This window comes from Dama dama, chromosome 18, assembly GCF_033118175.1.
Source record: "Dama dama isolate Ldn47 chromosome 18, ASM3311817v1, whole genome shotgun sequence".
Taxonomy (NCBI): domain Eukaryota; kingdom Metazoa; phylum Chordata; class Mammalia; order Artiodactyla; family Cervidae; genus Dama; species Dama dama.
The window spans coordinates 114,130,366-114,199,673 of NC_083698.1; the positions used below are offsets into that span (position 1 = coordinate 114,130,366).

The 69,308-nt window shown below is 58.2% G+C and overlaps 7 pseudogenes; all 7 read left to right on the forward strand.

Annotated features, from left to right (window-relative positions):
• The first annotated feature begins 253 nt into the window (after positions 1–253).
• LOC133072983 (ubiquitin carboxyl-terminal hydrolase 17-like protein 6) lies at positions 254–1,113 on the forward strand (annotated as a pseudogene).
• Positions 1,114–4,863: 3,750 nt separating this feature from the next.
• Positions 4,864–5,723, forward strand: LOC133072984 (ubiquitin carboxyl-terminal hydrolase 17-like protein 6; annotated as a pseudogene).
• A 3,767-nt stretch (positions 5,724–9,490) lies between these two features.
• Positions 9,491–10,350, forward strand: LOC133072985 (ubiquitin carboxyl-terminal hydrolase 17-like protein 6; annotated as a pseudogene).
• Positions 10,351–14,100: 3,750 nt separating this feature from the next.
• LOC133072986 (ubiquitin carboxyl-terminal hydrolase 17-like protein 6) lies at positions 14,101–14,960 on the forward strand (annotated as a pseudogene).
• Positions 14,961–18,728: 3,768 nt separating this feature from the next.
• Positions 18,729–19,588, forward strand: LOC133072987 (ubiquitin carboxyl-terminal hydrolase 17-like protein 6; annotated as a pseudogene).
• A 13,005-nt stretch (positions 19,589–32,593) lies between these two features.
• On the forward strand, positions 32,594–33,453 carry LOC133072988 (ubiquitin carboxyl-terminal hydrolase 17-like protein 6; annotated as a pseudogene).
• Positions 33,454–55,726: 22,273 nt separating this feature from the next.
• LOC133072989 (ubiquitin carboxyl-terminal hydrolase 17-like protein 6) lies at positions 55,727–56,586 on the forward strand (annotated as a pseudogene).
• The last annotated feature ends 12,722 nt before the right edge of the window (positions 56,587–69,308 follow it).

Genomic DNA, 69,308 nt, shown 5'->3' on the forward strand with positions numbered 1-69,308 from the left:
TGCTTCTGCGCACGGGGGAGGTGAATGTCCTTCTCCCTTCAACGTCTTCCCCGGAGGGCAAGGTTGTCGGCCCAATGCCGCGGGTGTGGAAACCCTTTGGGAACCCTGTGTCCGTGAGGGGCCGTGGCCGGCGGTCGGGCGGCCCCAGAGGTGTGACTTCGCTCATGGGTCAGCAGGGCTGGTGCCTGGCCACCAAGTCGCCCTGAATTGGAGGGGGCCGTGGGGGGTCTGGGCTGGGCTTCATATTCTGGGGAATACCTGCTACGTGAATGCAGCGCTGCAGTGTCTGAGCCACACGCCGCCCCTGGCCAGCTGGATGGTGTCCCAGCAGCACGCCACCCCCTGTCCGGCCAGCACCTCCTGCACGCTCTGTGCCGTGCGAGCTCACGTGACCCGAGCCCTCCTTCAGCCGGGAGAGGTGATCCGGCCCCGCAAGGACCTGCTGGCGGGCTTCGAAAGACACCAGCAGGAAGATGCCCACGAGTTTCTGATATTCACTCTGAATACCATGCAGCAAGGGTGCTTGAGTGCATCTCAGCTGTCGGGCCATCCCTCCGAGGACACCACCCTCATCCGTCAGATCTTTGGCGGGACTTGGAGGACTCAGATCCAGTGTGTCCACAGCCTCGGAGTCTCGGACACGTTCGATCCTTACCTGGACATCAGTCTGGATATCACGGCGGCTCAGAGTGTGGAGCAAGCTCTGAGAGAGCTGCTGAAGCCCGAGAAGCTGGACGCTGAAAACGCCTATGACAGTGGCGTTTGTCCCCGGAAGGTGCCTGCCACCAAGAGGTTGACTTTGCACAGCACGTCCCAGGTCCTGGTGCTGGTGCTGAAGCGGTTCACACAGGTGAGCGGGGCCAAAAGGGCTCAGGAAGTGCGCTCTCCCCAGTGCCTCGACCTGCAGCCCTACACGTCTGAGCGGAAGGCAGGCCACTGGGCTACGTGCTCTATGCCGTGCTGGTGCACTCCGGCTGGAGCTGTGAGCGAGGACACTACTTTTCTTACGTGCGAGCGGGCAACGGCCAGTGGTATAAGATGGATGATGCCAAGGTGAGCGCCTGTGACGAGAGTGCTGCCCTGAGCCAGAGCGCCTACGTGCTCTTCTACTCCCGGGAGGGTGCGTGGCAAGGGGGAGCTGGGGGAGGGGCAGCGGCCCCCCTCACGGCTGACCCCACTCACCCCGGGGAGCCTGACCCCTCCGGCCCCGGGGAGCCTGCGGGAGCCGCCAGCGGCAGAGCTCCTGAGTCGCACGTGTCCCCGGGGGACACAGAGGTCGAAGGAATCAGCTTAGAGCAGTGGAGACGCCTCCAAGAGCACAAGCGGCCGAAGCCGGCCTTCGACCTCCGGAAGATCCAGTCAGCTCTGCCTGCCGGAGCAGTCGTGATTCACCAGTCCAACCACGGAGAAGGGAGAAACGGCAAGCTGCCAGAACAGGAGCACGACCGGCTCGGCCGTCCCAGAACGGACAGCCCGCCTCCGGGCCTCACGAGCGTTGGCAATGGCCCTTGTGCCAGCGGGAGGGCCTGAGCGACCAAGAGGAAGAACAAGAAGCCGCAGCCATCTCTGGGGCTGTGGCGGTAGGTAGGCTCTGAGGCACATGCATGCAGACGCACAGGCACACTCTGCGTGCGGCACGCCCTGTGTGACCCACCAAGTGTTCCGGCGACGAGCGAGTTCCTCTCGGCGGTGTGGCTGGTGCAGCCTCCTGGAAAAAGGCGGGGCCTGCAGTGTGCCCGGGGCCACGGTGTTCACCTGGATCACGCTGAGCAGCCGAGCTCTCGAGGGCTGTCTCTGCTGGGAAGTTCCTGGGGAGGATGGGGTGCGTGACCGCGTTTGAGCACGATCCGAGGGCCTCGCACTTCTGCGGGGGTGGGAGAGTCCTCTCTGGACGGGACTTTGGATGTTGGTTTGCCTTTCTTTCCCGGTCTGCATTCTCTGGCCTTACTGCTGGCCTCTGGTGAGTGATGCGGCAGGGTGACGCCTCGCAGTATGCCCACAGCCAACGGAGCAAGTAGACCATCTCCTGAGCCCTCCGGGGGGCAGGGAGGAGCGGGTGCAGGTCCGTGAATCATCTCCTTCTGGCTGGCCAGGCTCTCAAAAACGCCCCACACGACGAGCAGGGTCCGGGGAGAAGATGGGCGAACAGGCTCTATATGTGGAATGTCCTTGGGAGGTGTAGTGCTACTTGGGAAAGGGACCTTGGGCAGGAATGACGCAGGGATGTGTTCGTCACCGGCGGGCCACTCGTGCACAGAGTTGCCTGGGCTCCATTTCCGGTGCAAGGAGACTGCTGCAGAACCTCCAAGTGCCAAACGGGACAAGTGATTCACCGTGCCACGAGCATCACCAGCAGCACCACAGGCACCAACACGAAGGCCAAGGGGAGAAAGGCGACCCATGGAGTCCCAAAGAAACTTCTCCACCAGCATGGCACAGAGGCTAAGTGGAGACGGGTGATGCAACCATTGCTTTCTGAAAGCAAAGGTCCTCCCCACACTGAGGAAAGACCCAAGCCCGCCCTAGATTGGGAGAGCAAGACAACTGGACATCCGAGTCTGCCCATCCTACCTGTCAGTCAGTTGTCTCGTCCAGCTTGGCCCCGGACAAAAGCGGGTGGACGCCATGAGACGCGGCCGGCCTCTGAAGTGTCTGGGCCGGTGGGGAAACTGTCCTCTCCTAGCTGCTTTCCCGCCTGGCTCGTGATCCCGTGACCTGGTGGAGGGGCGCCCGAGGATAATTAACAATCCCCTCTTGCGGTTTCTTTCTTTCTCTTGGTTGCCGTCTTCAAACCCAAAACCCTCCATTAAACGGTGTTTCTGGAATTAGCGATTTAGCATCTTGGACCTAGAGGGACAACTGTGGCTCCTGACTGCACTAGTCGGCTTGGCAAGGAACAGAGAACGTTCCGCTGGCTCCTTCCCCCTGCACGGTTACCTACAAAGCACCGTGCCCACCACACGCAGAGAGGAAAAAGAATGATGAGCAGTACCTTTGCCCAAGAACACGAACAAGCGTGCCCTGGACGAGGAAGTCGAGCCACCCACAGGCCGCCCTCAGTATCCCCACCAGTCTTCCTCTGCCCCATCGCCTCAAATGAACTTACTGCTTGACCCATCTACACGCTCTGAAGAAGAGGAAGAAGAAGAAGGAGACAGAAAAGGAGAAGGAGGTGAAGAAGTTGAAGAAGGAGAAGAAGGAGAAAACAGTGATTGGAATGGCGTGGCAGAGGGAAGGGGATTGTCGCCTGATGCTGGGGGAAATCTGTGCAAAAGAGAAACAAATACTGGCTGATCTGGCTTCTCTGTGCCATAGGAAGGAGGCAAAAGGACAGCAAGTGTGTGAGCACGTGCGTCATAAAGCACAAAGCAGTAGGGTCCTGGGATGGGATGGGGCAGCGGGAGGTGGGAGGGGTGCAATAGGCTAAGGAAGAAAATGGGGTCACGACCGTCTTTTCCTAGTAAGGATCAAAGGAATCACCACATCAGCTATGGGAAACCCATGGACTGTGGAACGCCCGTAGTGTTGGAAGGCAAGCACAATATCCAGGTCGGCAGAGCAAACAAACATACATGTCACACGCCAAGAAGGAAACCAACAGTCATCCTCTTCCAGGAGGGAAATCTCTTTATACCTTAAGTTATAGTGCGTTTTGAGCCCCTACATTGGAAAGATGACTCTAAAAGTCAACTAGTGTAATTAAGGTAGAAACAGAGAATAATATCAAGCAAAAATAAATAAATAAATAAATAAATAAAATGAACAGACAATACAAAAAAAATAACCAATAATAAATGAGCGAATACCCCCCCCCCCAAAAAAAAAGAAGCAAATAATAAAGAAGACAACTAAGGTTGGAAAGGAGCTGAAGAAATGAATCCAAAGTTTCAGCGAGCCTGTGGCTTTCTGAAGGAGCTCGCTTTGGACCATAACCAACGGCCCTGAAGGGAGAGAAGCATATGTGCCACAGTCGCGGCATGTTTTGGTGCCAGGACCCTGAACGCTAGAAGAGTGGCTCGTGAGAAACCATAGAAATTGGAGTGGACCTCAGTCGAGAGCAAAGTTGAGGCAAGGGTTTCTTGTTGTCCGGGGAGGGGTTGTCCTCAGGCAGGGGACTGGGGTGGGGAGAGCCCTCAAGGAGAGAGGGTAGGTGGGCAGACATGTCTTTCCACAAGTGTGTTAGGACCTGAAGGGCGAGCCCACGGAATTCCTCCCCAGCCCACATGTGTGTGCTGAACTTGGAAGCCCTGCAGTGACTGTCTAGCAGGCAAGTCTGGAAGGCCAAAGGCCCCGGGATTCATTTGCATCCTGAGCCCTTTGGTCCAGGGCCAGATCGGAAGTACGTGCGGGGGTTCGTCATGGGGAATTCCCGGAGAAAAGTGTCGGTGGTGGAATGTCGGGAGTGGGAGTGAGCACGCCCTGGGACGCCTCAGCCAATGAGGATGTTGCGCGTGCGGGGGTGGGGCCGTGGGAAAGCCATGAAAAGCCCGAGGGGGCGGGGCCCAGGCCCTTTCTCAGAGAAGCACCCTCTGAGGGAAGGAGGCTTCATTGTGCAGAGGCAGGTAGGAGACGGAAAGACTCGTGGGCCTTGTTTGCAGAGACCCGGGGGCTGCTTCTGCGCACGGGGGAGGTGAATGTCCTTCTCCCTTCAACGTCTTCCCCGGAGGGCAAGGTTGTCGGCCCAATGCCGCGGGTGTGGAAACCCTTTGGGAACCCTGTGTCCGTGAGGGGCCGTGGCCGGCGGTCGGGCGGCCCCAGAGGTGTGACTTCGCTCATGGGTCAGCAGGGCTGGTGCCTGGCCACCAAGTCGCCCTGAATTGGAGGGGGCCGTGGGGGGTCTGGGCTGGGCTTCATATTCTGGGGAATACCTGCTACGTGAATGCAGCGCTGCAGTGTCTGAGCCACACGCCGCCCCTGGCCAGCTGGATGGTGTCCCAGCAGCACGCCACCCCCTGTCCGGCCAGCACCTCCTGCACGCTCTGTGCCGTGCGAGCTCACGTGACCCGAGCCCTCCTTCAGCCGGGAGAGGTGATCCGGCCCCGCAAGGACCTGCTGGCGGGCTTCGAAAGACACCAGCAGGAAGATGCCCACGAGTTTCTGATATTCACTCTGAATACCATGCAGCAAGGGTGCTTGAGTGCATCTCAGCTGTCGGGCCATCCCTCCGAGGACACCACCCTCATCCGTCAGATCTTTGGCGGGACTTGGAGGACTCAGATCCAGTGTGTCCACAGCCTCGGAGTCTCGGACACGTTCGATCCTTACCTGGACATCAGTCTGGATATCACGGCGGCTCAGAGTGTGGAGCAAGCTCTGAGAGAGCTGCTGAAGCCCGAGAAGCTGGACGCTGAAAACGCCTATGACAATGGCGTTTGTCCCCGGAAGGTGCCTGCCACCAAGAGGTTGACTTTGCACAGCACGTCCCAGGTCCTGGTGCTGGTGCTGAAGCGGTTCACACAGGTGAGCGGGGCCAAAAGGGCTCAGGAAGTGCGCTCTCCCCAGTGCCTCGACCTGCAGCCCTACACGTCTGAGCGGAAGGCAGGCCACTGGGCTACGTGCTCTATGCCGTGCTGGTGCACTCCGGCTGGAGCTGTGAGCGAGGACACTACTTTTCTTACGTGCGAGCGGGCAACGGCCAGTGGTATAAGATGGATGATGCCAAGGTGAGCGCCTGTGACGAGAGTGCTGCCCTGAGCCAGAGCGCCTACGTGCTCTTCTACTCCCGGGAGGGTGCGTGGCAAGGGGGAGCTGGGGGAGGGGCAGCGGCCCCCCTCACGGCTGACCCCACTCACCCCGGGGAGCCTGACCCCTCCGGCCCCGGGGAGCCTGCGGGAGCCGCCAGCGGCAGAGCTCCTGAGTCGCACGTGTCCCCGGGGGACACAGAGGTCGAAGGAATCAGCTTAGAGCAGTGGAGACGCCTCCAAGAGCACAAGCGGCCGAAGCCGGCCTTCGACCTCCGGAAGATCCAGTCAGCTCTGCCTGCCGGAGCAGTCGTGATTCACCAGTCCAACCACGGAGAAGGGAGAAACGGCAAGCTGCCAGAACAGGAGCACGACCGGCTCGGCCGTCCCAGAACGGACAGCCCGCCTCCGGGCCTCACGAGCGTTGGCAATGGCCCTTGTGCCAGCGGGAGGGCCTGAGCGACCAAGAGGAAGAACAAGAAGCCGCAGCCATCTCTGGGGCTGTGGCGGTAGGTAGGCTCTGAGGCACATGCATGCAGACGCACAGGCACACTCTGCGTGCGGCACGCCCTGTGTGACCCACCAAGTGTTCCGGCGACGAGCGAGTTCCTCTCGGCGGTGTGGCTGGTGCAGCCTCCTGGAAAAAGGCGGGGCCTGCAGTGTGCCCGGGGCCACGGTGTTCACCTGGATCACGCTGAGCAGCCGAGCTCTCGAGGGCTGTCTCTGCTGGGAAGTTCCTGGGGAGGATGGGGTGCGTGACCGCGTTTGAGCACGATCCGAGGGCCTCGCACTTCTGCGGGGGTGGGAGAGTCCTCTCTGGACGGGACTTTGGATGTTGGTTTGCCTTTCTTTCCCGGTCTGCATTCTCTGGCCTTACTGCTGGCCTCTGGTGAGTGATGCGGCAGGGTGACGCCTCTCAGTATGCCCACAGCCAACGGAGCAAGTAGACCATCTCCTGAGCCCTCCGGGGGGCAGGGAGGAGCGGGTGCAGGTCCGTGAATCATCTCCTTCTGGCTGGCCAGGCTCTCAAAAACGCCACACACGTCGAGCAGGGTCCGGGGAGAAGATGGGTGAACAGGCTCTATATGTGGAATGTCCTTGGGAGGTGTAGTGCTACTTGGGAAAGGGACCTTCGGCAGGAATGACGCAGGGATGTGTTCGTCACCGGTGGGACACTCGTGCACAGAGTTGCCTGGGCTCCATTTCCGGTGCAAGGAGACTGCTGCAGAACCTCCAAGTGTAAAACGGGACAAGTGATTCACCGTGCCACGAGCATCACCAGCAGCACCACAGGCACCAACACGAAGGCCAAGGGGAGAAAGGCGACCCATGGAGTCCCAAAGAAACTTCTCCACCAGCATGGCACAGAGGCCTAAGTGGAGACGGGTCATGCAACCATTGCTTTCTGAAAGCAAAGGTCCTCCCCACACTGAGGAAAGACCCAAGCCCGCCCTAGATTGGGAGAGCAAGACAACTGGACACCCGAGTCTGCCCATCCTACCTGTCAGTCAGTTGTCTCGTCCAGCTTGGCCCCGGACAAAAGCGGGTGGACGCCATGAGACGCGGCCGGCCTCTGAAGTGTCTGGGCCGGTGGGGAAACTGTCCTCTCCTAGCTGCTTTCCCGCCTGGCTCGTGATCCCGTGACCTGGTGGAGGGGCGCCCGAGGATAATTAACAATCCCCTCTTGCGGTTTCTTTCTTTCTCTTGGTTGCCGTCTTCAAACCCAAAACCCTCCATTAAACGGTGGATCTGGAATTAGCGATTTAGCATCTTGGACCTAGAGGGACAACTGTGGCTCCTGACTGCGCTAGTCGGCTTGGCAAGGAACAGAGAACGTTCCGCTGGCTCCTTCCCCCCGCACGGTTACCTACAAAGCACCGTGCCCACCACACGCAGAGAGGAAAAAGAATGATGAGCAGTACCTTTGCCCAAGAACACGAACAAGCGTGCCCTGGACGAGGAAGTCGAGCCACCCACAGGCCGCCCTCAGTATCCCCACCAGTCTTCCTCTGCCCCATCGCCTCAAATGAACTTACTGCTTGCCCCATCTACACCCTCTGAAGAAGAGGAAGAAGAAGAAGACGACGAAGAAGAAGAAGGAGACAGAAAAGGAGAAGGAGGTGAAGAAGTTGAAGAAGGAGAAGAAGGAGAAAACAGTGATTGGAATGGCGTGGCAGAGGGAAGGGGATTGTCGCCTGATGCTGGGGGAAATCTGTGCAAAAGAGAGACAAATACTGGCTGATCTGGCTTCTCTGTGCCATAGGAAGGAGGCAAAAGGACAGCAAGTGTGTGAGCACGTGCGTCATAAAGCACAAAGCAGTAGGGTCCTGGGATGGGATGGGGCAGCGGGAGGTGGGAGGGGTGCAATAGGCTAAGGAAGAAAATGGGGTCACGACCGTCTTTTCCTAGTAAGGATCAAAGGAATCACCACATCAGCTATGGGAAACCCATGGACTGTGGAACGCCCGTAGTGTTGGAAGGCAAGCACAATATCCAGATCGGCAGAGCAAACAAACATACATGTCACACGCCAAGAAGGAAACCAACAGTCATCCTCTTCCAGGAGGGAAATCTCTTTATACCTTAAGTTATAGTGCGTTTTGAGCCCCTACATTGGAAAGATGACTCTAAAAGTCAACTAGTGTAATTAAGGTAGAAACAGAGAATAATATCAAGCAAAAATAAATAAATAAATAAATAAATAAAATGAACAGACAATACAAAAAAAATAACCAATAATAAATGAGCGAATACCCCCCCCCCAAAAAAAAGAAGCAAATAATAAAGAAGACAACTAAGGTTGGAAAGGAGCTGAAGAAATGAATCCAAAGTTTCAGCGAGCCTGTGGCTTTCTGAAGGAGCTCGCTTTGGACCATAACCAACGGCCCTGAAGGGAGAGAAGCATATGTGCCACAGTCGCGGCATGTTTTGGTGCCAGGACCCTGAACGCTAGAAGAGTGGCTCGTGAGAAACCATAGAAATTGGAGTGGACCTCAGTCGAGAGCAAAGTTGAGGCAAGGGTTTCTTGTTGTCCGGGGAGGGGTTGTCCTCAGGCAGGGGACTGGGGTGGGGAGAGCCCTCAAGGAGAGAGGGTAGGTGGGCAGACATGTCTTTCCACAAGTGTGTTAGGACCTGAAGGGCGAGCCCACGGAATTCCTCCCCAGCCCACATGTGTGTGCTGAACTTGGAAGCCCTGCAGTGACTGTCTAGCAGGCAAGTCTGGAAGGCCAAAGGCCCCGGGATTCATTTGCATCCTGAGCCCTTTGGTCCAGGGCCAGATCGGAAGTACGTGCGGGGGTTCGTCATGGGGAATTCCCGGAGAAAAGTGTCGGTGGTGGAATGTCGGGAGTGGGAGTGAGCACGCCCTGGGACGCCTCAGCCAATGAGGATGTTGCGCGTGCGGGGGTGGGGCCGTGGGAAAGCCATGAAAGGCCCGAGGGGGCGGGGCCCAGGCCCTTTCTCAGAGAAGCACCCTCTGAGGGAAGGAGGCTTCATTGTGCAGAGGCAGGTAGGAGACGGAAAGACTCGTGGGCCTTGTTTGCAGAGACCCGGGGGCTGCTTCTGCGCACGGGGGAGGTGAATGTCCTTCTCCCTTCAACGTCTTCCCCGGAGGGCAAGGTTGTCGGCCCAGTGCCGCGGGTGTGGAAACCCTTTGGGAACCCTGTGTCCGTGAGGGGCCGTGGCCGGCGGTCGGGCGGCCCCAGAGGTGTGACTTCGCTCATGGGTCAGCAGGGCTGGTGCCTGGCCACCAAGTCGCCCTGAATTGGAGGGGGCCGTGGGGGGTCTGGGCTGGGCTTCATATTCTGGGGAATACCTGCTACGTGAATGCAGCGCTGCAGTGTCTGAGCCACACGCCGCCCCTGGCCAGCTGGATGGTGTCCCAGCAGCACGCCACCCTCTGTCCGGCCAGCACCTCCTGCACGCTCTGTGCCGTGCGAGCTCACGTGACCCGAGCCCTCCTTCAGCCGGGAGAGGTGATCCGGCCCCGCAAGGACCTGCTGGCGGGCTTCGAAAGACACCAGCAGGAAGATGCCCACGAGTTTCTGATATTCACTCTGAATACCATGCAGCAAGGGTGCTTGAGTGCATCTCAGCTGTCGGGCCATCCCTCCGAGGACACCACCCTCATCCGTCAGATCTTTGGCGGGACTTGGAGGACTCAGATCCAGTGTGTCCACAGCCTCGGAGTCTCGGACACGTTCGATCCTTACCTGGACATCAGTCTGGATATCACGGCGGCTCAGAGTGTGGAGCAAGCTCTGAGAGAGCTGCTGAAGCCCGAGAAGCTGGACGCTGAAAATGCCTATGACAGTGGCGTTTGTCCCCGGAAGGTGCCTGCCACCAAGAGGTTGACTTTGCACAGCACGTCCCAGGTCCTGGTGCTGGTGCTGAAGCGGTTCACACAGGTGAGCGGGGCCAAAAGGGCTCAGGAAGTGCGCTCTCCCCAGTGCCTCGACCTGCAGCCCTACACGTCTGAGCGGAAGGCAGGCCACTGGGCTACGTGCTCTATGCCGTGCTGGTGCACTCCGGCTGGAGCTGTGAGCGAGGACACTACTTTTCTTACGTGCGAGCGGGCAACGGCCAGTGGTATAAGATGGATGATGCCAAGGTGAGCGCCTGTGACGAGAGTGCTGCCCTGAGCCAGAGCGCCTACGTGCTCTTCTACTCCCGGGAGGGTGCGTGGCAAGGGGGAGCTGGGGGAGGGGCAGCGGCCCCCCTCACGGCTGACCCCACTCACCCCGGGGAGCCTGACCCCTCCGGCCCCGGGGAGCCTGCGGGAGCCGCCAGCGGCAGAGCTCCTGAGTCGCACGTGTCCCCGGGGGACACAGAGGTCGAAGGAATCAGCTTAGAGCAGTGGAGACGCCTCCAAGAGCACAAGCGGCCGAAGCCGGCCTTCGACCTCCGGAAGATCCAGTCAGCTCTGCCTGCCGGAGCAGTCGTGATTCACCAGTCCAACCACGGAGAAGGGAGAAACGGCAAGCTGCCAGAACAGGAGCACGACCGGCTCGGCCGTCCCAGAACGGACAGCCCGCCTCCGGGCCTCACGAGCGTTGGCAATGGCCCTTGTGCCAGCGGGAGGGCCTGAGCGACCAAGAGGAAGAACAAGAAGCCGCAGCCATCTCTGGGGCTGTGGCGGTAGGTAGGCTCTGAGGCACATGCATGCAGACGCACAGGCACACTCTGCGTGCGGCACGCCCTGTGTGACCCACCAAGTGTTCCGGCGACGAGCGAGTTCCTCTCGGCGGTGTGGCTGGTGCAGCCTCCTGGAAAAAGGCGGGGCCTGCAGTGTGCCCGGGGCCACGGTGTTCACCTGGATCACGCTGAGCAGCCGAGCTCTCGAGGGCTGTCTCTGCTGGGAAGTTCCTGGGGAGGATGGGGTGCGTGACCGCGTTTGAGCACGATCCGAGGGCCTCGCACTTCTGCGGGGGTGGGAGAGTCCTCTCTGGACGGGACTTTGGATGTTGGTTTGCCTTTCTTTCCCGGTCTGCATTCTCTGGCCTTACTGCTGGCCTCTGGTGAGTGATGCGGCAGGGTGACGCCTCGCAGTATGCCCACAGCCAACGGAGCAAGTAGACCATCTCCTGAGCCCTCCGGGGGGCAGGGAGGAGCGGGTGCAGGTCCGTGAATCATCTCCTTCTGGCTGGCCAGGCTCTCAAAAACGCCCCACACGACCAGCAGGGTCCGGGGAGAAGATGGGCGAACAGGCTCTATATGTGGAATGTCCTTGGGAGGTGTAGTGCTACTTGGGAAAGGGACCTTGGGCAGGAATGACGCAGGGATGTGTTCGTCACCGGCGGGCCACTCGTGCACAGAGTTGCCTGGGCTCCATTTCCGGTGCAAGGAGACTGCTGCAGAACCTCCAAGTGCCAAACGGGACAAGTGATTCACCGTGCCACGAGCATCACCAGCAGCACCACAGGCACCAACACGAAGGCCAAGGGGAGAAAGGCGACCCATGGAGTCCCAAAGAAACTTCTCCACCAGCATGGCACAGAGGCTAAGTGGAGACGGGTGATGCAACCATTGCTTTCTGAAAGCAAAGGTCCTCCCCACACTGAGGAAAGACCCAAGCCCGCCCTAGATTGGGAGAGCAAGACAACTGGACACCCGAGTCTGCCCATCCTACCTGTCAGTCAGTTGTCTCGTCCAGCTTGGCCCCGGACAAAAGCGGGTGGACGCCATGAGACGCGGCCGGCCTCTGAAGTGTCTGGGCCGGTGGGGAAACTGTCCTCTCCTAGCTGCTTTCCCGCCTGGCTCGTGATCCCGTGACCTGGTGGAGGGGCGCCCGAGGATAATTAACAATCCCCTCTTGCGGTTTCTTTCTTTCTCTTGGTTGCCGTCTTCAAACCCAAAACCCTCCATTAAACGGTGTTTCTGGAATTAGCGATTTAGCATCTTGGACCTAGAGGGACAACTGTGGCTCCTGACTGCACTAGTCGGCTTGGCAAGGAACAGAGAACGTTCCGCTGGCTCCTTCCCCCTGCACGGTTACCTACAAAGCACCGTGCCCACCACACGCAGAGAGGAAAAAGAATGATGAGCAGTACCTTTGCCCAAGAACACGAACAAGCGTGCCCTGGACGAGGAAGTCGAGCCACCCACAGGCCGCCCTCAGTATCCCCACCAGTCTTCCTCTGCCCCATCGCCTCAAATGAACTTACTGCTTGCCCCATCTACACGCTCTGAAGAAGAGGAAGAAGAAGAAGGAGACAGAAAAGGAGAAGGAGGTGAAGAAGTTGAAGAAGGAGAAGAAGGAGAAAACAGTGATTGGAATGGCGTGGCAGAGGGAAGGGGATTGTCGCCTGATGCTGGGGGAAATCTGTGCAAAAGAGAAACAAATACTGGCTGATCTGGCTTCTCTGTGCCATAGGAAGGAGGCAAAAGGACAGCAAGTGTGTGAGCACGTGCGTCATAAAGCACAAAGCAGTAGGGTCCTGGGATGGGATGGGGCAGCGGGAGGTGGGAGGGGTGCAATAGGCTAAGGAAGAAAATGGGGTCACGACCGTCTTTTCCTAGTAAGGATCAAAGGAATCACCACATCAGCTATGGGAAGCCCATGGACTGTGGAACGCCCGTAGTGTTGGAAGGCAAGCACAATATCCAGGTCGGCAGAGCAAACAAACATACATGTCACACGCCAAGAAGGAAACCAACAGTCATCCTCTTCCAGGAGGGAAATCTCTTTATACCTTAAGTTATAGTGCGTTTTGAGCCCCTACATTGGAAAGATGACTCTAAAAGTCAACTAGTGTAATTAAGGTAGAAACAGAGAATAATATCAAGCAAAAATAAATAAATAAATAAATAAATAAAATGAACAGACAATACAAAAAAAATAACCAATAATAAATGAGCGAATACCCCCCCCCCCAAAAAAAAAGAAGCAAATAATAAAGAAGACAACTAAGGTTGGAAAGGAGCTGAAGAAATGAATCCAAAGTTTCAGCGAGCCTGTGGCTTTCTGAAGGAGCTCGCTTTGGACCATAACCAACGGCCCTGAAGGGAGAGAAGCATATGTGCCACAGTCGCGGCATGTTTTGGTGCCAGGACCCTGAACGCTAGAAGAGTGGCTCGTGAGAAACCATAGAAATTGGAGTGGACCTCAGTCGAGAGCAAAGTTGAGGCAAGGGTTTCTTGTTGTCCGGGGAGGGGTTGTCCTCAGGCAGGGGACTGGGGTGGGGAGAGCCCTCAAGGAGAGAGGGTAGGTGGGCAGACATGTCTTTCCACAAGTGTGTTAGGACCTGAAGGGCGAGCCCAGGGAATTCCTCCCCAGCCCACATGTGTGTGCTGAACTTGGAAGCCCTGCAGTGACTGTCTAGCAGGCAAGTCTGGAAGGCCAAAGGCCCCGGGATTCATTTGCATCCTGAGCCCTTTGGTCCAGGGCCAGATCGGAAGTACGTGCGGGGGTTCGTCATGGGGAATTCCCGGAGAAAAGTGTCGGTGGTGGAATGTCGGGAGTGGGAGTGAGCACGCCCTGGGACGCCTCAGCCAATGAGGATGTTGCGCGTGCGGGGGTGGGGCCGTGGGAAAGCCATGAAAAGCCCGAGGGGGCGGGGCCCAGGCCCTTTCTCAGAGAAGCACCCTCTGAGGGAAGGAGGCTTCATTGTGCAGAGGCAGGTAGGAGACGGAAAGACTCGTGGGCCTTGTTTGCAGAGACCCGGGGGCTGCTTCTGCGCACGGGGGAGGTGAATGTCCTTCTCCCTTCAACGTCTTCCCCGGAGGGCAAGGTTGTCGGCCCAATGCCGCGGGTGTGGAAACCCTTTGGGAACCCTGTGTCCGTGAGGGGCCGTGGCCGGCGGTCGGGCGGCCCCAGAGGTGTGACTTCGCTCATGGGTCAGCAGGGCTGGTGCCTGGCCACCAAGTCGCCCTGAATTGGAGGGGGCCGTGGGGGGTCTGGGCTGGGCTTCATATTCTGGGGAATACCTGCTACGTGAATGCAGCGCTGCAGTGTCTGAGCCACACGCCGCCCCTGGCCAGCTGGATGGTGTCCCAGCAGCACGCCACCCCCTGTCCGGCCAGCACCTCCTGCACGCTCTGTGCCGTGCGAGCTCACGTGACCCGAGCCCTCCTTCAGCCGGGAGAGGTGATCCGGCCCCGCAAGGACCTGCTGGCGGGCTTCGAAAGACACCAGCAGGAAGATGCCCACGAGTTTCTGATATTCACTCTGAATACCATGCAGCAAGGGTGCTTGAGTGCATCTCAGCTGTCGGGCCATCCCTCCGAGGACACCACCCTCATCCGTCAGATCTTTGGCGGGACTTGGAGGACTCAGATCCAGTGTGTCCACAGCCTCGGAGTCTCGGACACGTTCGATCCTTACCTGGACATCAGTCTGGATATCACGGCGGCTCAGAGTGTGGAGCAAGCTCTGAGAGAGCTGCTGAAGCCCGAGAAGCTGGACGCTGAAAACGCCTATGACAATGGCGTTTGTCCCCGGAAGGTGCCTGCCACCAAGAGGTTGACTTTGCACAGCACGTCCCAGGTCCTGGTGCTGGTGCTGAAGCGGTTCACACAGGTGAGCGGGGCCAAAAGGGCTCAGGAAGTGCGCTCTCCCCAGTGCCTCGACCTGCAGCCCTACACGTCTGAGCGGAAGGCAGGCCACTGGGCTACGTGCTCTATGCCGTGCTGGTGCACTCCGGCTGGAGCTGTGAGCGAGGACACTACTTTTCTTACGTGCGAGCGGGCAACGGCCAGTGGTATAAGATGGATGATGCCAAGGTGAGCGCCTGTGACGAGAGTGCTGCCCTGAGCCAGAGCGCCTACGTGCTCTTCTACTCCCGGGAGGGTGCGTGGCAAGGGGGAGCTGGGGGAGGGGCAGCGGCCCCCCTCACGGCTGACCCCACTCACCCCGGGGAGCCTGACCCCTCCGGCCCCGGGGAGCCTGCGGGAGCCGCCAGCGGCAGAGCTCCTGAGTCGCACGTGTCCCCGGGGGACACAGAGGTCGAAGGAATCAGCTTAGAGCAGTGGAGACGCCTCCAAGAGCACAAGCGGCCGAAGCCGGCCTTCGACCTCCGGAAGATCCAGTCAGCTCTGCCTGCCGGAGCAGTCGTGATTCACCAGTCCAACCACGGAGAAGGGAGAAACGGCAAGCTGCCAGAACAGGAGCACGACCGGCTCGGCCGTCCCAGAACGGACAGCCCGCCTCCGGGCCTCACGAGCGTTGGCAATGGCCCTTGTGCCAGCGGGAGGGCCTGAGCGACCAAGAGGAAGAACAAGAAGCCGCAGCCATCTCTGGGGCTGTGGCGGTAGGTAGGCTCTGAGGCACATGCATGCAGACGCACAGGCACACTCTGCGTGCGGCACGCCCTGTGTGACCCACCAAGTGTTCCGGCGACGAGCGAGTTCCTCTCGGCGGTGTGGCTGGTGCAGCCTCCTGGAAAAAGGCGGGGCCTGCAGTGTGCCCGGGGCCACGGTGTTCACCTGGATCACGCTGAGCAGCCGAGCTCTCGAGGGCTGTCTCTGCTGGGAAGTTCCTGGGGAGGATGGGGTGCGTGACCGCGTTTGAGCACGATCCGAGGGCCTCGCACTTCTGCGGGGGTGGGAGAGTCCTCTCTGGACGGGACTTTGGATGTTGGTTTGCCTTTCTTTCCCGGTCTGCATTCTCTGGTCTTACTGCTGGCCTCTGGTGAGTGATGCGGCAGGGTGACGCCTCGCAGTATGCCCACAGCCAACGGAGCAAGGAGACGATCTCCTGAGCCCTCCGGGGGGCAGGGAGGAGCGGGTGCAGGTCCGTGAATCATCTCCTTCTGGCTGGCCAGGCTCTCAAAAACGCCCCACACGACGAGCAGGGTCCGGGGAGAAGATGGGTGAACAGGCTCTATATGTGGAATGTCCTTGGGAGGTGTAGTGCTACTTGGGAAAGGGACCTTCGGCAGGAATGACGCAGGGATGTGTTCGTCACCGGTGGGACACTCGTGCACAGAGTTGCCTGGGCTCCATTTCCGGTGCAAGGAGACTGCTGCAGAACCTCCAAGTGCCAAACGGGACAAGTGATTCACCGTGCCACGAGCATCACCAGCAGCACCACAGGCACCAACACGAAGGCCAAGGGGAGAAAGGCGACCCATGGAGTCCCAAAGAAACTTCTCCACCAGCATGGCACAGAGGCTAAGTGGAGACGGGTCATGCAACCATTGCTTTCTGAAAGCAAAGGTCCTCCCCACACTGAGGAAAGACCCAAGCCCGCCCTAGATTGGGAGAGCAAGACAACTGGACACCCGAGTCTGCCCATCCTACCTGTCAGTCAGTTGTCTCGTCCAGCTTGGCCCCGGACAAAAGCGGGTGGACGCCATGAGACGCGGCCGGCCTCTGAAGTGTCTGGGCCGGTGGGGAAACTGTCCTCTCCTAGCTGCTTTCCCGCCTGGCTCGTGATCCCGTGACCTGGTGGAGGGGCGCCCGAGGATAATTAACAATCCCCTCTTGCGGTTTCTTTCTTTCTCTTGGTTGCCGTCTTCAAACCCAAAACCCTCCATTAAACGGTGGATCTGGAATTAGCGATTTAGCATCTTGGACCTAGAGGGACAACTGTGGCTCCTGACTGCGCTAGTCGGCTTGGCAAGGAACAGAGAACGTTCCGCTGGCTCCTTCCCCCCGCACGGTTACCTACAAAGCACCGTGCCCACCACACGCAGAGAGGAAAAAGAATGATGAGCAGTACCTTTGCCCAAGAACACGAACAAGCGTGCCCTGGACGAGGAAGTCGAGCCACCCACAGGCCGCCCTCAGTATCCCCACCAGTCTTCCTCTGCCCCATCGCCTCAAATGAACTTACTGCTTGCCCCATCTACACCCTCTGAAGAAGAGGAAGAAGAAGAAGACGACGAAGAAGAAGAAGGAGACAGAAAAGGAGAAGGAGGTGAAGAAGTTGAAGAAGGAGAAGAAGGAGAAAACAGTGATTGGAATGGCGTGGCAGAGGGAAGGGGATTGTCGCCTGATGCTGGGGGAAATCTGTGCAAAAGAGAGACAAATACTGGCTGATCTGGCTTCTCTGTGCCATAGGAAGGAGGCAAAAGGACAGCAAGTGTGTGAGCACGTGCGTCATAAAGCACAAAGCAGTAGGGTCCTGGGATGGGATGGGGCAGCGGGAGGTGGGAGGGGTGCAATAGGCTAAGGAAGAAAATGGGGTCACGACCGTCTTTTCCTAGTAAGGATCAAAGGAATCACCACATCAGCTATGGGAAACCCATGGACTGTGGAACGCCCGTAGTGTTGGAAGGCAAGCACAATATCCAGATCGGCAGAGCAAACAAACATACATGTCACACGCCAAGAAGGAAACCAACAGTCATCCTCTTCCAGGAGGGAAATCTCTTTATACCTTAAGTTATAGTGCGTTTTGAGCCCCTACATTGGAAAGATGACTCTAAAAGTCAACTAGTGTAATTAAGGTAGAAACAGAGAATAATATCAAGCAAAAATAAATAAATAAATAAATAAATAAAATGAACAGACAATACAAAAAAAATAACCAATAATAAATGAGCGAATACCCCCCCCCCCAAAAAAAAAGAAGCAAATAATAAAGAAGACAACTAAGGTTGGAAAGGAGCTGAAGAAATGAATCCAAAGTTTCAGCGAGCCTGTGGCTTTCTGAAGGAGCTCGCTTTGGACCATAACCAACGGCCCTGAAGGGAGAGAAGCATATGTGCCACAGTCGCGGCATGTTTTGGTGCCAGGACCCTGAACGCTAGAAGAGTGGCTCGTGAGAAACCATAGAAATTGGAGTGGACCTCAGTCGAGAGCAAAGTTGAGGCAAGGGTTTCTTGTTGTCCGGGGAGGGGTTGTCCTCAGGCAGGGGACTGGGGTGGGGAGAGCCCTCAAGGAGAGAGGGTAGGTGGGCAGACATGTCTTTCCACAAGTGTGTTAGGACCTGAAGGGCGAGCCCACGGAATTCCTCCCCAGCCCACATGTGTGTGCTGAACTTGGAAGCCCTGCAGTGACTGTCTAGCAGGCAAGTCTGGAAGGCCAAAGGCCCCGGGATTCATTTGCATCCTGAGCCCTTTGGTCCAGGGCCAGATCGGAAGTACGTGCGGGGGTTCGTCATGGGGAATTCCCGGAGAAAAGTGTCGGTGGTGGAATGTCGGGAGTGGGAGTGAGCACGCCCTGGGACGCCTCAGCCAATGAGGATGTTGCGCGTGCGGGGGTGGGGCCGTGGGAAAGCCATGAAAGGCCCGAGGGGGCGGGGCCCAGGCCCTTTCTCAGAGAAGCACCCTCTGAGGGAAGGAGGCTTCATTGTGCAGAGGCAGGTAGGAGACGGAAAGACTCGTGGGCCTTGTTTGCAGAGACCCGGGGGCTGCTTCTGCGCACGGGGGAGGTGAATGTCCTTCTCCCTTCAACGTCTTCCCCGGAGGGCAAGGTTGTCGGCCCAGTGCCGCGGGTGTGGAAACCCTTTGGGAACCCTGTGTCCGTGAGGGGCCGTGGCCGGCGGTCGGGCGGCCCCAGAGGTGTGACTTCGCTCATGGGTCAGCAGGGCTGGTGCCTGGCCACCAAGTCGCCCTGAATTGGAGGGGGCCGTGGGGGGTCTGGGCTGGGCTTCATATTCTGGGGAATACCTGCTACGTGAATGCAGCGCTGCAGTGTCTGAGCCACACGCCGCCCCTGGCCAGCTGGATGGTGTCCCAGCAGCACGCCACCCCCTGTCCGGCCAGCACCTCCTGCACGCTCTGTGCCGTGCGAGCTCACGTGACCCGAGCCCTCCTTCAGCCGGGAGAGGTGATCCGGCCCCGCAAGGACCTGCTGGCGGGCTTCGAAAGACACCAGCAGGAAGATGCCCACGAGTTTCTGATATTCACTCTGAATACCATGCAGCAAGGGTGCTTGAGTGCATCTCAGCTGTCGGGCCATCCCTCCGAGGACACCACCCTCATCCGTCAGATCTTTGGCGGGACTTGGAGGACTCAGATCCAGTGTGTCCACAGCCTCGGAGTCTCGGACACGTTCGATCCTTACCTGGACATCAGTCTGGATATCACGGCGGCTCAGAGTGTGGAGCAAGCTCTGAGAGAGCTGCTGAAGCCCGAGAAGCTGGACGCTGAAAACGCCTATGACAGTGGCGTTTGTCCCCGGAAGGTGCCTGCCACCAAGAGGTTGACTTTGCACAGCACGTCCCAGGTCCTGGTGCTGGTGCTGAAGCGGTTCACACAGGTGAGCGGGGCCAAAAGGGCTCAGGAAGTGCGCTCTCCCCAGTGCCTCGACCTGCAGCCCTACACGTCTGAGCGGAAGGCAGGCCACTGGGCTACGTGCTCTATGCCGTGCTGGTGCACTCCGGCTGGAGCTGTGAGCGAGGACACTACTTTTCTTACGTGCGAGCGGGCAACGGCCAGTGGTATAAGATGGATGATGCCAAGGTGAGCGCCTGTGACGAGAGTGCTGCCCTGAGCCAGAGCGCCTACGTGCTCTTCTACTCCCGGGAGGGTGCGTGGCAAGGGGGAGCTGGGGGAGGGGCAGCGGCCCCCCTCACGGCTGACCCCACTCACCCCGGGGAGCCTGACCCCTCCGGCCCCGGGGAGCCTGCGGGAGCCGCCAGCGGCAGAGCTCCTGAGTCGCACGTGTCCCCGGGGGACACAGAGGTCGAAGGAATCAGCTTAGAGCAGTGGAGACGCCTCCAAGAGCACAAGCGGCCGAAGCCGGCCTTCGACCTCCGGAAGATCCAGTCAGCTCTGCCTGCCGGAGCAGTCGTGATTCACCAGTCCAACCACGGAGAAGGGAGAAACGGCAAGCTGCCAGAACAGGAGCACGACCGGCTCGGCCGTCCCAGAACGGACAGCCCGCCTCCGGGCCTCACGAGCGTTGGCAATGGCCCTTGTGCCAGCGGGAGGGCCTGAGCGACCAAGAGGAAGAACAAGAAGCCGCAGCCATCTCTGGGGCTGTGGCGGTAGGTAGGCTCTGAGGCACATGCATGCAGACGCACAGGCACACTCTGCGTGCGGCACGCCCTGTGTGACCCACCAAGTGTTCCGGCGACGAGCGAGTTCCTCTCGGCGGTGTGGCTGGTGCAGCCTCCTGGAAAAAGGCGGGGTCTGCAGTGTGCCCGGGGCCACGGTGTTCACCTGGATCACGCTGAGCAGCCGAGCTCTCGAGGGCTGTCTCTGCTGGGAAGTTCCTGGGGAGGATGGGGTGCGTGACCGCGTTTGAGCACGATCCGAGGGCCTCGCACTTCTGCGGGGGTGGGAGAGTCCTCTCTGGACGGGACTTTGGATGTTGGTTTGCCTTTCTTTCCCGGTCTGCATTCTCTGGCCTTACTGCTGGCCTCTGGTGAGTGATGCGGCAGGGTGACGCCTCGCAGTATGCCCACAGCCAACGGAGCAAGTAGACCATCTCCTGAGCCCTCCGGGGGGCAGGGAGGAGCGGGTGCAGGTCCGTGAATCATCTCCTTCTGGCTGGCCAGGCTCTCAAAAACGCCCCACACGACGAGCAGGGTCCGGGGAGAAGATGGGCGAACAGGCTCTATATGTGGAATGTCCTTGGGAGGTGTAGTGCTACTTGGGAAAGGGACCTTCGGCAGGAATGACGCAGGGATGTGTTCGTCACCGGCGGGCCACTCGTGCACAGAGTTGCCTGGGCTCCATTTCCGGTGCAAGGAGACTGCTGCAGAACCTCCAAGTGCCAAACGGGACAAGTGATTCACCGTGCCACGAGCATCACCAGCAGCACCACAGGCACCAACACGAAGGCCAAGGGGAGAAAGGCGACCCATGGAGTCCCAAAGAAACTTCTCCACCAGCATGGCACAGAGGCTAAGTGGAGACGGGTGATGCAACCATTGCTTTCTGAAAGCAAAGGTCCTCCCCACACTGAGGAAAGACCCAAGCCCGCCCTAGATTGGGAGAGCAAGACAACTGGACATCCGAGTCTGCCCATCCTACCTGTCAGTCAGTTGTCTCGTCCAGCTTGGCCCCGGACAAAAGCGGGTGGACGCCATGAGACGCGGCCGGCCTCTGAAGTGTCTGGGCCGGTGGGGAAACTGTCCTCTCCTAGCTGCTTTCCCGCCTGGCTCGTGATCCCGTGACCTGGTGGAGGGGCGCCCGAGGATAATTAACAATCCCCTCTTGCGGTTTCTTTCTTTCTCTTGGTTGCCGTCTTCAAACCCAAAACCCTCCATTAAACGGTGGGTCTGGAATTAGCGATTTAGCATCTTGGACCTAGAGGGACAACTGTGGCTCCTGACTGCAATAGTCGGCTTGGCAAGGAACAGAGAACGTTCCGCTGGCTCCTTCCCCCTGCACGGTTACCTACAAAGCACCGTGCCCACCACACGCAGAGAGGAAAAAGAATGATGAGCAGTACCTTTGCCCAAGAACACGAACAAGCGTGCCCTGGACGAGGAAGTCGAGCCACCCACAGGCCGCACTCAGTATCCCCACCAGTCTTCCTCTGCCCCATCGCCTCAAATGAACTTACTGCTTGCCCCATCTACACGCTCTGAAGAAGAGGAAGAAGAAGAAGGAGACAGAAAAGGAGAAGGAGGTGAAGAAGTTGAAGAAGGAGAAGAAGGAGAAAACAGTGATTGGAATGGCGTGGCAGAGGGAAGGGGATTGTCGCCTGATGCTGGGGGAAATCTGTGCAAAAGAGAAACAAATACTGGCTGATCTGGCTTCTCTGTGCCATAGGAAGGAGGCAAAAGGACAGCAAGTGTGTGAGCACGTGCGTCATAAAGCACAAAGCAGTAGGGTCCTGGGATGGGATGGGGCAGCGGGAGGTGGGAGGGGTGCAATAGGCTAAGGAAGAAAATGGGGTCACGACCGTCTTTTCCTAGTAAGGATCAAAGGAATCACCACATCAGCTATGGGAAACCCATGGACTGTGGAACGCCCGTAGTGTTGGAAGGCAAGCACAATATCCAGGTCGGCAGAGCAAACAAACATACATGTCACACGCCAAGAAGGAAACCAACAGTCATCCTCTTCCAGGAGGGAAATCTCTTTATACCTTAAGTTATAGTGCGTTTTGAGCCCCTACATTGGAAAGATGACTCTAAAAGTCAACTAGTGTAATTAAGGTAGAAACAGAGAATAATATCAAGCAAAAATAAATAAATAAATAAATAAATAAAATGAACAGAGAATACAAAAAAAATAACCAATAATAAATGAGCGAATACCCCCCCCCCCCCAAAAAAAAGAAGCAAATAATAAAGAAGACAACTAAGGTTGGAAAGGAGCTGAAGAAATGAATCCAAAGTTTCAGCGAGCCTGTGGCTTTCTGAAGGAGCTCGCTTTGGACCATAACCAACGGCCCTGAAGGGAGAGAAGCATATGTGCCACAGTCGCGGCATGTTTTGGTGCCAGGACCCCGAACGCTAGAAGAGTGGCTCGTGAGAAACCATAGAAATTGGAGTGGACCTCAGTCGAGAGCAAAGTTGAGGCAAGGGTTTCTTGTTGTCCGGGGAGGGGTTGTCCTCAGGCAGGGGACTGGGGTGGGGAGAGCCCTCAAGGAGAGAGGGTAGGTGGGCAGACATGTCTTTCCACAAGTGTGTTAGGACCTGAAGGGCGAGCCCACGGAATTCCTCCCCAGCCCACATGTGTGTGCTGAACTTGGAAGCCCTGCAGTGACTGTCTAGCAGGCAAGTCTGGAAGGCCAAAGGCCCCGGGATTCATTTGCATCCTGAGCCCTTTGGTCCAGGGCCAGATCGGAAGTACGTGCGGGGGTTCGTCATGGGGAATTCCCGGAGAAAAGTGTCGGTGGTGGAATGTCGGGAGTGGGAGTGAGCACGCCCTGGGACGCCTCAGCCAATGAGGATGTTGCGCGTGCGGGGGTGGGGCCGTGGGAAAGCCATGAAAGGCCCGAGGGGGCGGGGCCCAGGCCCTTTCTCAGAGAAGCACCCTCTGAGGGAAGGAGGCTTCATTGTGCAGAGGCAGGTAGGAGACGGAAAGACTCGTGGGCCTTGTTTGCAGAGACCCGGGGGCTGCTTCTGCGCACGGGGGAGGTGAATGTCCTTCTCCCTTCAACGTCTTCCCCGGAGGGCAAGGTTGTCGGCCCAGTGCCGCGGGTGTGGAAACCCTTTGGGAACCCTGTGTCCGTGAGGGGCCGTGGCCGGCGGTCGGGCGGCCCCAGAGGGGTGACTTCGCTCATGGGTCAGCAGGGCTGGTGCCTGGCCACCAAGTCGCCCTGAATTGGAGGGGGCCGTGGAGGGTCTGGGCTGGGCTTCATATTCTGGGGAATACCTGCTACGTGAATGCAGCGCTGCAGTGTCTGAGCCACACGCCGCCCCTGGCCAGCTGGATGGTGTCCCAGCAGCACGCCACCCTCTGTCCGGCCAGCACCTCCTGCACGCTCTGTGCCGTGCGAGCTCACGTGACCCGAGCCCTCCTTCAGCCGGGAGAGGTGATCCGGCCCCGCAAGGACCTGCTGGCGGGCTTCGAAAGACACCAGCAGGAAGATGCCCACGAGTTTCTGATATTCACTCTGAATACCATGCAGCAAGGGTGCTTGAGTGCATCTCAGCTGTCGGGCCATCCCTCCGAGGACACCACCCTCATCCGTCAGATCTTTGGCGGGACTTGGAGGACTCAGATCCAGTGTGTCCACAGCCTCGGAGTCTCGGACACGTTCGATCCTTACCTGGACATCAGTCTGGATATCACGGCGGCTCAGAGTGTGGAGCAAGCTCTGAGAGAGCTGCTGAAGCCCGAGAAGCTGGACGCTGAAAACGCCTATGACAGTGGCGTTTGTCCCCGGAAGGTGCCTGCCACCAAGAGGTTGACTTTGCACAGCACGTCCCAGGTCCTGGTGCTGGTGCTGAAGCGGTTCACACAGGTGAGCGGGGCCAAAAGGGCTCAGGAAGTGCGCTCTCCCCAGTGCCTCGACCTGCAGCCCTACACGTCTGAGCGGAAGGCAGGCCACTGGGCTACGTGCTCTATGCCGTGCTGGTGCACTCCGGCTGGAGCTGTGAGCGAGGACACTACTTTTCTTACGTGCGAGCGGGCAACGGCCAGTGGTATAAGATGGATGATGCCAAGGTGAGCGCCTGTGACGAGAGTGCTGCCCTGAGCCAGAGCGCCTACGTGCTCTTCTACTCCCGGGAGGGTGCGTGGCAAGGGGGAGCTGGGGGAGGGGCAGCGGCCCCCCTCACGGCTGACCCCACTCACCCCGGGGAGCCTGACCCCTCCGGCCCCGGGGAGCCTGCGGGAGCCGCCAGCGGCAGAGCTCCTGAGTCGCACGTGTCCCCGGGGGACACAGAGGTCGAAGGAATCAGCTTAGAGCAGTGGAGACGCCTCCAAGAGCACAAGCGGCCGAAGCCGGCCTTCGACCTCCGGAAGATCCAGTCAGCTCTGCCTGCCGGAGCAGTCGTGATTCACCAGTCCAACCACGGAGAAGGGAGAAACGGCAAGCTGCCAGAACAGGAGCACGACCGGCTCGGCCGTCCCAGAACGGACAGCCCGCCTCCGGGCCTCACGAGCGTTGGCAATGGCCCTTGTGCCAGCGGGAGGGCCTGAGCGACCAAGAGGAAGAACAAGAAGCCGCAGCCATCTCTGGGGCTGTGGCGGTAGGTAGGCTCTGAGGCACATGCATGCAGACGCACAGGCACACTCTGCGTGCGGCACGCCCTGTGTGACCCACCAAGTGTTCCGGCGACGAGCGAGTTCCTCTCGGCGGTGTGGCTGGTGCAGCCTCCTGGAAAAAGGCGGGGCCTGCAGTGTGCCCGGGGCCACGGTGTTCACCTGGATCACGCTGAGCAGCCGAGCTCTCGAGGGCTGTCTCTGCTGGGAAGTTCCTGGGGAGGATGGGGTGCGTGACCGCGTTTGAGCACGATCCGAGGGCCTCGCACTTCTGCGGGGGTGGGAGAGTCCTCTCTGGACGGGACTTTGGATGTTGGTTTGCCTTTCTTTCCCGGTCTGCATTCTCTGGCCTTACTGCTGGCCTCTGGTGAGTGATGCGGCAGGGTGACGCCTCGCAGTATGCCCACAGCCAACGGAGCAAGGAGACGATCTCCTGAGCCCTCCGGGGGGCAGGGAGGAGCGGGTGCAGGTCCGTGAATCATCTCCTTCTGGCTGGCCAGGCTCTCAAAAACGCCCCACACGACGAGCAGGGTCCGGGGAGAAGATGGGTGAACAGGCTCTATATGTGGAATGTCCTTGGGAGGTGTAGTGCTACTTGGGAAAGGGACCTTCGGCAGGAATGACGCAGGGATGTGTTCGTCACCGGTGGGACACTCGTGCACAGAGTTGCCTGGGCTCCATTTCCGGTGCAAGGAGACTGCTGCAGAACCTCCAAGTGCCAAACGGGACAAGTGATTCACCGTGCCACGAGCATCACCAGCAGCACCACAGGCACCAACACGAAGGCCAAGGGGAGAAAGGCGACCCATGGAGTCCCAAAGAAACTTCTCCACCAGCATGGCACAGAGGCTAAGTGGAGACGGGTCATGCAACCACTGCTTTCTGAAAGCAAAGGTCCTCCCCACACTGAGGAAAGACCCAAGCCCGCCCTAGATTGGGAGAGCAAGACAACTGGACATCCGAGTCTGCCCATCCTACCTGTCAGTCAGTTGTCTCGTCCAGCTTGGCCCCGGACAAAAGCGGGTGGAAGCCATGAGACGCGGCCGGCCTCTGAAGTGTCTGGGCCGGTGGGGAAACTGTCCTCTCCTAGCTGCTTTCCCGCCTGGCTCGTGATCCCGTGACCTGGTGGAGGGGCGCCCGAGGATAATTAACAATCCCCTCTTGCGGTTTCTTTCTTTCTCTTGGTTGCCGGCTTCAAACCCAAAACCCTCCATTAAACGGTGGATCTGGAATTAGCGATTTAGCATCTTGGACCTAGAGGGACAACTGTGGCTCCTGACTGCGCTAGTCGGCTTGGCAAGGAACAGAGAACGTTCCGCTGGCTCCTTCCCCCCACACGGTTACCTACAAAGCACCGTGCCCACCACACGCAGAGAGGAAAAAGAATGATGAGCAGTACCTTTGCCCAAGAACACGAACAAGCGTGCCCTGGACGAGGAAGTCGAGCCACCCACAGGCCACCCTCAGTATCCCCACCAGTCTTCCTCTGCCCCATCGCCTCAAATGAACTTACTGCTTGCCCCATCTACACCCTCTGAAGAAGAGGAAGAAGAAGAAGACGACGAAGAAGAAGAAGGAGACAGAAAAGGAGAAGGAGGTGAAGAAGTTGAAGAAGGAGAAGAAGGAGAAAACAGTGATTGGAATGGCGTGGCAGAGGGAAGGCGATTGTCGCCTGATGCTGGGGGAAATCTGTGCAAAAGAGAGACAAATACTGGCTGATCTGGCTTCTCTGTGCCATAGGAAGGAGGCAAAAGGACAGCAAGTGTGTGAGCACGTGCGTCATAAAGCACAAAGCAGTAGGGTCCTGGGATGGGATGGGGCAGCGGGAGGTGGGAGGGGTGCAATAGGCTAAGGAAGAAAATGGGGTCACGACCGTCTTTTCCTAGTAAGGATCAAAGGAATCACCACATCAGCTATGGGAAACCCATGGACTATGGAACGCCCGTAGTGTTGGAAGGCAAGCACAATATCCAGGTCGGCAGAGCAAACAAACATACATGTCACACGCCAAGAAGGAAACCAACAGTCATCCTCTTCCAGGAGGGAAATCTCTTTATACCTTAAGTTATAGTGCGTTTTGAACCCTACATTGGAAAGATGACTCTAAAAGTCAACTAGTGTAATTAAGGTAGAAACAGAGAATAATATCAAGAAAAAATAAATAAATAAATAAATAAATAAAATGAACAGACAATACAAAAAAAATAACCAATAATAAATGAGCGAATACCCCCCCCCCCAAAAAAAAAAGAAGCAAATAATAAAGAAGACAACTAAGGTTGGAAAGGAGCTGAAGAAATGAATCCAAAGTTTCAGCGAGCCTGTGGCTTTCTGAAGGAGCTCGCTTTGGACCATAACCAACGGCCCTGAAGGGAGAGAAGCATATGTGCCACAGTCGCGGCATGTTTTGGTGCCAGGACCCTGAACGCTAGAAGAGTGGCTCGTGAGAAACCATAGAAATTGGAGTGGACCTCAGTCGAGAGCAAAGTTGAGGCAAGGGTTTCTTGTTGTCCGGGGAGGGGTTGTCCTCAGGCAGGGGACTGGGGTGGGGAGAGCCCTCAAGGAGAGAGGGTAGGTGGGCAGACATGTCTTTCCACAAGTGTGTTAGGACCTGAAGGGCGAGCCCACGGAATTCCTCCCCAGCCCACATGTGTGTGCTGAACTTGGAAGCCCTGCAGTGACTGTCTAGCAGGCAAGTCTGGAAGGCCAAAGGCCCCGGGATTCATTTGCATCCTGAGCCCTTTGGTCCAGGGCCAGATCGGAAGTACGTGCGGGGGTTCGTCATGGGGAATTCCCGGAGAAAAGTGTCGGTGGTGGAATGTCGGGAGTGGGAGTGAGCACGCCCTGGGACGCCTCAGCCAATGAGGATGTTGCGCGTGCGGGGGTGGGGCCGTGGGAAAGCCATGAAAGGCCCGAGGGGGCGGGGCCCAGGCCCTTTCTCAGAGAAGCACCCTCTGAGGGAAGGAGGCTTCATTGTGCAGAGGCAGGTAGGAGACGGAAAGACTCGTGGGCCTCGTTTGCAGAGACCCGGGGGCTGCTTCTGCGCACGGGGGAGGTGAATGTCCTTCTCCCTTCAACGTCTTCCCCGGAGGGCAAGGTTGTCGGCCCAGTGCCGCGGGTGTGGAAACCCTTTGGGAACCCTGTGTCCGTGAGGGGCCGTGGCCGGCGGTCGGGCGGCCCCAGAGGTGTGACTTCGCTCATGGGTCAGCAGGGCTGGTGCCTGGCCACCAAGTCGCCCTGAATTGGAGGGGGCCGTGGGGGGTCTGGGCTGGGCTTCATATTCTGGGGAATACCTGCTACGTGAATGCAGCGCTGCAGTGTCTGAGCCACACGCCGCCCCTGGCCAGCTGGATGGTGTCCCAGCAGCACGCCACCCTCTGTCCGGCCAGCACCTCCTGCACGCTCTGTGCCGTGCGAGCTCACGTGACCCGAGCCCTCCTTCAGCCGGGAGAGGTGATCCGGCCCCGCAAGGACCTGCTGGCGGGCTTCGAAAGACACCAGCAGGAAGATGCCCACGAGTTTCTGATATTCACTCTGAATACCATGCAGCAAGGGTGCTTGAGTGCATCTCAGCTGTCGGGCCATCCCTCCGAGGACACCACCCTCATCCGTCAGATCTTTGGCGGGACTTGGAGGACTCAGATCCAGTGTGTCCACAGCCTCGGAGTCTCGGACACGTTCGATCCTTACCTGGACATCAGTCTGGATATCACGGCGGCTCAGAGTGTGGAGCAAGCTCTGAGAGAGCTGCTGAAGCCCGAGAAGCTGGACGCTGAAAACGCCTATGACAGTGGCGTTTGTCCCCGGAAGGTGCCTGCCACCAAGAGGTTGACTTTGCACAGCACGTCCCAGGTCCTGGTGCTGGTGCTGAAGCGGTTCACACAGGTGAGCGGGGCCAAAAGGGCTCAGGAAGTGCGCTCTCCCCAGTGCCTCGCCCTGCAGCCCTACACGTCTGAGCGGAAGGCAGGCCACTGGGCTACGTGCTCTATGCCGTGCTGGTGCACTCCGGCTGGAGCTGTGAGCGAGGACACTACTTTTCTTACGTGCGAGCGGGCAACGGCCAGTGGTATAAGATGGATGATGCCAAGGTGAGCGCCTGTGACGAGAGTGCTGCCCTGAGCCAGAGCGCCTACGTGCTCTTCTACTCCCGGGAGGGTGCGTGGCAAGGGGGAGCTGGGGGAGGGGCAGCGGCCCCCCTCACGGCTGACCCCACTCACCCCGGGGAGCCTGACCCCTCCGGCCCCGGGGAGCCTGCGGGAGCCGCCAGCGGCAGAGCTCCTGAGTCGCACGTGTCCCCAGGGGACACAGAGGTCGAAGGAATCAGCTTAGAGCAGTGGAGACGCCTCCAAGAGCACAAGCGGCCGAAGCCGGCCTTCGACCTCCGGAAGATCCAGTCAGCTCTGCCTGCCGGAGCAGTCGTGATTCACCAGTCCAACCACGGAGAAGGGAGAAACGGCAAGCTGCCAGAACAGGAGCACGACCGGCTCGGCCGTCCCAGAACGGACAGCCCGCCTCCGGGCCTCACGAGCGTTGGCAATGGCCCTTGTGCCAGCGGGAGGGCCTGAGCGACCAAGAGGAAGAACAAGAAGCCGCAGCCATCTCTGGGGCTGTGGCGGTAGGTAGGCTCTGAGGCACATGCATGCAGACGCACAGGCACACTCTGCGTGCGGCACGCCCTGTGTGACCCACCAAGTGTTCCGGCGACGAGCGAGTTCCTCTCGGCGGTGTGGCTGGTGCAGCCTCCTGGAAAAAGGCGGGGCCTGCAGTGTGCCCGGGGCCACGGTGTTCACCTGGATCACGCTGAGCAGCCGAGCTCTCGAGGGCTGTCTCTGCTGGGAAGTTCCTGGGGAGGATGGGGTGCGTGACCGCGTTTGAGCACGATCCGAGGGCCTCGCACTTCTGCGGGGGTGGGAGAGTCCTCTCTGGACGGGACTTTGGATGTTGGTTTGCCTTTCTTTCCCGGTCTGCATTCTCTGGCCTTACTGCTGGCCTCTGGTGAGTGATGCGGCAGGGTGACGCCTCGCAGTATGCCCACAGCCAACGGAGCAAGGAGACGATCTCCTGAGCCCTCCGGGGGGCAGGGAGGAGCGGGTGCAGGTCCGTGAATCATCTCCTTCTGGCTGGCCAGGCTCTCAAAAACGCCCCACACGACGAGCAGGGTCCGGGGAGAAGATGGGTGAACAGGCTCTATATGTGGAATGTCCTTGGGAGGTGTAGTGCTACTTGGGAAAGGGACCTTCGGCAGGAATGACGCAGGGATGTGTTCGTCACCGGCGGGACACTCGTGCACAGAGTTGCCTGGGCTCCATTTCCGGTGCAAGGAGACTGCTGCAGAACCTCCAAGTGCCAAACGGGACAAGTGATTCACCGTGCCACGAGCATCACCAGCAGCACCACAGGCACCAACACGAAGGCCAAGGGGAGAAAGGCGACCCATGGAGTCCCAAAGAAACTTCTCCACCAGCATGGCACAGAGGCTAAGTGGAGACGGGTCATGCAACCATTGCTTTCTGAAAGCAAAGGTCCTCCCCACACTGAGGAAAGACCCAAGCCCGCCCTAGATTGGGAGAGCAAGACAACTGGACATCCGAGTCTGCCCATCCTACCTGTCAGTCAGTTGTCTCGTCCAGCTTGGCCCCGGACAAAAGCGGGTGGAAGCCATGATACGCGGCCGGCCTCTGAAGTGTCTGGGCCGGTGGGGAAACTGTCCTCTCCTAGCTGCTTTCCCGCCTGGCTCGTGATCCCGTGACCTGGTGGAGGGGCGCCCGAGGATAATTAACAATCCCCTCTTGCGGTTTCTTTCTTTCTCTTGGTTGCCGTCTTCAAACCCAAAACCCTCCATTAAACGGTGGATCTGGAATTAGCGATTTAGCATCTTGGACCTAGAGGGACAACTGTGGCTCCTGACTGCGCTAGTCGGCTTGGCAAGGAACAGAGAACGTTCCGCTGGCTCCTTCCCCCCACACGGTTACCTACAAAGCACCGTGCCCACCACACGCAGAGAGGAAAAAGAATGATGAGCAGTACCTTTGCCCAAGAACACGAACAAGCGTGCCCTGGACGAGGAAGTCGAGCCACCCACAGGCCACCCTCAGTATCCCCACCAGTCTTCCTCTGCCCCATCGCCTCAAATGAACTTACTGCTTGCCCCATCTACACCCTCTGAAGAAGAGGAAGAAGAAGAAGACGACGAAGAAGAAGAAGGAGACAGAAAAGGAGAAGGAGGTGAAGAAGTTGAAGAAGGAGAAGAAGGAGAAAACAGTGATTGGAATGGCGTGGCAGAGGGAAGGCGATTGTCGCCTGATGCTGGGGGAAATCTGTGCAAAAGAGAGACAAATACTGGCTGATCTGGCTTCTCTGTGCCATAGGAAGGAGGCAAAAGGACAGCAAGTGTGTGAGCACGTGCGTCATAAAGCACAAAGCAGTAGGGTCCTGGGATGGGATGGGGCAGCGGGAGGTGGGAGGGGTGCAATAGGCTAAGGAAGAAAATGGGGTCACGACCGTCTTTTCCTAGTAAGGATCAAAGGAATCACCACATCAGCTATGGGAAACCCATGGACTGTGGAACGCCCGTAGTGTTGGAAGGCAAGCACAATATCCAGGTCGGCAGAGCAAACAAACATACATGTCACACGCCAAGAAGGAAACCAACAGTCATCCTCTTCCAGGAGGGAAATCTCTTTATACCTTAAGTTATAGTGCGTTTTGAGCCCCTACATTGGAAAGATGACTCTAAAAGTCAACTAGTGTAATTAAGGTAGAAACAGAGAATAATATCAAGCAAAAATAAATAAATAAATAAATAAATAAAATGAACAGACAATACAAAAAAAATAACCAATAATAAATGAGCGAATACCCCCCCCCCAAAAAAAAGAAGCAAATAATAAAGAAGACAACTAAGGTTGGAAAGGAGCTGAAGAAATGAATCCAAAGTTTCAGCGAGCCTGTGGCTTTCTGAAGGAGCTCGCTTTGGACCATAACCAACGGCCCTGAAGGGAGAGAAGCATATGTGCCACAGTCGCGGCATGTTTTGGTGCCAGGACCCTGAACGCTAGAAGAGTGGCTCGTGAGAAACCATAGAAATTGGAGTGGACCTCAGTCGAGAGCAAAGTTGAGGCAAGGGCTTCTTGTTCTCCGGGGAGGGGTTGTCCTCAGGCAGGGGACTGGGGTGGGGAGAGCCCTCAAGGAGAGAGGGTAGGTGGGCAGACATGTCTTTCCACAAGTGTGTTAGGACCTGAAGGGCGAGCCCACGGAATTCCTCCCCAGCCCACATGTGTGTGCTGAACTTGGAAGCCCTGCAGTGACTGTCTAGCAGGCAAGTCTGGAAGGCCAAAGGCCCCGGGATTCATTTGCATCCTGAGCCCTTTGGTCCAGGGCCAGATCGGAAGTACGTGCGGGGGTTCGTCATGGGGAATTCCCGGAGAAAAGTGTCGGTGGTGGAATGTCGGGAGTGGGAGTGAGCACGCCCTGGGACGCCTCAGCCAATGAGGATGTTGCGCGTGCGGGGGTGGGGCCGTGGGAAAGCCATGAAAGGCCCGAGGGGGCGGGGCCCAGGCCCTTTCTCAGAGAAGCACCCTCTGAGGGAAGGAGGCTTCGTTGTGCAGAGGCAGGTAGGAGACGGAAAGACTCGTGGGCCTTGTTTGCAGAGACCCGGGGGCTGCTTCTGCGCACGGGGGAGGTGAATGTCCTTCTCCCTTCAACGTCTTCCCCGGAGGGCAAGGTTGTCGGCCCAGTGCCGCGGGTGTGGAAACCCTTTGGGAACCCTGTGTCCGTGAGGGGCCGTGGCCGGCGGTCGGGCGGCCCCAGAGGTGTGACTTCGCTCATGGGTCAGCAGGGCTGGTGCCTGGCCACCAAGTCGCCCTGAATTGGAGGGGGCCGTGGAGGGTCTGGGCTGGGCTTCATATTCTGGGGAATACCTGCTACGTGAATGCAGCGCTGCAGTGTCTGAGCCACACGCCGCCCCTGGCCAGCTGGATGGTGTCCCAGCAGCACGCCACCCTCTGTCCGGCCAGCACCTCCTGCACGCTCTGTGCCGTGCGAGCTCACGTGACCCGAGCCCTCCTTCAGCCGGGAGAGGTGATCCGGCCCCGCAAGGACCTGCTGGCGGGCTTCGAAAGACACCAGCAGGAAGATGCCCACGAGTTTCTGATATTCACTCTGAATACCATGCAGCAAGGGTGCTTGAGTGCATCTCAGCTGTCGGGCCATCCCTCCGAGGACACCACCCTCATCCGTCAGATCTTTGGCGGGACTTGGAGGACTCAGATCCAGTGTGTCCACAGCCTCGGAGTCTCGGACACGTTCGATCCTTACCTGGACATCAGTCTGGATATCACGGCGGCTCAGAGTGTGGAGCAAGCTCTGAGAGAGCTGCTGAAGCCCGAGAAGCTGGACGCTGAAAACGCCTATGACAGTGGCGTTTGTCCCCGGAAGGTGCCTGCCACCAAGAGGTTGACTTTGCACAGCACGTCCCAGGTCCTGGTGCTGGTGCTGAAGCGGTTCACACAGGTGAGCGGGGCCAAAAGGGCTCAGGAAGTGCGCTCTCCCCAGTGCCTCGACCTGCAGCCCTACACGTCTGAGCGGAAGGCAGGCCACTGGGCTACGTGCTCTATGCCGTGCTGGTGCACTCCGGCTGGAGCTGTGAGCGAGGACACTACTTTTCTTACGTGCGAGCGGGCAACGGCCAGTGGTATAAGATGGATGATGCCAAGGTGAGCGCCTGTGACGAGAGTGCTGCCCTGAGCCAGAGCGCCTACGTGCTCTTCTACTCCCGGGAGGGTGCGTGGCAAGGGGTAGCTGGGGGAGGGGCAGCGGCCCCCCTCACGGCTGACCCCACTCACCCCGGGGAGCCTGACCCCTCCGGCCCCGGGGAGCCTGCGGGAGCCGCCAGCGGCAGAGCTCCTGAGTCGCACGTGTCCCCGGGGGACACAGAGGTCGAAGGAATCAGCTTAGAGCAGTGGAGACGCCTCCAAGAGCACAAGCGGCCGAAGCCGGCCTTCGACCTCCGGAAGATCCAGTCAGCTCTGCCTGCCGGAGCAGTCGTGATTCACCAGTCCAACCACGGAGAAGGGAGAAACGGCAAGCTGCCAGAACAGGAGCACGACAGGCTCGGCCGTCCCAGAACGGACAGCCCGCCTCCGGGCCTCACGAGCGTTGGCAATGGCCCTTGTGCCAGCGGGAGGGCCTGAGCGACCAAGAGGAAGAACAAGAAGCCGCAGCCATCTCTGGGGCTGTGGCGGTAGGTAGGCTCTGAGGCACATGCATGCAGACGCACAGGCACACTCTGCGTGCGGCACGCCCTGTGTGACCCACCAAGTGTTCCGGCGACGAGCGAGTTCCTCTCGGCGGTGTGGCTGGTGCAGCCTCCTGGAAAAAGGCGGGGCCTGCAGTGTGCCCGGGGCCACGGTGTTCACCTGGATCACGCTGAGCAGCCGAGCTCTCGAGGGCTGTCTCTGCTGGGAAGTTCCTGGGGAGGATGGGGTGCGTGACCGCGTTTGAGCACGATCCGAGGGCCTCGCACTTCTGCGGGGGTGGGAGAGTCCTCTCTGGACGGGACTTTGGATGTTGGATGCCTTTCTTTCCCGGTCTGCATTCTCTGGCCTTACTGCTGGCCTCTGGTGAGTGATGCGGCAGGGTGACGCCTCGCAGTATGCCCACAGCCAACGGAGCAAGGAGACGATCTCCTGAGCCCTCCGGGGGGCAGGGAGGAGCGGGTGCAGGTCCGTGACTCATCTCCTTCTGGCTGGCCAGGCTCTCAAAAACGCCACACACGACGAGCAGGGTCCGGGGAGAAGATGGGCGAACAGGCTCTATATGTGGAATGTCCTTGGGAGGTGTAGTGCTACTTGGGAAAGGGACCTTCGGCAGGAATGACGCAGGGATGTGTTTGTCACCGGTGGGACACTCGTGCACAGAGTTGCCTGGGCTCCATTTCCGGTGCAAGGAGACTGCTGCAGAACCTCCAAGTGCCAAACGGGACAAGTGATTCACCGTGCCACGAGCATCACCAGCAGCACCACAGGCACCAACACGAAGGCCAAGGGGAGAAAGGCGACCCATGGAGTCCCAAAGAAACTTCTCCACCAGCATGGCACAGAGGCTAAGTGGAGACGGGTCATGCAACCATTGCTTTCTGAAAGCAAAGGTCCTCCCCACACTGAGGAAAGACCCAAGCCCGCCCTAGATTGGGAGAGCAAGACAACTGGACATCCGAGTCTGCCCATCCTACCTGTCAGTCAGTTGTCTCGTCCAGCTTGGCCCCGGACAAAAGCGGGTGGACGCCATGAGACGCGGCCGGCCTCTGAAGTGTCTGGGCCGGTGGGGAAACTGTCCTCTCCTAGCTGCTTTCCCGCCTGGCTCGTGATCCCGTGACCTGGTGGAGGGGCGCCCGAGGATAATTAACAATCCCCTCTTGCGGTTTCTTTCTTTCTCTTGGTTGCCGTCTTCAAACCCAAAACCCTCCATTAAACGGTGGATCTGGAATTAGCGATTTAGCATCTTGGACCTAGAGGGACAACTGTGGCTCCTGACTGCGCTAGTCGGCTTGGCAAGGAACAGAGAACGTTCCGCTGGCTCCTTCCCCCCGCACGGTTACCTACAAAGCACCGTGCCCACCGCACGCAGAGACGAAAAAGAATGATGAGCAGTACCTTTGCCCAAGAACACGAACAAGCGTGCCCTGGACGAGGAAGTCGAGCCACCCACAGGCCGCCCTCAGTATCCCCACCAGTCTTCCTCTGCCCCATCGCCTCAAATGAACTTACTGCTTGCCCCATCTACACCCTCTGAAGAAGAGGAAGAAGAAGAAGACGACGACGAAGAAGAAGGAGACAGAAAAGGAGAAGGAGGTGAAGAAGTTGAAGAAGGAGAAGAAGGAGAAAACAGTGATTGGAATGGCGTGGCAGGGGGAAGGGGAATGTCGCCTGATGCTGGGGGAAATCTGTGCAAAAGAGAGACAAATACTGGCTGATCTGGCTTCTCTGTGCCATAGGAAGGAGGCAAAAGGACAGCAAGTGTGTGAGCACGTGCGTCATAAAGCACAAAGCAGTAGGGTCCTGGGATGGGATGGGGCAGCGGGAGGTGGGAGGGGTGCAATAGGCTAAGGAAGAAAATGGGGTCACGACCGTCTTTTCCTAGTAAGGATCAAAGGAATCTCCACATCAGCTATGGGAAACCCATGGACTGTGGAACGCCCGTAGTGTTGGAAGGCAAGCACAATATCCAGGTCGGCAGAGCAAACAAACATACATGTCACACGCCAAGAAGGAAACCAACAGTCATCCTCTTCCAGGAGGGAAATCTCTTTATACCTTAAGTTATAGTGCGTTTTGAGCCCCTACATTGGAAAGATGACTCTAAAAGTCAACTAGTGTAATTAAGGTAGAAACAGAGAATAATATCAAGCAAAAATAAATAAATAAATAAATAAATAAAATGAACAGACAATACAAAAAAAATAACCAATAATAAATGAGCGAATACCCCCCCCCCCCAAAAAAAAAGAAGCAAATAATAAAGAAGACAACTAAGGTTGGAAAGGAGCTGAAGAAATGAATCCAAAGTTTCAGCGAGCCTGTGGCTTTCTGAAGGAGCTCGCTTTGGACCATAACCAACGGCCCTGAAGGGAGAGAAGCATATGTGCCACAGTCGCGGCATGTTTTGGTGCCAGGACCCTGAACGCTAGAAGAGTGGCTCGTGAGAAACCATAGAAATTGGAGTGGACCTCAGTCGAGAGCAAAGTTGAGGCAAGGGCTTCTTGTTCTCTGGGGAGGGGTTGTCCTCAGGCAGGGGACTGGGGTGGGGAGAGCCCTCAAGGAGAGAGGGTAGGTGGGCAGACATGTCTTTCCACAAGTGTGTTAGGACCTGAAGGGCGAGCCCACGGAATTCCTCCCCAGCCCACATGTGTGTGCTGAACTTGGAAGCCCTGCAGTGACTGTCTAGCAGGCAAGTCTGGAAGGCCAAAGGCCCCGGGATTCATTTGCATCCTGAGCCCTTTGGTCCAGGGCCAGATCGGAAGTACGTGCGGGGGTTCGTCATGGGGAATTCCCGGAGAAAAGTGTCGGTGGTGGAATGTCGGGAGTGGGAGTGAGCACGCCCTGGGACGCCTCAGCCAATGAGGATGTTGCGCGTGCGGGGGTGGGGCCGTGGGAAAGCCATGAAAGGCCCGAGGGGGCGGGGCCCAGGCCCTTTCTCAGAGAAGCACCCTCTGAGGGAAGGAGGCTTCGTTGTGCAGAGGCAGGTAGGAGACGGAAAGACTCGTGGGCCTTGTTTGCAGAGACCCGGGGGCTGCTTCTGCGCACGGGGGAGGTGAATGTCCTTCTCCCTTCAACGTCTTCCCCGGAGGGCAAGGTTGTCGGCCCAGTGCCGCGGGTGTGGAAACCCTTTGGGAACCCTGTGTCCGTGAGGGGCCGTGGCCGGCGGTCGGGCGGCCCCAGAGGTGTGACTTCGCTCATGGGTCAGCAGGGCTGGTGCCTGGCCACCAAGTCGCCCTGAATTGGAGGGGGCCGTGGAGGGTCTGGGCTGGGCTTCATATTCTGGGGAATACCTGCTACGTGAATGCAGCGCTGCAGTGTCTGAGCCACACGCCGCCCCTGGCCAGCTGGATGGTGTCCCAGCAGAACGGCACCCTCTGTCCGGCCAGCACCTCCTGCACGCTCTGTGCCGTGCGAGCTCACGTGACCCGAGCCCTCCTTCAGCCGGGAGAGGTGATCCGGCCCCGCAAGGACCTGCTGGCGGGCTTCGAAAGACACCAGCAGGAAGATGCCCACGAGTTTCTGATATTCACTCTGAATACCATGCAGCAAGGGTGCTTGAGTGCATCTCAGCTGTCGGGCCATCCCTCCGAGGACACCACCCTCATCCGTCAGATCTTTGGCGGGACTTGGAGGACTCAGATCCAGTGTGTCCACAGCCTCGGAGTCTCGGACACGTTCGATCCTTACCTGGACATCAGTCTGGATATCACGGCGGCTCAGAGTGTGGAGCAAGCTCTGAGAGAGCTGCTGAAGCCCGAGAAGCTGGACGCTGAAAACGCCTATGACAGTGGCGTTTGTCCCCGGAAGGTGCCTGCCACCAAGAGGTTGACTTTGCACAGCACGTCCCAGGTCCTGGTGCTGGTGCTGAAGCGGTTCACACAGGTGAGCGGGGCCAAAAGGGCTCAGGAAGTGCTCTCTCCCCAGTGCCTCGACCTGCAGCCCTACACGTCTGAGCGGAAGGCAGGCCACTGGGCTACGTGCTCTATGCCGTGCTGGTGCACTCCGGCTGGAGCTGTGAGCGAGGACACTACTTTTCTTACGTGCGAGCGGGCAACGGCCAGTGGTATAAGATGGATGATGCCAAGGTGAGTGCCTGTGACGAGAGTGCTGCCCTGAGCCAGAGCGCCTACGTGCTCTTCTACTCCCGGGAGGGTGCGTGGCAAGGGGGAGCTGGGGGAGGGGCAGCGGCCCCCCTCACGGCTGACCCCACTCACCCCGGGGAGCCTGACCCCTCCGGCCCCGGGGAGCCTGCGGGAGCCGCCAGCGGCAGAGCTCCTGAGTCGCACGTGTCCCCGGGGGACACAGAGGTCGAAGGAATCAGCTTAGAGCAGTGGAGACGCCTCCAAGAGCACAAGCGGCCGAAGCCGGCCTTCGACCTCCGGAAGATCCAGTCAGCTCTGCCTGCCGGAGCAGTCGTGATTCACCAGTCCAACCACGGAGAAGGGAGAAACGGCAAGCTGCCAGAACAGGAGCACGACCGGCTCGGCCGTCCCAGAACGGACAGCCCGCCTCCAGGCCTCACGAGCGTTGGCAATGGCCCTTGTGCCAGCGGGAGGGCCTGAGCGACCAAGAGGAAGAACAAGAAGCCGCAGCCATCTCTGGGGCTGTGGCGGTAGGTAGGCTCTGAGGCACATGCATGCAGACGCACAGGCACACTCTGCGTGCGGCACGCCCTGTGTGACCCACCAAGTGTTCCGGCGACGAGCGAGTTCCTCTCGGCGGTGTGGCTGGTGCAGCCTCCTGGAAAAAGGCGGGGCCTGCAGTGTGCCCGGGGCCACGGTGTTCACCTGGATCACGCTGAGCAGCCGAGCTCTCGAGGGCTGTCTCTGCTGGGAAGTTCCTGGGGAGGATGGGATGCGTGACCGCGTTTGAGCACGATCCGAGGGCCTCGCACTTCTGCGGGGGTGGGAGAGTCCTCTCTGGCCGGGACTTTGGATGTTGGTTTGCCTTTCTTTCCCGGTCTGCATTCTCTGGCCTTACTGCTGGCCTCTGGTGAGTGATGCGGCAGGGTGACGCCTCGCAGTATGCCCACAGCCAACGGAGCAAGTAGACCATCTCCTGAGCCCTCCGGGGGGCAGGGAGGAGCGGGTGCAGGTCCGTGAATCATCTCCTTCTGGCTGGCCAGGCTCTCAAAAACGCCACACACGACGAGCAGGGTCCGGGGAGAAGATGGGCGAACAGGCTCTATATGTGGAATGTCCTTGGGAGGTGTAGTGCTACTTGGGAAAGGGACCTTCGGCAGGAATGACGCAGGGATGTGTTCGTCACCGGTGGGACACTCGTGCACAGAGTTGCCTGGGCTCCATTTCCGGTGCAAGGAGACTGCTGCAGAACCTCCAAGTGCCAAACGGGACAAGTGATTCACCGTGCCACGAGCATCACCAGCAGCACCACAGGCACCAACACGAAGGCCAAGGGGAGAAAGGCGACCCATGGAGTCCCAAAGAAACTTCTCCACCAGCATGGCACAGAGGCTAAGTGGAGACGGGTCATGCAACCATTGCTTTCTGAAAGCAAAGGTCCTCCCCACACTGAGGAAAGACCCAAGCCCGCCCTAGATTGGGAGAGCAAGACAACTGGACATCCGAGTCTGCCCATCCTACCTGTCAGTCAGTTGTCTCGTCCAGCTTGGCCCCGGACAAAAGCGGGTGGATGCCATGAGACGCGGCCGGCCTCTGAAGTGCTGGGCCGGTGGGGAAACTGTTCTCTCCTAGCTGCTTTCCCGCCTGGCTCGTGATCCCTTGACCTGGTGGAGGGGCGCCCGATGATAATTAACCATCCCCTCTTGCGGTTTCTTTCTTTCTCTTGGTTGCCGTCTTCAAACCCAAAACCCTCCATTAAACGGTGGATCTGGAATTAGCGATTTAGCATCTTGGACCTAGAGGGACAACTGTGGCTCCTGACTGCGCTAGTCGGCTTGGCAAGGAACAGAGAACGTTCCGCTGGCTCCTTCCCCCTGCTCGGTTACCTACAAAGCACCGTGCCCACCACACGCAGAGAGGAAAAAGAATGATGAGCAGTACCTTTGCCCAAGAACACGAACAAGCGTGCCCTGGACGAGGAAGTCGAGCCACCCACAGGCTGCCCTCAGTATCCCCACCAGTCTTCCTCTGCCCCATCGCCTCAAATGAACTTACTGCTTGCCCCATCTACACCCTCTGAAGAAGAGGAAGAAGAAGAAGACGACGAAGAAGAAGAAGGAGACAGAAAAGGAGAAGGAGGTGAAGAAGTTGAAGAAGGAGAAGAAGGAGAAAACAGTGATTGGAATGGCGTGGCAGAGGGAAGGGGATTGTCGCCTGATGCTGGGGGAAATCTGTGCAAAAGAGAGACAAATACTGGCTGATCTGGCTTCTCTGTGCCATAGGAAGGAGGCAAAAGGACAGCAAGTGTGTGAGCACGTGCGTCATAAAGCACAAAGCAGTAGGGTCCTGGGATGGGATGGGGCAGCGGGAGGTGGGAGGGGTGCAATAGGCTAAGGAAAAAATGGGGTCACGACCGTCTTTTCCTAGTAAGGATCAAAGGAATCACCACATCAGCTATGGGAAACCCATGGACTGTGGAACGCCCGTAGTGTTGGAAGGCAAGCACAATATCCAGGTCGGCAGAGCAAACAAACATACATGTCACACGCCAAGAAGGAAACCAACAGTCATCCTCTTCCAGGAGGGAAATCTCTTTATACCTTAAGTTATAGTGCGTTTTGAGCCCCTACATTGGAAAGATGACTCTAAAAGTCAACTAGTGTAATTAAGGTAGAAATAGAGAATAATATCAAGCAAAAATAAATAAATAAATAAATAAATAAAATGAACAGACAATACAAAAAAAATAACCAATAATAAATGAGCGAATACCCCCCCCCCCCAAAAAAAAGAAGCAAATAATAAAGAAGACAACTAAGGTTGGAAAGGAGCTGAAGAAATGAATCCAAAGTTTCAGCGAGCCTGTGACTTTCTGAAGGAGCTCGCTTTGGACCATAACCAACGGCCCTGAAGGGAGAGAAGCATATGTGCCACAGTCGCGGCATGTTTTGGTGCCAGGACCCTGAACGCTAGAAGAGTGGCTCGTGAGAAACCATAGAAATTGGAGTGGACCTCAGTCGAGAGCAAAGTTGAGGCAAGGGTTTCTTGTTGTCCGGGGAGGGGTTGTCCTCAGGCAGGGGACTGGGGTGGGGAGAGCCCTCAAGGAGAGAGGGTAGGTGGGCAGACATGTCTTTCCACAAGTGTGTTAGGACCTGAAGGGCGAGCCCACGGAATTCCTCCCCAGCCCACATGTGTGTGCTGAACTTGGAAGCCCTGCAGTGACTGTCTAGCAGGCAAGTCTGGAAGGCCAAAGGCCCCGGGATTCATTTGCATCCTGAGCCTTTTGGTCCAGGGCCAGATCGGAAGTACGTGCGGGGGTTCGTCATGGGGAATTCCCGGAGAAAAGTGTCGGTGGTGGGATGTCGGGAGTGGGAGTGAGCACGCCCTGGGACGCCTCAGCCAATGAGGATGTTGCGCGTGCGGGGGTGGGGCCGTGGGAAAGCCATGAAAGGCCCGAGGGGGCGGGGCCCAGGCCCTTTCTCAGAGAAGCACCCTCTGAGGGAAGGAGGCTTCATTGTGCAGAGGCAGGTAGGAGACGGAAAGACTCGTGGGCCTTGTTTGCAGAGACCCGGGGGCTGCTTCTGCGCACGGGGGAGGTGAATGTCCTTCTCCCTTCAACGTCTTCCCCGGAGGGCAAGGTTGTCGGCCCAGTGCCGCGGGTGTGGAAACCCTTTGGGAACCCTGTGTCCGTGAGGGGCCGTGGCCGGCGGTCGGGCGGCCCCAGAGGTGTGACTTCGCTCATGGGTCAGCAGGGCTGGTGCCTGGCCACCAAGTCGCCCTGAATTGGAGGGGGCCGTGGAGGGTCTGGGCTGGGCTTCATATTCTGGGGAATACCTGCTACGTGAATGCAGCGCTGCAGTGTCTGAGCCACACGCCGCCCCTGGCCAGCTGGATGGTGTCCCAGCAGCACGCCACCCTCTGTCCGGCCAGCACCTCCTGCACGCTCTGTGCCGTGCGAGCTCACGTGACCCGAGCCCTCCTTCAGCCGGGAGAGGTGATCCGGCCCCGCAAGGACCTGCTGGCGGGCTTCGAAAGACACCAGCAGGAAGATGCCCACGAGTTTCTGATATTCACTCTGAATACCATGCAGCAAGGGTGCTTGAGTGCATCTCAGCTGTCGGGCCATCCCTCCGAGGACACCACCCTCATCCGTCAGATCTTTGGCGGGACTTGGAGGACTCAGATCCAGTGTGTCCACAGCCTCGGAGTCTCGGACACGTTCGATCCTTACCTGGACATCAGTCTGGATATCACGGCGGCTCAGAGTGTGGAGCAAGCTCTGAGAGAGCTGCTGAAGCCCGAGAAGCTGGACGCTGAAAACGCCTATGACAGTGGCGTTTGTCCCCGGAAGGTGCCTGCCACCAAGAGGTTGACTTTGCACAGCACGTCCCAGGTCCTGGTGCTGGTGCTGAAGCGGTTCACACAGGTGAGCGGGGCCAAAAGGGCTCAGGAAGTGCTCTCTCCCCAGTGCCTCGACCTGCAGCCCTACACGTCTGAGCGGAAGGCAGGCCACTGGGCTACGTGCTCTATGCCGTGCTGGTGCACTCCGGCTGGAGCTGTGAGCGAGGACACTACTTTTCTTACGTGCGAGCGGGCAACGGCCAGTGGTATAAGATGGATGATGCCAAGGTGAGCGCCTGTGACGAGAGTGCTGCCCTGAGCCAGAGCGCCTACGTGCTCTTCTACTCCCGGGAGGGTGCGTGGCAAGGGGGAGCTGGGGGAGGGGCAGCGGCCCCCCTCACGGCTGACCCCACTCACCCCGGGGAGCCTGACCCCTCCGGCCCCGGGGAGCCTGCGGGAGCCGCCAGCGGCAGAGCTCCTGAGTCGCACGTGTCCCCGGGGGACACAGAGGTCGAAGGAATCAGCTTAGAGTAGTGGAGACGCCTCCAAGAGCACAAGCGGCCGAAGCCGGCCTTCGACCTCCGGAAGATCCAGTCAGCTCTGCCTGCCGGAGCAGTCGTGATTCACCAGTCCAACCACGGAGAAGGGAGAAACGGCAAGCTGCCAGAACAGGAGCACGACCGGCTCGGCCATCCCAGAACGGACAGCCCGCCTCCGGGCCTCATGAGCGTTGGCAATGGCCCTTGTGCCAGCGGGAGGGCCTGAGCGACCAAGAGGAAGAACAAGAAGCCGCAGCCATCTCTGGGGCTGTGGCGGTAGGTAGGCTCTGAGGCACATGCATGCAGACGCACAGGCACACTCTGCGTGCGGCACGCCCTGTGTGACCCACCAAGTGTTCCGGCGACGAGCGAGTTCCTCTCGGCGGTGTGGCTGGTGCAGCCTCCTGGAAAAAGGCGGGGCCTGCAGTGTGCCCGGGGCCACGGTGTTCACCTGGATCACGCTGAGCAGCCGAGCTCTCGAGGGCTGTCTCTGCTGGGAAGTTCCTGGGGAGGATGGGGTGCGTGACCGCGTTTGAGCACGATCCGAGGGCCTCGCACTTCTGCGGGGGTGGGAGAGTCCTCTCTGGCCGGGACTTTGGATGTTGGTTTGCCTTTCTTTCCCGGTCTGCATTCTCTGGCCTTACTGCTGGCCTCTGGTGAGTGATGCGGCAGGGTGACGCCTCGCAGTATGCCCACAGCCAACGGAGCAAGTAGACCATCTCCTGAGCCCTCCGGGGGGCAGGGAGGAGCGGGTGCAGGTCCGTGAATCATCTCCTTCTGGCTGGCCAGGCTCTCAAAAACGCCACACACGACGAGCAGGGTCCGGGGAGAAGATGGGCGAACAGGCTCTATATGTGGAATGTCCTTGGGAGGTGTAGTGCTACTTGGGAAAGGGACCTTCGGCAGGAATGACGCAGGGATGTGTTCGTCACCGGTGGGACACTCGTGCACAGAGTTGCCTGGGCTCCATTTCCGGTGCAAGGAGACTGCTGCAGAACCTCCAAGTGCCAAACGGGACAAGTGATTCACCGTGCCACGAGCATCACCAGCAGCACCACAGGCACCAACACGAAGGCCAAGGGGAGAAAGGCGACCCATGGAGTCCCAAAGAAACTTCTCCACCAGCATGGCACAGAGGCTAAGTGGAGACGGGTCATGCAACCATTGCTTTCTGAAAGCAAAGGTCCTCCCCACACTGAGGAAAGACCCAAGCCCGCCCTAGATTGGGAGAGCAAGACAACTGGACATCCGAGTCTGCCCATCCTACCTGTCAGTCAGTTGTCTCGTCCAGCTTGGCCCCGGACAAAAGCGGGTGGATGCCATGAGACGCGGCCGGCCTCTGAAGTGCTGGGCCGGTGGGGAAACTGTTCTCTCCTAGCTGCTTTCCCGCCTGGCTCGTGATCCCTTGACCTGGTGGAGGGGCGCCCGAGGATAATTAACCATCCCCTCTTGCGGTTTCTTTCTTTCTCTTGGTTGCCGTCTTCAAACCCAAAACCCTCCATTAAACGGTGGATCTGGAATTAGCGATTTAGCATCTTGGACCTAGAGGGACAACTGTGGCTCCTGACTGCGCTAGTCGGCTTGGCAAGGAACAGAGAACGTTCCGCTGGCTCCTTCCCCCTGCTCGGTTACCTACAAAGCACCGTGCCCACCACACGCAGAGAGGAAAAAGAATGATGAGCAGTACCTTTGCCCAAGAACACGAACAAGCGTGCCCTGGACGAGGAAGTCGAGCCACCCACAGGCTGCCCTCAGTATCCCCACCAGTCTTCCTCTGCCCCATCGCCTCAAATGAACTTACTGCTTGCCCCATCTACACCCTCTGAAGAAGAGGAAGAAGAAGAAGACGACGAAGAAGAAGAAGGAGACAGAAAAGGAGAAGGAGGTGAAGAAGTTGAAGAAGGAGAAGAAGGAGAAAACAGTGATTGGAATGGCGTGGCAGAGGGAAGGGGATTGTCGCCTGATGCTGGGGGAAATCTGTGCAAAAGAGAGACAAATACTGGCTGATCTGGCTTCTCTGTGCCATAGGAAGGAGGCAAAAGGACAGCAAGTGTGTGAGCACGTGCGTCATAAAGCACAAAGCAGTAGGGTCCTGGGATGGGATGGGGCAGCGGGAGGTGGGAGGGGTGCAATAGGCTAAGGAAAAAATGGGGTCACGACCGTCTTTTCCTAGTAAGGATCAAAGGAATCACCACATCAGCTATGGGAAACCCATGGACTGTGGAACGCCCGTAGTGTTGGAAGGCAAGCACAATATCCAGGTCGGCAGAGCAAACAAACATACATGTCACACGCCAAGAAGGAAACCAACAGTCATCCTCTTCCAGGAGGGAAATCTCTTTATACCTTAAGTTATAGTGCGTTTTGAGCCCCTACATTGGAAAGATGACTCTAAAAGTCAACTAGTGTAATTAAGGTAGAAATAGAGAATAATATCAAGCAAAAATAAATAAATAAATAAATAAATAAAATGAACAGATAATACAAAAAAAATAACCAATAATAAATGAGCGAATACCCCCCCCCCCCAAAAAAAAGAAGCAAATAATAAAGAAGACAACTAAGGTTGGAAAGGAGCTGAAGAAATGAATCCAAAGTTTCAGCGAGCCTGTGACTTTCTGAAGGAGCTCGCTTTGGACCATAACCAACGGCCCTGAAGGGAGAGAAGCATATGTGCCACAGTCGCGGCATGTTTTGGTGCCAGGACCCTGAACGCTAGAAGAGTGGCTCGTGAGAAACCATAGAAATTGGAGTGGACCTCAGTCGAGAGCAAAGTTGAGGCAAGGGTTTCTTGTTGTCCGGGGAGGGGTTGTCCTCAGGCAGGGGACTGGGGTGGGGAGAGCCCTCAAGGAGAGAGGGTAGGTGGGCAGACATGTCTTTCCACAAGTGTGTTAGGACCTGAAGGGCGAGCCCACGGAATTCCTCCCCAGCCCACATGTGTGTGCTGAACTTGGAAGCCCTGCAGTGACTGTCTAGCAGGCAAGTCTGGAAGGCCAAAGGCCCCGGGATTCATTTGCATCCTGAGCCTTTTGGTCCAGGGCCAGATCGGAAGTACGTGCGGGGGTTCGTCATGGGGAATTCCCGGAGAAAAGTGTCGGTGGTGGGATGTCGGGAGTGGGAGTGAGCACGCCCTGGGACGCCTCAGCCAATGAGGATGTTGCGCGTGCGGGGGTGGGGCCGTGGGAAAGCCATGAAAGGCCCGAGGGGGCGGGGCCCAGGCCCTTTCTCAGAGAAGCACCCTCTGAGGGAAGGAGGCTTCATTGTGCAGAGGCAGGTAGGAGACGGAAAGACTCGTGGGCCTTGTTTGCAGAGACCCGGGGGCTGCTTCTGCGCACGGGGGAGGTGAATGTCCTTCTCCCTTCAACGTCTTCCCCGGAGGGCAAGGTTGTCGGCCCAGTGCCGCGGGTGTGGAAACCCTTTGGGAACCCTGTGTCCGTGAGGGGCCGTGGCCGGCGGTCGGGCGGCCCCAGAGGTGTGACTTCGCTCATGGGTCAGCAGGGCTGGTGCCTGGCCACCAAGTCGCCCTGAATTGGAGGGGGCCGTGGAGGGTCTGGGCTGGGCTTCATATTCTGGGGAATACCTGCTACGTGAATGCAGCGCTGCAGTGTCTGAGCCACACGCCGCCCCTGGCCAGCTGGATGGTGTCCCAGCAGCACGCCACCCTCTGTCCGGCCAGCACCTCCTGCACGCTCTGTGCCGTGCGAGCTCACGTGACCCGAGCCCTCCTTCAGCCGGGAGAGGTGATCCGGCCCCGCAAGGACCTGCTGGCGGGCTTCGAAAGACACCAGCAGGAAGATGCCCACGAGTTTCTGATATTCACTCTGAATACCATGCAGCAAGGGTGCTTGAGTGCATCTCAGCTGTCGGGCCATCCCTCCGAGGACACCACCCTCATCCGTCAGATCTTTGGCGGGACTTGGAGGACTCAGATCCAGTGTGTCCACAGCCTCGGAGTCTCGGACACGTTCGATCCTTACCTGGACATCAGTCTGGATATCACGGCGGCTCAGAGTGTGGAGCAAGCTCTGAGAGAGCTGCTGAAGCCCGAGAAGCTGGACGCTGAAAACGCCTATGACAGTGGCGTTTGTCCCCGGAAGGTGCCTGCCACCAAGAGGTTGACTTTGCACAGCACGTCCCAGGTCCTGGTGCTGGTGCTGAAGCGGTTCACACAGGTGAGCGGGGCCAAAAGGGCTCAGGAAGTGCTCTCTCCCCAGTGCCTCGACCTGCAGCCCTACACGTCTGAGCGGAAGGCAGGCCACTGGGCTACGTGCTCTATGCCGTGCTGGTGCACTCCGGCTGGAGCTGTGAGCGAGGACACTACTTTTCTTACGTGCGAGCGGGCAACGGCCAGTGGTATAAGATGGATGATGCCAAGGTGAGCGCCTGTGACGAGAGTGCTGCCCTGAGCCAGAGCGCCTACGTGCTCTTCTACTCCCGGGAGGGTGCGTGGCAAGGGGGAGCTGGGGGAGGGGCAGCGGCCCCCCTCACGGCTGACCCCACTCACCCCGGGGAGCCTGACCCCTCCGGCCCCGGGGAGCCTGCGGGAGCCGCCAGCGGCAGAGCTCCTGAGTCGCACGTGTCCCCGGGGGACACAGAGGTCGAAGGAATCAGCTTAGAGTAGTGGAGACGCCTCCAAGAGCACAAGCGGCCGAAGCCGGCCTTCGACCTCCGGAAGATCCAGTCAGCTCTGCCTGCCGGAGCAGTCGTGATTCACCAGTCCAACCACGGAGAAGGGAGAAACGGCAAGCTGCCAGAACAGGAGCACGACCGGCTCGGCCATCCCAGAACGGACAGCCCGCCTCCGGGCCTCATGAGCGTTGGCAATGGCCCTTGTGCCAGCGGGAGGGCCTGAGCGACCAAGAGGAAGAACAAGAAGCCGCAGCCATCTCTGGGGCTGTGGCGGTAGGTAGGCTCTGAGGCACATGCATGCAGACGCACAGGCACACTCTGCGTGCGGCACGCCCTGTGTGACCCACCAAGTGTTCCGGCGACGAGCGAGTTCCTCTCGGCGGTGTGGCTGGTGCAGCCTCCTGGAAAAAGGCGGGGCCTGCAGTGTGCCCGGGGCCACGGTGTTCACCTGGATCACGCTGAGCAGCCGAGCTCTCGAGGGCTGTCTCTGCTGGGAAGTTCCTGGGGAGGATGGGGTGCGTGACCGCGTTTGAGCACGATCCGAGGGCCTCGCACTTCTGCGGGGGTGGGAGAGTCCTCTCTGGCCGGGACTTTGGATGTTGGTTTGCCTTTCTTTCCCGGTCTGCATTCTCTGGCCTTACTGCTGGCCTCTGGTGAGTGATGCGGCAGGGTGACGCCTCGCAGTATGCCCACAGCCAACGGAGCAAGTAGACCATCTCCTGAGCCCTCCGGGGGGCAGGGAGGAGCGGGTGCAGGTCCGTGACTCATCTCCTTCTGGCTGGCCAGGCTCTCAAAAACGCCACACACGACGAGCAGGGTCCGGGGAGAAGATGGGCGAACAGGCTCTATATGTGGAATGTCCTTGGGAGGTGTAGTGCTACTTGGGAAAGGGACCTTCGGCAGGAATGACGCAGGGATGTGTTCGTCACCGGTGGGACACTCGTGCACAGAGTTGCCTGGGCTCCATTTCCGGTGCAAGGAGACTGCTGCAGAACCTCCAAGTGCCAAACGGGACAAGTGATTCACCGTGCCACGAGCATCACCAGCAGCACCACAGGCACCAACACGAAGGCCAAGGGGAGAAAGGCGACCCATGGAGTCCCAAAGAAACTTCTCCACCAGCATGGCACAGAGGCTAAGTGGAGACGGGTCATGCAACCATTGCTTTCTGAAAGCAAAGGTCCTCCCCACACTGAGGAAAGACCCAAGCCCGCCCTAGATTGGGAGAGCAAGACAACTGGACATCCGAGTCTGCCCATCCTACCTGTCAGTCAGTTGTCTCGTCCAGCTTGGCCCCGGACAAAAGCGGGTGGACGCCATGAGACGCGGCCGGCCTCTGAAGTGTCTGGGCCGGTGGGGAAACTGTCCTCTCCTAGCTGCTTTCCCGCCTGGCTCGTGATCCCGTGACCTGGTGGAGGGGCGCCCGAGGACCCTTATCAATCCCCTCTTGCGGTTTCTTTCTTTCTCTTGGTTGCCGGCTTCAAACCCAAAACCCTCCATTAAACGGTGGATCTGGAATTAGCGATTTAGCATCTTGGACCTAGAGGGACAACTGTGGCTCCTGACTGCGCTAGTCGGCTTTGCAAGGAACAGAGAACGTTCCGCTGGCTCCTTCCCCCTGCACGGTTACCTACAAAGCACCGTGCCCACCACACGCAGAGAGGAAAAAGAATGATGAGCAGTACCTTTGCCCAAGAACACGAACAAGCGTGCCCTGGACGAGGAAGTCGAGCCACCCACAGGCCGCCCTCAGTATCCCCACCAGTCTTCCTCTGCCCCATCGCCTCAAATGAACTTACTGCTTGCCCCATCTACACCCTCTGAAGAAGAGGAAGAAGAAGAAGACGACGAAGAAGAAGAAGGAGACAGAAAAGGAGAAGGAGGTGAAGAAGTTGAAGAAGGAGAAGAAGGAGAAAACAGTGATTGGAATGGCGTGGCAGAGGGAAGGGGATTGTCGCCTGATGCTGGGGGAAATCTGTGCAAAAGAGAGACAAATACTGGCTGATCTGGCTTCTCTGTGCCATAGGAAGGAGGCAAAAGGACAGCAAGTGTGTGAGCACGTGCGTCATAAAGCACAAAGCAGTAGGGTCCTGGGATGGGATGGGGCAGCGGGAGGTGGGAGGGGTGCAATAGGCTAAGGAAGAAAATGGGGTCACGACCGTCTTTTCCTAGTAAGGATCAAAGGAATCACCACATCAGCTATGGGAAACCCATGGACTGTGGAACGCCCGTAGTGTTGGAAGGCAAGCACAATATCCAGGTCGGCAGAGCAAACAAACATACATGTCACACGCCAAGAAGGAAACCAACAGTCATCCTCTTCCAGGAGGGAAATCTCTTTATACCTTAAGTTATAGTGCGTTTTGAGCCCCTACATTGGAAAGATGACTCTAAAAGTCAACTAGTGTAATTAAGGTAGAAACAGAGAATAATATCAAGCAAAAATAAATAAATAAATAAATAAATAAAATGAACAGACAATACAAAAAAAATAACCAATAATAAATGAGCGGATACCCCCCCCCAAAAAAAAAGAAGCAAATAATAAAGAAGACAACTAAGGTTGGAAAGGAGCTGAAGAAATGAATCCAAAGTTTCAGCGAGCCTGTGGCTTTCTGAAGGAGCTCGCTTTGGACCATAACCAACGGCCCTGAAGGGAGAGAAGCATATGTGCCACAGTCGCGGCATGTTTTGGTGCCAGGACCCTGAACGCTAGAAGAGTGGCTCGTGAGAAACCATAGAAATTGGAGTGGACCTCAGTCGAGAGCAAAGTTGAGGCAAGGGTTTCTTGTTGTCCGGGAAGGGGTTGTCCTCAGGCAGGGGACTGGGGTGGGGAGAGCCCTCAAGGAGAGAGGGTAGGTGGGCAGACATGTCTTTCCACAAGTGTGTTAGGACCTGAAGGGCGAGCCCACGGAATTCCTCCCCAGCCCACATGTGTGTGCTGAACTTGGAAGCCCTGCAGTGACTGTCTAGCAGGCAAGTCTGGAAGGCCAAAGGCCCCGGGATTCATTTGCATCCTGAGCCCTTTGGTCCAGGGCCAGATCGGAAGTACGTGCGGGGGTTCGTCATGGGGAATTCCCGGAGAAAAGTGTCGGTGGTGGAATGTCGGGAGTGGGAGTGAGCACGCCCTGGGACGCCTCAGCCAATGAGGATGTTGCGCGTGCGGGGGTGGGGCCGTGGGAAAGCCTTGAAAGGCCCGAGGGGGCGGGGCCCAGGCCCTTTCTCAGAGAAGCACCCTCTGAGGGAAGGAGGCTTCATTGTGCAGAGGCAGGTAGGAGACGGAAAGACTCGTGGGCCTTGTTTGCAGAGACCCGGGGGCTGCTTCTGCGCACGGGGGAGGTGAATGTCCTTCTCCCTTCAACGTCTTCCCCGGAGGGCAATGTTGTCGGCCCAGTGCCGCGGGTGTGGAAACCCTTTGGGAACCCTGTGTCCGTGAGGGGTCGTGGCCGGCGGTCGGGCGGCCCCAGAGGTGTGACTTCGCTCATGGGTCAGCAGGGCTGGTGCCTGGCCACCAAGTCGCCCTGAATTGGACGGGGCCTTGGGGGGTCTGGGCTGGGCTTCATATTCTGGGGAATACCTGCTACGTGAATGCAGCGCTGCAGTGTCTGAGCCACACGCCGCCCCTGGCCAGCTGGATGGTGTCCCAGCAGCACGCCACCCTCTGTCCGGCCAGCACCTCCTGCACGCTCTGTGCCGTGCGAGCTCACGTGACCCGAGCCCTCCTTCAGCCGGGAGAGGTGATCCGGCCCCGCAAGGACCTGCTGGCGGGCTTCGAAAGACACCAGCAGGAAGATGCCCACGAGTTTCTGATATTCACTCTGAATACCATGCAGCAAGGGTGCTTGAGTGCATCTCAGCTGTCGGGCCATCCCTCCGAGGACACCATCCTCATCCGTCAGATCTTTGGCGGGACTTGGAGGACTCAGATCCAGTGTGTCCACAGCCTCGGAGTCTCGGACACGTTCGATCCTTACCTGGACATCAGTCTGGATATCACGGCGGCTCAGAGTGTGGAGCAAGCTCTGAGAGAGCTGCTGAAGCCCGAGAAGCTGGACGCTGAAAACGCCTATGACAGTGGCGTTTGTCCCCGGAAGGTGCCTGCCACCAAGAGGTTGACTTTGCACAGCACGTCCCAGGTCCTGGTGCTGGTGCTGAAGCGGTTCACACAGGTGAGCGGGGCCAAAAGGGCTCAGGAAGTGCGCTCTCCCCAGTGCCTCGACCTGCAGCCCTACACGTCTGAGCGGAAGGCAGGCCACTGGGCTACGTGCTCTATGCCGTGCTGGTGCACTCCGGCTGGAGCTGTGAGCGAGGACACTACTTTTCTTACGTGCGAGCGGGCAACGGCCAGTGGTATAAGATGGATGATGCCAAGGTGAGTGCCTGTGACGAGAGTGCTGCCCTGAGCCAGAGCGCCTACGTGCTCTTCTACTCCCGGGAGGGTGCGTGGCAAGGGGGAGCTGGGGGAGGGGCAGCGGCCCCCCTCACGGCTGACCCCACTCACCCCGGGGAGCCTGACCCCTCCGGCCCCGGGGAGCCTGCGGGAGCCGCCAGCGGCAGAGCTCCTGAGTCGCACGTGTCCCCGGGGGACACAGAGGTCGAAGGAATCAGCTTAGAGCAGTGGAGACGCCTCCAAGAGCACAAGCGGCCGAAGCCGGCCTTCGACCTCCGGAAGATCCAGTCAGCTCTGCCTGCCGGAGCAGTCGTGATTCACCAGTCCAACCACGGAGAAGGGAGAAACGGCAAGCTGCCAGAACAGGAGCACGACCGGCTCGGCCGTCCCAGAACGGACAGCCCGCCTCCGGGCCTCACGAGCGTTGGCAATGGCCCTTGTGCCAGCGGGAGGGCCTGAGCGACCAAGAGGAAGAACAAGAAGCCGCAGCCATCTCTGGGGCTGTGGCGGTAGGTAGGCTCTGAGGCACATGCATGCAGACGCACAGGCACACTCTGCGTGCGGCACGCCCTGTGTGACCCACCAAGTGTTCCGGCGACGAGCGAGTTCCTCTCGGCGGTGTGGCTGGTGCAGCCTCCTGGAAAAAGGCGGGGCCTGCAGTGTGCCCGGGGCCACGGTGTTCACCTGGATCACGCTGAGCAGCCGAGCTCTCGAGGGCTGTCTCTGCTGGGAAGTTCCTGGGGAGGATGGGGTGCGTGACCGCGTTTGAGCACGATCCGAGGGCCTCGCACTTCTGCGGGGGTGGGAGAGTCCTCTCTGGACGGGACTTTGGATGTTGGTTTGCCTTTCTTTCCCGGTCTGCATTCTCTGGCCTTACTGCTGGCCTCTGGTGAGTGATGCGGCAGGGTGACGCCTCGCAGTATGCCCACAGCCAACGGAGCAAGTAGACCATCTCCTGAGCCCTCCGGGGGGCAGGGAGGAGCGGGTGCAGGTCCGTGAATCATCTCCTTCTGGCTGGCCAGGCTCTCAAAAACGCCCCACACGACGAGCAGGGTCCGGGGAGAAGATGGGCGAACAGGCTCTATATGTGGAATGTCCTTGGGAGGTGTAGTGCTACTTGGGAAAGGGACCTTCGGCAGGAATGACGCAGGGATGTGTTCGTCACCGGTGGGACACTCGTGCACAGAGTTGCCTGGGCTCCATTTCCGGTGCAAGGAGACTGCTGCAGAACCTCCAAGTGCCAAACGGGACAAGTGATTCACCGTGCCACGAGCATCACCAGCAGCACCACAGGCACCAACACGAAGGCCAAGGGGAGAAAGGCGACCCATGGAGTCCCAAAGAAACTTCTCCACCAGCATGGCACAGAGGCTAAGTGGAGACGGGTCATGCAACCATTGCTTTCTGAAAGCAAAGGTCCTCCCCACACTGAGGAAAGACCCAAGCCCGCCCTAGATTGGGAGAGCAAGACAACTGGACATCCGAGTCTGCCCATCCTACCTGTCAGTCAGTTGTCTCGTCCAGCTTGGCCCCGGACAAAAGCGGGTGGATGCCATGAGACGCGGCCGGCCTCTGAAGTGTCTGGGCCGGTGGGGAAACTGTCCTCTCCTAGCTGCTTTCCCGCCTGGCTCGTGATCCCGTGACCTGGTGGAGGGGCGCCCGAGGATAATTAACAATCCCCTCTTGCGGTTTCTTTCTTTCTCTTGGTTGCCGTCTTCAAACCCAAAACCCTCCATTAAACGGTGGATCTGGAATTAGCGATTTAGCATCTTGGACCTAGAGGGACAACTGTGGCTCCTGACTGCGCTAGTCGGCTTGGCAAGGAACAGAGAACGTTCCGCTGGCTCCTTCCCCCTGCACGGTTACCTACAAAGCACCGTGCCCACCACACGCAGAGAGGAAAAAGAATGATGAGCAGTACCTTTGCCCAAGAACACGAACAAGCGTGCCCTGGACGAGGAAGTCGAGCCACCCACAGGCCGCCCTCAGTATCCCCACCAGTCTTCCTCTGCCCCATCGCCTCAAATGAACTTACTGCTTGCCCCATCTACACCCTCTGAAGAAGAGGAAGAAGAAGAAGACGACGAAGAAGAAGAAGGAGACAGAAAAGGAGAAGGAGGTGAAGAAGTTGAAGAAGGAGAAGAAGGAGAAAACAGTGATTGGAATGGCGTGGCAGAGGGAAGGGGATTGTCGCCTGATGCTGGGGGAAATCTGTGCAAAAGAGAGACAAATACTGGCTGATCTGGCTTCTCTGTGCCATAGGAAGGAGGCAAAAGGACAGCAAGTGTGTGAGCACGTGCGTCATAAAGCACAAAGCAGTAGGGTCCTGGGATGGGATGGGGCAGCGGGAGGTGGGAGGGGTGCAATAGGCTAAGGAAGAAAATGGGGTCACGACCGTCTTTTCCTAGTAAGGATCAAAGGAATCACCACATCAGCTATGGGAAACCCATGGACTGTGGAACGCCCGTAGTGTTGGAAGGCAAGCACAATATCCAGGTCGGCAGAGCAAACAAACATACATGTCACACGCCAAGAAGGAAACCAACAGTCATCCTCTTCCAGGAGGGAAATCTCTTTATACCTTAAGTTATAGTGCGTTTTGAGCCCCTACATTGGAAAGATGACTCTAAAAGTCAACTAGTGTAATTAAGGTAGAAACAGAGAATAATATCAAGAAAAAATAAATAAATAAATAAATAAATAAAATGAACAGACAATACAAAAAAAATAACCAATAATAAATGAGCGAATACCCCCCCCCCAAAAAAAAAGAAGTAAATAATAAAGAAGACAACTAAGGTTGGAAAGGAGCTGAAGAAATGAATCCAAAGTTTCAGCGAGCCTGTGACTTTCTGAAGGAGCTCGCTTTGGACCATAACCAACGGCCCTGAAGGGAGAGAAGCATATGTGCCACAGTCGCGGCATGTTTTGGTGCCAGGACCCTGAACGCTAGAAGAGTGGCTCGTGAGAAACCATAGAAATTGGAGTGGACCTCAGTCGAGAGCAAAGTTGAGGCAAGGGTTTCTTGTTGTCCGGGGAGGGGTTGTCCTCAGGCAGGGGACTGGGGTGGGGAGAGCCCTCAAGGAGAGAGGGTAGGTGGGCAGACATGTCTTTCCACAAGTGTGTTAGGACCTGAAGGGCGAGCCCACGGAATTCCTCCCCAGCCCACATGTGTGTGCTGAACTTGGAAGCCCTGCAGTGACTGTCTAGCAGGCAAGTCTGGAAGGCCAAAGGCCCCGGGATTCATTTGCATCCTGAGCCCTTTGGTCCAGGGCCAGATCGGAAGTACGTGCGGGGGTTCGTCATGGGGAATTCCCGGAGAAAAGTGTCGGTGGTGGGATGTCGGGAGTGGGAGTGAGCACGCCCTGGGACGCCTCAGCCAATGAGGATGTTGCGCGTGCGGGGGTGGGGCCGTGGGAAAGCCATGAAAGGCCCGAGGGGGCGGGGCCCAGGCCCTTTCTCAGAGAAGCACCCTCTGAGGGAAGGAGGCTTCGTTGTGCAGAGGCAGGTAGGAGACGGAAAGACTCGTGGGCCTTGTTTGCAGAGACCCGGGGGCTGCTTCTGCGCACGGGGGAGGTGAATGTCCTTCTCCCTTCAACGTCTTCCCCGGAGGGCAAGGTTGTCGGCCCAGTGCCGCGGGTGTGGAAACCCTTTGGGAACCCTGTGTCCGTGAGGGGCCGTGGCCGGCGGTCGGGCGGCCCCAGAGGTGTGACTTCGCTCATGGGTCAGCAGGGCTGGTGCCTGGCCACCAAGTCGCCCTGAATTGGAGGGGGCCGTGGAGGGTCTGGGCTGGGCTTCATATTCTGGGGAATACCTGCTACGTGAATGCAGCGCTGCAGTGTCTGAGCCACACGCCGCCCCTGGCCAGCTGGATGGTGTCCCAGCAGCACGCCACCCTCTGTCCGGCCAGCACCTCCTGCACGCTCTGTGCCATGCGAGCTCACGTGACCCGAGCCCTCCTTCAGCCGGGAGAGGTGATCCGGCCCCGCAAGGACCTGCTGGCGGGCTTCGAAAGACACCAGCAGGAAGATGCCCACGAGTTTCTGATATTCACTCTGAATACCATGCAGCAAGGGTGTTTGAGTGCATCTCAGCTGTCGGGCCATCCCTCCGAGGACACCACCCTCATCCGTCAGATCTTTGGCGGGACTTGGAGGACTCAGATCCAGTGTGTCCACAGCCTCGGAGTCTCGGACACGTTCGATCCTTACCTGGACATCAGTCTGGATATCACGGCGGCTCAGAGTGTGGAGCAAGCTCTGAGAGAGCTGCTGAAGCCCGAGAAGCTGGACGCTGAAAACGCCTATGACAGTGGCGTTTGTCCCCGGAAGGTGCCTGCCACCAAGAGGTTGACTTTGCACAGCACGTCCCAGGTCCTGGTGCTGGTGCTGAAGCGGTTCACACAGGTGAGCGGGGCCAAAAGGGCTCAGGAAGTGCGCTCTCCCCAGTGCCTCGACCTGCAGCCCTACACGTCTGAGCGGAAGGCAGGCCACTGGGCTACGTGCTCTATGCCGTGCTGGTGCACTCCGGCTGGAGCTGTGAGCGAGGACACTACTTTTCTTACGTGCGAGCGGGCAACGGCCAGTGGTATAAGATGGATGATGCCAAGGTGAGCGCCTGTGACGAGAGTGCTGCCCTGAGCCAGAGCGCCTACGTGCTCTTCTACTCCCGGGAGGGTGCGTGGCAAGGGGGAGCTGGGGGAGGGGCAGCGGCCCCCCTCACGGCTGACCCCACTCACCCCGGGGAGCCTGACCCCTCCGGCCCCGGGGAGCCTGCGGGAGCCGCCAGCGGCAGAGCTCCTGAGTCGCACGTGTCCCCGGGGGACACAGAGGTCGAAGGAATCAGCTTAGAGCAGTGGAGACGCCTCCAAGAGCACAAGCGGCCGAAGCCGGCCTTCGACCTCCGGAAGATCCAGTCAGCTCTGCCTGCCGGAGCAGTCGTGATTCACCAGTCCAACCACGGAGAAGGGAGAAACGGCAAGCTGCCAGAACAGGAGCACGACCGGCTCGGCCGTCCCAGAACGGACAGCCCGCCTCCGGGCCTCACGAGCGTTGGCAATGGCCCTTGTGCCAGCGGGAGGGCCTGAGCGACCAAGAGGAAGAACAAGAAGCCGCAGCCATCTCTGGGGCTGTGGCGGTAGGTAGGCTCTGAGGCACATGCATGCAGACGCACAGGCACACTCTGCGTGCGGCACGCCCTGTGTGACCCACCAAGTGTTCCGGCGACGAGCGAGTTCCTCTCGGCGGTGTGGCTGGTGCAGCCTCCTGGAAAAAGGCGGGGCCTGCAGTGTGCCCGGGGCCACGGTGTTCACCTGGATCACGCTGAGCAGCCGAGCTCTCGAGGGCTGTCTCTGCTGGGAAGTTCCTGGGGAGGATGGGGTGCGTGACCGCGTTTGAGCACGATCCGAGGGCCTCGCACTTCTGCGGGGGTGGGAGAGTCCTCTCTGGACGGGACTTTGGATGTTGGTTTGCCTTTCTTTCCCGGTCTGCATTCTCTGGCCTTACTGCTGGCCTCTGGTGAGTGATGCGGCAGGGTGACGCCTCGCAGTATGCCCACAGCCAACGGAGCAAGTAGACCATCTCCTGAGCCCTCCGGGGGGCAGGGAGGAGCGGGTGCAGGTCCGTGAATCATCTCCTTCTGGCTGGCCAGGCTCTCAAAAACGCCACACACGTCGAGCAGGGTCCGGGGAGAAGATGGGCGAACAGGCTCTATATGTGGAATGTCCTTGGGAGGTGTAGTGCTACTTGGGAAAGGGACCTTCGGCAGGAATGACGCAGGGATGTGTTCGTCACCGGCGGGACACTCGTGCACAGAGTTGCCTGGGCTCCATTTCCGGTGCAAGGAGACTGCTGCAGAACCTCCAAGTGCCAAACGGGACAAGTGATTCACCGTGCCACGAGCATCACCAGCAGCACCACAGGCACCAACACGAAGGCCAAGGGGAGAAAGGCGACCCATGGAGTCCCAAAGAAACTTCTCCACCAGCATGGCACAGAGGCCTAAGTGGAGACGGGTCATGCAACCATTGCTTTCTGAAAGCAAAGGTCCTCCCCACACTGAGGAAAGACCCAAGCCCGCCCTAGATTGGGAGAGCAAGACAACTGGACACCCGAGTCTGCCCATCCTACCTGTCAGTCAGTTGTCTCGTCCAGCTTGGCCCCGGACAAAAGCGGGTGGACGCCATGAGACGCGGCCGGCCTCTGAAGTGTCTGGGCCGGTGGGGAAACTGTCCTCTCCTAGCTGCTTTCCCTCCTGCCTCGTGATCCCGTGACCTGGTGGAGGGGCGCCCGAGGACCCTTATCAATCCCCTCTTGCGGTTTCTTTCTTTCTCTTGGTTGCCGGCTTCAAACCCAAAACCCTCCATTAAACGGTGGATCTGGAATTAGCGATTTAGCATGTTGGACCTAGAGGGACAACTGTGGCTCCTGACTGCGCTAGTCGGCTTGGCAAGGAACAGAGAACGTTCCGCTGGCTCCTTCCCCCCGCACGGTTACCTACAAAGCACCGTGCCCACCACACGCAGAGACGAAAAAGAATGATGAGCAGTACCTTTGCCCAAGAACACGAACAAGCGTGCCCTGGACGAGGAAGTCGAGCCACCCACAGGCCGCCCTCAGTATCCCCACCAGTCTTCCTCTGCCCCATCGCCTCAAATGAACTTACTGCTTGCCCCATCTACACCCTCTGAAGAAGAGGAAGAAGAAGAAGACGACGAAGAAGAAGAAGGAGACAGAAAAGGAGAAGGAGGTGAAGAAGTTGAAGAAGGAGAAGAAGGAGAAAACAGTGATTGGAATGGCGTGGCAGAGGGAAGGGGATTGTCGCCTGATGCTGGGGGAAATCTGTGCAAAAGAGAGACAAATACTGGCTGATCTGGCTTCTCTGTGCCATAGGAAGGAGGCAAAAGGACAGCAAGTGTGTGAGCACGTGCGTCATAAAGCACAAAGCAGTAGGGTCCTGGGATGGGATGGGGCAGCGGGAGGTGGGAGGGGTGCAATAGGCTAAGGAAGAAAATGGGGTCACGACCGTCTTTTCCTAGTAAGGATCAAAGGAATCACCACATCAGCTATGGGAAACCCATGAACTGTGGAACGCCCGTAGTGTTGGAAGGCAAGCACAATATCCAGGTCGGCAGAGCAAACAAACATACATGTCACACGCCAAGAAGGAAACCAACAGTCATCCTCTTCCAGGAGGGAAATCTCTTTATACCTTAAGTTATAGTGCGTTTTGAGCCCCTACATTGGAAAGATGACTCTAAAAGTCAACTAGTGTAATTAAGGTAGAAACAGAGAATAATATCAAGCAAAAATAAATAAATAAATAAATAAATAAAATGAACAGACAATACAAAAAAAAATAACCAATAATAAATGAGCGAATACCCCCCCCCCCCAAAAAAAAGAAGCAAATAATAAAGAAGACAACTAAGGTTGGAAAGGAGCTGAAGAAATGAATCCAAAGTTTCAGCGAGCCTGTGACTTTCTGAAGGAGCTCGCTTTGGACCATAACCAACGGCCCTGAAGGGAGAGAAGCATATGTGCCACAGTCGCGGCATGTTTTGGTGCCAGGACCCTGAACGCTAGAAGAGTGGCTCGTGAGAAACCATAGAAATTGGAGTGGACCTCAGTCGAGAGCAAAGTTGAGGCAAGGGTTTCTTGTTGTCCGGGGAGGGGTTGTCCTCAGGCAGGGGACTGGGGTGGGGAGAGCCCTCAAGGAGAGAGGGTAGGTGGGCAGACATGTCTTTCCACAAGTGTGTTAGGACCTGAAGGGCGAGCCCACGGAATTCCTCCCCAGCCCACATGTGTGCGCTAAACTTGGAAGCCCTGCAGTGACTGTCTAGCAGGCAAGTCTGGAAGGCCAAAGGCCCCGGGATTCATTTGCATCCTGAGCCCTTTGGTCCAGGGCCAGATCGGAAGTACGTGCGGGGGTTCGTCATGGGGAATTCCCGGAGAAAAGTGTCGGTGGTGGAATGTCGGGAGTGGGAGTGAGCACGCCCTGGGACGCCTCAGCCAATGAGGATGTTGCGCGTGCGGGGGTGGGGCCGTGGGAAAGCCATGAAAGGCCCGAGGGGGCGGGGCCCAGGCCCTTTCTCAGAGAAGCACCCTCTGAGGGAAGGAGGCTTCATTGTGCAGAGGCAGGTAGGAGACGGAAAGACTCGTGGGCCTTGTTTGCAGAGACCCGGGGGCTGCTTCTGCGCACGGGGGAGGTGAATGTCCTTCTCCCTTCAACGTCTTCCCCGGAGGGCAAGGTTGTCGGCCCAGTGCCGCGGGTGTGGAAACCCTTTGGGAACCCTGTGTCCGTGAGGGGTCGTGGCCGGCGGTCGGGCGGCCCCAGAGGTGTGACTTCGCTCATGGGTCAGCAGGGCTGGTGCCTGGCCACCAAGTCGCCCTGAATTGGAGGGGGCCGTGGAGGGTCTGGGCTGGGCTTCATATTCTGGGGAATACCTGCTACGTGAATGCAGCGCTGCAGTGTCTGAGCCACACGCCGCCCCTGGCCAGCTGGATGGTGTCCCAGCAGCACGCCACCCTCTGTCCGGCCAGCACCTCCTGCACGCTCTGTGCCGTGCGAGCTCACGTGACCCGAGCCCTCCTTCAGCCGGGAGAGGTGATCCGGCCCCGCAAGGACCTGCTGGCGGGCTTCGAAAGACACCAGCAGGAAGATGCCCACGAGTTTCTGATATTCACTCTGAATACCATGCAGCAAGGGTGCTTGAGTGCATCTCAGCTGTCGGGCCATCCCTCCGAGGACACCACCCTCATCCGTCAGATCTTTGGCGGGACTTGGAGGACTCAGATCCAGTGTGTCCACAGCCTCGGAGTCTCGGACACGTTCGATCCTTACCTGGACATCAGTCTGGATATCACGGCGGCTCAGAGTGTGGAGCAAGCTCTGAGAGAGCTGCTGAAGCCCGAGAAGCTGGACGCTGAAAACGCCTATGACAGTGGCGTTTGTCCCCGGAAGGTGCCTGCCACCAAGAGGTTGACTTTGCACAGCACGTCCCAGGTCCTGGTGCTGGTGCTGAAGCGGTTCACACAGGTGAGCGGGGCCAAAAGGGCTCAGGAAGTGCGCTCTCCCCAGTGCCTCGACCTGCAGCCCTACACGTCTGAGCGGAAGGCAGGCCACTGGGCTACGTGCTCTATGCCGTGCTGGTGCACTCCGGCTGGAGCTGTGAGCGAGGACACTACTTTTCTTACGTGCGAGCGGGCAACGGCCAGTGGTATAAGATGGATGATGCCAAGGTGAGCGCCTGTGACGAGAGTGCTGCCCTGAGCCAGAGCGCCTACGTGCTCTTCTACTCCCGGGAGGGTGCGTGGCAAGGGGGAGCTGGGGGAGGGGCAGCGGCCCCCCTCACGGCTGACCCCACTCACCCCGGGGAGCCTGACCCCTCCGGCCCCGGGGAGCCTGCGGGAGCCGCCAGCGGCAGAGCTCCTGAGTCGCACGTGTCCCCGGGGGACACAGAGGTCGAAGGAATCAGCTTAGAGCAGTGGAGACGCCTCCAAGAGCACAAGCGGCCGAAGCCGGCCTTCGACCTCCGGAAGATCCAGTCAGCTCTGCCTGCCGGAGCAGTCGTGATTCACCAGTCCAACCACGGAGAAGGGAGAAACGGCAAGCTGCCAGAACAGGAGCACGACCGGCTCGGCCGTCCCAGAACGGACAGCCCGCCTCCGGGCCGCACGAGCGTTGGCAATGGCCCTTGTGCCAGCGGGAGGGCCTGAGCGACCAAGAGGAAGAACAAGAAGCCGCAGCCATCTCTGGGGCTGTGGCGGTAGGTAGGCTCTGAGGCACATGCATGCAGACGCACAGGCACACTCTGCGTGCGGCACGCCCTGTGTGACCCACCAAGTGTTCCGGCGACGAGCGAGTTCCTCTCGGCGGTGTGGCTGGTGCAGCCTCCTGGAAAAAGGCGGGGCCTGCAGTGTGCCCGGGGCCACGGTGTTCACCTGGATCACGCTGAGCAGCCGAGCTCTCGAGGGCTGTCTCTGCTGGGAAGTTCCTGGGGAGGATGGGGTGCATGACCGCGTTTGAGCACGATCCGAGGGCCTCGCACTTCTGCGGGGGTGGGAGAGTCCTCTCTGGACGGGACTTTGGATGTTGGTTTGCCTTTCTTTCCCGGTCTGCATTCTCTGGCCTTACTGCTGGCCTCTGGTGAGTGATGCGGCAGGGTGACGCCTCGCAGTATGCCCACAGCCAACGGAGCAAGTAGACCATCTCCTGAGCCCTCCGGGGGGCAGGGAGGAGCGGGTGCAGGTCCGTGAATCATCTCCTTCTGGCTGGCCAGGCTCTCAAAAACGCCACACACGTCGAGCAGGGTCCGGGGAGAAGATGGGCGAACAGGCTCTATATGTGGAATGTCCTTGGGAGGTGTAGTGCTACTTGGGAAAGGGACCTTCGGCAGGAATGACGCAGGGATGTGTTCGTCACCGGCGGGACACTCGTGCACAGAGTTGCCTGGGCTCCATTTCCGGTGCAAGGAGACTGCTGCAGAACCTCCAAGTGCCAAACGGGACAAGTGATTCACCGTGCCACGAGCATCACCAGCAGCACCACAGGCACCAACACGAAGGACAAGGGGAGAAAGGCGACCCATGGAGTCCCAAAGAAACTTCTCCACCAGCATGGCACAGAGGCCTAAGTGGAGACGGGTCATGCAACCATTGCTTTCTGAAAGCAAAGGTCCTCCCCACACTGAGGAAAGACCCAAGCCCGCCCTAGATTGGGAGAGCAAGACAACTGGACACCCGAGTCTGCCCATCCTACCTGTCAGTCAGTTGTCTCGTCCAGCTTGGCCCCGGAGAAAAGCGGGTGGACGCCATGAGACGCGGCCGGCCTCTGAAGTGTCTGGGCCGGTGGGGAAACTGTCCTCTCCTAGCTGCTTTCCCGCCTGCCTCGTGATCCCGTGACCTGGTGGAGGGGCGCCCGAGGACCCTTATCAATCCCCTCTTGCGGTTTCTTTCTTTCTCTTGGTTGCCGGCTTCAAACCCAAAACCCTCCATTAAACGGTGGATCTGGAATTAGCGATTTAGCATCTTGGACCTAGAGGGACAACTGTGGCTCCTGACTGCGCTAGTCGGCTTGGCAAGGAACAGAGAACGTTCCGCTGGCTCCTTCCCCCCGCACGGTTACCTACAAAGCACCGTGCCCACCACACGCAGAGACGAAAAAGAATGATGAGCAGTACCTTTGCCCAAGAACACGAACAAGCGTGCCCTGGACGAGGAAGTCGAGCCACCCACAGGCCGCCCTCAGTATCCCCACCAGTCTTCCTCTGCCCCATCGCCTCAAATGAACTTACTGCTTGCCCCATCTACACCCTCTGAAGAAGAGGAAGAAGAAGAAGACGACGAAGAAGAAGAAGGAGACAGAAAAGGAGAAGGAGGTGAAGAAGTTGAAGAAGGAGAAGAAGGAGAAAACAGTGATTGGAATGGCGTGGCAGAGGGAAGGGGATTGTCGCCTGATGCTGGGGGAAATCTGTGCAAAAGAGAGACAAATACTGGCTGATCTGGCTTCTCTGTGCCATAGGAAGGAGGCAAAAGGACAGCAAGTGTGTGAGCACGTGCGTCATAAAGCACAAAGCAGTAGGGTCCTGGGATGGGATGGGGCAGCGGGAGGTGGGAGGGGTGCAATAGGCTAAGGAAGAAAATGGGGTCACGACCGTCTTTTCCTAGTAAGGATCAAAGGAATCACCACATCAGCTATGGGAAACCCATGAACTGTGGAACGCCCGTAGTGTTGGAAGGCAAGCACAATATCCAGGTCGGCAGAGCAAACAAACATACATGTCACACGCCAAGAAGGAAACCAACAGTCATCCTCTTCCAGGAGGGAAATCTCTTTATACCTTAAGTTATAGTGCGTTTTGAGCCCCTACATTGGAAAGATGACTCTAAAAGTCAACTAGTGTAATTAAGGTAGAAACAGAGAATAATATCAAGCAAAAATAAATAAATAAATAAATAAATAAAATGAACAGACAATACAAAAAAAAATAACCAATAATAAATGAGCGAATACCCCCCCCCCCCCAAAAAAAAAAGAAGCAAATAATAAAGAAGACAACTAAGGTTGGAAAGGAGCTGAAGAAATGAATCCAAAGTTTCAGCGAGCCTGTGACTTTCTGAAGGAGCTCGCTTTGGACCATAACCAACGGCCCTGAAGGGAGAGAAGCATATGTGCCACAGTCGCGGCATGTTTTGGTGCCAGGACCCTGAACGCTAGAAGAGTGGCTCGTGAGAAACCATAGAAATTGGAGTGGACCTCAGTCGAGAGCAAAGTTGAGGCAAGGGTTTCTTGTTGTCCGGGGAGGGGTTGTCCTCAGGCAGGGGACTGGGGTGGGGAGAGCCCTCAAGGAGAGAGGGTAGGTGGGCAGACATGTCTTTCCACAAGTGTGTTAGGACCTGAAGGGCGAGCCCACGGAATTCCTCCCCAGCCCACATGTGTGCGCTAAACTTGGAAGCCCTGCAGTGACTGTCTAGCAGGCAAGTCTGGAAGGCCAAAGGCCCCGGGATTCATTTGCATCCTGAGCCCTTTGGTCCAGGGCCAGATCGGAAGTACGTGCGGGGGTTCGTCATGGGGAATTCCCGGAGAAAAGTGTCGGTGGTGGAATGTCGGGAGTGGGAGTGAGCACGCCCTGGGACGCCTCAGCCAATGAGGATGTTGCGCGTGCGGGGGTGGGGCCGTGGGAAAGCCATGAAAGGCCCGAGGGGGCGGGGCCCAGGCCCTTTCTCAGAGAAGCACCCTCTGAGGGAAGGAGGCTTCGTTGTGCAGAGGCAGGTAGGAGACGGAAAGACTCGTGGGCCTTGTTTGCAGAGACCCGGGGGCTGCTTCTGCGCACGGGGGAGGTGAATGTCCTTCTCCCTTCAACGTCTTCCCCGGAGGGCAAGGTTGTCGGCCCAGTGCCGCGGGTGTGGAAACCCTTTGGGAACCCTGTGTCCGTGAGGGGCCGTGGCCGGCGGTCGGGCGGCCCCAGAGGGGTGACTTCGCTCATGGGTCAGCAGGGCTGGTGCCTGGCCACCAAGTCGCCCTGAATTGGAGGGGGCCGTGGAGGGTCTGGGCTGGGCTTCATATTCTGGGGAATACCTGCTACGTGAATGCAGCGCTGCAGTGTCTGAGCCACACGCCGCCCCTGGCCAGCTGGATGGTGTCCCAGCAGCACGCCACCCTCTGTCCGGCCAGCACCTCCTGCACGCTCTGTGCCGTGCGAGCTCACGTGACCCGAGCCCTCCTTCAGCCGGGAGAGGTGATCCGGCCCCGCAAGGACCTGCTGGCGGGCTTCGAAAGACACCAGCAGGAAGATGCCCACGAGTTTCTGATATTCACTCTGAATACCATGCAGCAAGGGTGCTTGAGTGCATCTCAGCTGTCGGGCCATCCCTCCGAGGACACCACCCTCATCCGTCAGATCTTTGGCGGGACTTGGAGGACTCAGATCCAGTGTGTCCACAGCCTCGGAGTCTCGGACACGTTCGATCCTTACCTGGACATCAGTCTGGATATCACGGCGGCTCAGAGTGTGGAGCAAGCTCTGAGAGAGCTGCTGAAGCCCGAGAAGCTGGACGCTGAAAACGCCTATGACAGTGGCGTTTGTCCCCGGAAGGTGCCTGCCACCAAGAGGTTGACTTTGCACAGCACGTCCCAGGTCCTGGTGCTGGTGCTGAAGCGGTTCACACAGGTGAGCGGGGCCAAAAGGGCTCAGGAAGTGCGCTCTCCCCAGTGCCTCGCCCTGCAGCCCTACACGTCTGAGCGGAAGGCAGGCCACTGGGCTACGTGCTCTATGCCGTGCTGGTGCACTCCGGCTGGAGCTGTGAGCGAGGACACTACTTTTCTTACGTGCGAGCGGGCAACGGCCAGTGGTATAAGATGGATGATGCCAAGGTGAGCGCCTGTGACGAGAGTGCTGCCCTGAGCCAGAGCGCCTACGTGCTCTTCTACTCCCGGGAGGGTGCGTGGCAAGGGGGAGCTGGGGGAGGGGCAGCGGCCCCCCTCACGGCTGACCCCACTCACCCCGGGGAGCCTGACCCCTCCGGCCCCGGGGAGCCTGCGGGAGCCGCCAGCGGCAGAGCTCCTGAGTCGCACGTGTCCCCGGGGGACACAGAGGTCGAAGGAATCAGCTTAGAGCAGTGGAGACGCCTCCAAGAGCACAAGCGGCCGAAGCCGGCCTTCGACCTCCGGAAGATCCAGTCAGCTCTGCCTGCCGGAGCAGTCGTGATTCACCAGTCCAACCACGGAGAAGGGAGAAACGGCAAGCTGCCAGAACAGGAGCACGACCGGCTCGGCCGTCCCAGAACGGACAGCCCGCCTCCGGGCCTCACGAGCGTTGGCAATGGCCCTTGTGCCAGCGGGAGGGCCTGAGCGACCAAGAGGAAGAACAAGAAGCCGCAGCCATCTCTGGGGCTGTGGCGGTAGGTAGGCTCTGAGGCACATGCATGCAGACGCACAGGCACACTCTGCGTGCGGCACGCCCTGTGTGACCCACCAAGTGTTCCGGCGACGAGCGAGTTCCTCTCGGCGGTGTGGCTGGTGCAGCCTCCTGGAAAAAGGCGGGGCCTGCAGTGTGCCCGGGGCCACGGTGTTCACCTGGATCACGCTGAGCAGCCGAGCTCTCGAGGGCTGTCTCTGCTGGGAAGTTCCTGGGGAGGATGGGGTGCGTGACCGCGTTTGAGCACGATCCGAGGGCCTCGCACTTCTGCGGGGGTGGGAGAGTCCTCTCTGGACGGGACTTTGGATGTTGGTTTGCCTTTCTTTCCCGGTCTGCATTCTCTGGCCTTACTGCTGGCCTCTGGTGAGTGATGCGGCAGGGTGACGCCTCGCAGTATGCCCACAGCCAACGGAGCAAGGAGACGATCTCCTGAGCCCTCCGGGGGGCAGGGAGGAGCGGGTGCAGGTCCGTGAATCATCTCCTTCTGGCTGGCCAGGCTCTCAAAAACGCCACACACGTCGAGCAGGGTCTGGGGAGAAGATGGGCGAACAGGCTCTATATGTGGAATGTCCTTGGGAGGTGTAGTGCTACTTGGGAAAGGGACCTCCGGCAGGAATGACGCAGGGATGTGTTCGTCACCGGCGGGACACTCGTGCACAGAGTTGCCTGGGCTCCATTTCCGGTGCAAGGAGACTGCTGCAGAACCTCCAAGTGCCAAACGGGACAAGTGATTCACCGTGCCACGAGCATCACCAGCAGCACCACAGGCACCAACACGAAGGCCAAGGGGAGAAAGGCGACCCATGGAGTCCCAAAGAAACTTCTCCACCAGCATGGCACAGAGGCCTAAGTGGAGACGGGTCATGCAACCATTGCTTTCTGAAAGCAAAGGTCCTCCCCACACTGAGGAAAGACCCAAGCCCGCCCTAGATTGGGAGAGCAAGACAACTGGACACCCGAGTCTGCCCATCCTACCTGTCAGTCAGTTGTCTCGTCCAGCTTGGCCCCGGACAAAAGCGGGTGGACGCCATGAGACGCGGCCGGCCTCTGAAGTGTCTGGGCCGGTGGGGAAACTGTCCTCTCCTAGCTGCTTTCCCTCCTGCCTCGTGATCCCGTGACCTGGTGGAGGGGCGTCCGAGGACCCTTATCAATCCCCTCTTGCGGTTTCTTTCTTTCTCTTGGTTGCCGGCTTCAAACCCAAAACCCTCCATTAAACGGTGGATCTGGAATTAGCGATTTAGCATCTTGGACCTAGAGGGACAACTGTGGCTCCTGACCGCGCTAGTCGGCTTGGCAAGGAACAGAGAACGTTCCGCTGGCTCCTTCCCCCCGCACGGTTACCTACAAAGCACCGTGCCCACCACACGCAGAGCGGAAAAAGAATGATGAGCAGTACCTTTGCCCAAGAACACGAACAAGCGTGCCCTGGACGAGGAAGTCGAGCCACCCACAGGCCGCCCTCAGTATCCCCACCAGTCTTCCTCTGCCCCATCGCCTCAAATGAACTTACTGCTTGCCCCATCTACACCCTCTGAAGAAGAGGAAGAAGAAGAAGACGACGAAGAAGAAGAAGGAGACAGAAAAGGAGAAGGAGGTGAAGAAGTTGAAGAAGGAGAAGAAGGAGAAAACAGTGATTGGAATGGCGTGGCAGGGGGAAGGGGAATGTCGCCTGATGCTGGGGGAAATCTGTGCAAAAGAGAGACAAATACTGGCTGATCTGGCTTCTCTGTGCCATAGGAAGGAGGCAAAAGGACAGCAAGTGTGTGAGCACGTGCGTCATAAAGCACAAAGCAGTAGGGTCCTGGGATGGGATGGGGCAGCGGGAGGTGGGAGGGGTGCAATAGGCTAAGGAAGAAAATGGGGTCACGACCGTCTTTTCCTAGTAAGGATCAAAGGAATCACCACATCAGCTATGGGAAACCCATGGACTGTGGAACGCCCGTAGTGTTGGAAGGCAAGCACAATATCCAGGTCGGCAGAGCAAACAAACATACATGTCACACGCCAAGAAGGAAACCAACAGTCATCCTCTTCCAGGAGGGAAATCTCTTTATACCTTAAGTTATAGTGCGTTTTGAGCCCCTACATTGGAAAGATGACTCTAAAAGTCAACTAGTGTAATTAAGGTAGAAACAGAGAATAATATCAAGCAAAAATGAATAAATAAATAAATAAATAAAATGAACAGACAATACAAAAAAAATAACCAATAATAAATGAGCGAATACCCCCCCCCAAAAAAAAAAAAAGAAGCAAATAATAAAGAAGACAACTAAGGTTGGAAAGGAGCTGAAGAAATGAATCCAAAGTTTCAGCGAGCCTGTGGCTTTCTGAAGGAGCTCGCTTTGGACCATAACCAACGGCCCTGAAGGGAGAGAAGCATATGTGCCACAGTCGCGGCATGTTTTGGTGCCAGGACCCTGAACGCTAGAAGAGTGGCTCGTGAGAAACCATAGAAATTGGAGTGGACCTCAGTCGAGAGCAAAGTTGAGGCAAGGATTTCTTGTTGTCCGGGGAGGGGTTGTCCTCAGGCAGGGGACTGGGGTGGGGAGAGCCCTCAAGGAGAGAGGGTAGGTGGGCAGACATGTCTTTCCACAAGTGTGTTAGGACCTGAAGGGCGAGCCCACGGAATTCCTCCCCAGCCCACATGTGTGTGCTGAACTTGGAAGCCCTGCAGTGACTGTCTAGCAGGCAAGTCTGGAAGGCCAAAGGCCCCGGGATTCATTTGCATCCTGAGCCCTTTGGTCCAGGGCCAGATCGGAAGTACGTGCGGGGGTTCGTCATGGGGAATTCCCGGAGAAAAGTGTCGGTGGTGGAATGTCGGGAGTGGGAGTGAGCACGCCCTGGGACGCCTCAGCCAATGAGGATGTTGCGCGTGCGGGGGTGGGGCCGTGGGAAAGCCATGAAAGGCCCGAGGGGGCGGGGCCCAGGCCCTTTCTCAGAGAAGCACCCTCTGAGGGAAGGAGGCTTCATTG